At 34.4% G+C, this 71,689-nt stretch overlaps 6 protein-coding genes and 1 non-coding gene across 11 annotated transcripts; 4 read left to right on the top strand and 3 right to left on the bottom strand.

Moving 5' to 3' along the window:
- Window positions 1-2,090: 2,090 nt before the first annotated feature.
- On the top strand, window positions 2,091-2,161 carry TRNAG-GCC (transfer RNA glycine (anticodon GCC)). The gene has a single exon. It is a non-coding gene; the product is annotated as a tRNA-Gly (tRNA).
- A 418-nt stretch (window positions 2,162-2,579) lies between these two features.
- On the bottom strand, window positions 2,580-4,722 carry LOC144556132 (uncharacterized). The gene is made up of 2 exons (XM_078304622.1): window positions 4,117-4,722; window positions 2,580-3,488 (listed from the first exon to the last, which is right to left on the bottom strand). Exon 1 carries the CDS (start codon window positions 4,646-4,648, stop codon window positions 4,145-4,147), a length of 504 nt encoding a protein of 167 aa, XP_078160748.1. The 5' UTR covers window positions 4,649-4,722; the 3' UTR covers window positions 2,580-3,488; window positions 4,117-4,144.
- Window positions 4,723-18,408: 13,686 nt separating this feature from the next.
- Window positions 18,409-21,868, top strand: FOLT1 (folate transporter 1). Of its 3 annotated transcripts, XM_078303334.1 has the most exons (12): window positions 18,409-18,545; window positions 18,655-18,731; window positions 18,809-18,885; window positions 19,425-19,518; window positions 19,831-19,879; window positions 19,991-20,084; window positions 20,358-20,436; window positions 20,633-20,743; window positions 20,861-20,932; window positions 21,128-21,148; window positions 21,251-21,318; window positions 21,504-21,868. In XM_078303334.1, the coding sequence occupies exons 1-12, from the start codon at window positions 18,428-18,430 to the stop codon at window positions 21,634-21,636; spliced, it is 993 nt and encodes a 330-aa protein (XP_078159460.1). In that variant the 5' UTR covers window positions 18,409-18,427; the 3' UTR covers window positions 21,637-21,868. The 3 variants fall into 3 exon arrangements, with proteins under 3 accessions (XP_078159460.1, XP_078159461.1, XP_078159462.1); XM_078303335.1 differs by lacking the exon at window positions 19,831-19,879 and having other exon boundaries at window positions 20,363-20,436; XM_078303336.1 differs by lacking the exon at window positions 20,861-20,932.
- Window positions 21,869-23,511: 1,643 nt separating this feature from the next.
- Window positions 23,512-26,126, bottom strand: LOC144555668 (G-type lectin S-receptor-like serine/threonine-protein kinase At2g19130). The gene is made up of 2 exons (XM_078304071.1): window positions 23,729-26,126; window positions 23,512-23,641 (listed from the first exon to the last, which is right to left on the bottom strand). Exons 1-2 carry the CDS (start codon window positions 26,112-26,114, stop codon window positions 23,625-23,627), a joined length of 2,403 nt encoding a protein of 800 aa, XP_078160197.1. The 5' UTR covers window positions 26,115-26,126; the 3' UTR covers window positions 23,512-23,624.
- Window positions 26,127-27,142: 1,016 nt separating this feature from the next.
- Window positions 27,143-33,052, top strand: PCN (Transducin family protein / WD-40 repeat family protein). Its single transcript, XM_078303333.1, has 11 exons — window positions 27,143-27,444; window positions 27,796-27,939; window positions 28,541-28,844; window positions 29,067-29,130; window positions 29,243-29,356; window positions 29,691-29,853; window positions 29,956-30,088; window positions 30,168-30,763; window positions 31,190-31,371; window positions 31,724-31,990; window positions 32,420-33,052. Exons 1-11 carry the CDS (start codon window positions 27,277-27,279, stop codon window positions 32,742-32,744), a joined length of 2,460 nt encoding a protein of 819 aa, XP_078159459.1. The 5' UTR covers window positions 27,143-27,276; the 3' UTR covers window positions 32,745-33,052.
- Window positions 33,053-35,491: 2,439 nt separating this feature from the next.
- Window positions 35,492-37,644, bottom strand: LOC144556181 (putative pentatricopeptide repeat-containing protein At3g28640). Its single transcript, XM_078304687.1, has one exon. It carries the CDS (start codon window positions 37,243-37,245, stop codon window positions 35,749-35,751), a length of 1,497 nt encoding a protein of 498 aa, XP_078160813.1. The 5' UTR covers window positions 37,246-37,644; the 3' UTR covers window positions 35,492-35,748.
- A 10,418-nt stretch (window positions 37,645-48,062) lies between these two features.
- LOC144555163 (uncharacterized) lies at window positions 48,063-60,250 on the top strand. 3 transcript variants are annotated; one of them, XM_078303401.1, is made up of 18 exons: window positions 48,063-48,170; window positions 48,483-48,519; window positions 49,231-49,324; window positions 50,092-50,346; window positions 50,768-50,840; window positions 51,536-51,658; window positions 52,870-53,039; window positions 53,387-53,536; window positions 53,859-54,008; window positions 54,762-54,834; window positions 55,372-55,646; window positions 56,137-56,379; window positions 57,037-57,327; window positions 57,413-57,641; window positions 57,988-58,122; window positions 58,451-58,719; window positions 59,335-59,637; window positions 59,944-60,250. In XM_078303401.1, the coding sequence occupies exons 4-18, from the start codon at window positions 50,293-50,295 to the stop codon at window positions 60,034-60,036; spliced, it is 2,631 nt and encodes an 876-aa protein (XP_078159527.1). In that variant the 5' UTR covers window positions 48,063-48,170; window positions 48,483-48,519; window positions 49,231-49,324; window positions 50,092-50,292; the 3' UTR covers window positions 60,037-60,250. The 3 variants fall into 3 exon arrangements, with proteins under 3 accessions (XP_078159527.1, XP_078159525.1, XP_078159526.1); XM_078303399.1 differs by having other exon boundaries at window positions 48,071-48,170; window positions 58,445-58,719; XM_078303400.1 differs by lacking the exons at window positions 48,063-48,170; window positions 48,483-48,519; window positions 49,231-49,324 and having other exon boundaries at window positions 50,089-50,346; window positions 58,445-58,719.
- Window positions 60,251-71,689: the final 11,439 nt, after the last annotated feature.

The following is a 71,689-nucleotide window of genomic DNA, read 5'->3' as shown; positions in this document are numbered from 1 at the left end:
TTTTTCTTTTAAATTTTGCATGGATGTCAAAGCAAATTTGTTGTTTTCTCTGGATGCAACTAGAAAATTAAGTAAAGTGGATACTGAAATGTGCGAGACAAATCCTAAATTCAAATATACTGTAATTTTATCTTTCAAACATAATTGTATGCCTTTCTGAAATTATGTACAATATTTTATAATTATATTAGGTCTCAATTAAATGATGTATGAAATTAATCAGAGATGTAGGTTGAATGAATGAGATTAATTAATCTCTATTTTTTTATTATTTATACATAATTTTTCATATAATTTATAATAAAATGTCACAAATATATAAAATTAATTTATATTCTTAGCATAAAAATTATTTATAATTAACTTTCATTTATATTCACATTTGATCCTCATAGTAAAATTAATCAGCTGAGAAGTTAGACTAGGAATGTAATAAACAGTATTCTCTGAAAGTAATGAAGAAAATTGGCAATGCATTTAGTTTGTGGACCAGTTTGAAAAAATAAAAATGAGAGAAAGGCAAAGATTTAGTCTTCATCAATAGAAACAAAGAAATAATCAAAAGTCTCGGATACAGCGGGCCCGCCTGAGGTTGACCGACCGAACTCCCACTCGTTTGAAGAAATATCTCCACATCCAATTCCTACTCCATTTTACATATATCCTAATTAATAACTCAAGACTTCTTGTCTAGTTAGCTCTATTGTCCAAGGTTAATATTTTGTAAAGTTTTAAAGTGAATTGAACAATCAAACACTTTGACTTCCTGTTTACGTAGTTCGACCAATCACATCCCTGGAATTTGCCATGCTGTCTGTCTTCTGATATTTTCTGGGTCGGTCTGACTAGCAAAGACTGTTAGGTCGGATCCGGGCTTCCGATAATTTGGGCCGTTAAATTACGGCCCTTTAAGGAATAACCCCTCATATGGGCTACATACAAGTCAAATTTGATTTTGCAAAACAGAATTCTGAGATTTACCTATAAGCCCTGACAAGATGTTCAAATTACAGCCTTTTGTAGAACTAAGATGTTATTGATCACATTAACTTTAAATTTTATTGGATTGATTTTTAACTACAAATTCAAACTGTTGAAATTAATCTATTCAAAAAAAATTTGTTTATTTGCAAAATTTATAAATTTTCAATTAATCTAGAATAAAGTCATTAAAATTATGAAAAATTAACTTATAAGTTATAAACCTTTTTTTTTTCTTTGACAGCTTAATTTTATACTAAATTAATTCAAAAATGTATATATTTGACGTATAAAAACATTACTTTTGAACTATATTGATTTCAACAGTTTAAATTTGTAATTTTAAATTAATACGATAAATTTTGGAGTTAAACTTGCCGAAAAACTTATGAGGTTAAAAACGGTTCTATTCACTCAAAGATGGTCAAATTAGAACTAACTTTCATAAACATTAGTCAATTAGACCAGAATATATATCTGAAAAGTATCAAGGCCGTTCAATTATATTTGGATCATTCTAATTGCATCATCTCAAAATGCCATCATATTTTTGGATAACTTGTCATATGAGCTAAGAATATATTCAAATTGAATATTCCCAGGTATGAAAGGGAACGATTTAGTTTTCAATTGTAGAAGTAGAATATAAAATGGTTTCTATATATATTTCTATGCATGCCATGACGGTATTATAATCGTTGTTAAGAACATTTTCATGCCTAAAATTGTTAAATGATTGATATATGCAAATAACAATCCGTTAGACCGAGTAGTCGGAAACAATGTTTTTTAAGTCTTATGTCACAAACACGAATTCAAATCTGTTGTTAATCAAATGAAATAACTGGAACTGTACTTATTCCGAATTTAACCGTTTATCTTTTTTGAGATTTGCGCATGAAAGTATCATAATCCTGTTATCCAATTTGAATAACAACAGATTCTGATCCCACAAATTATATAGATCACTCAGCCAACAAATCTAAATAGTTACAATGCTGATTGCTGAGCTGTACATACATAGATTTGTTGTGTGGTACTGTTTGTAACTGGTCATATTGTACAAACTTACTACCTCTTATTATTATATATACAAACTTTAACATAAAGCACCAGTGGTCTAGTGGTAGAATAGTACCCTGCCACGGTACAGACCCGGGTTCGATTCCCGGCTGGTGCAAATTTTTCTTTTCTCTTTCCGATTTCTTGTCCTTAAAAGCAAGAGCGAAGAAATTAAAGAGAAAAAAAATGAAATTAAGTTTTTATGCTCAGATAAAATTTTCTGACATTAGTGGATTTTAAAATCTTAGGATTATATCATTGTCGTCATTAACAGAATTTCCCCAATTAGATATGCTACAATTTATATATTTTCAGCAATTGGAGAAACAAAATAACGTAAGTATATTGTATTTTATCAACATAATTGTGTTCATTTTTTCGCCTCCATACAAGCGTAATCCTTTCTAACAGGTAGTTGCCATTATTCAGTTTGGAGTCAAAATTTTAACCGTTTCTTTGTTAGTACCCTCATTCATTAAAAAAAGTGAGAAAAAGTCTGAAAAATAAAAAGAAAAGAAAGAGGACATTTCCTTACATATTTATCAACAATCTCAACAAAAACCTTCACAATTGATTAAACAATGCATGTTCCCATGCAAATAGTAGTACTTGCAAATATAAACTACCAGTGGAGAAATCCATACGAGATAAAAGAAGATATCCGAATCCAATCCATGAGTACTATTAATAGAAAATTGCAACAGTATAAATTCGCCTGAACAACTCGAATACTCCCGAAGAGAGAGAAATGTCTCGCAAACATATACAGCTATTGTTCATAGCAAGCCAGAGAATCCATATTCAATTCAATGAGGGCACACAGATCATGAGCCCAAGCCAGACAGGTTTTCGAACCAAAAGCTGGAGCATATAGGTCCCCTTTTCGACAGGGTCCGGATCCCCTAAAGTAACCCAATCTTTGGGTTTTAAATAGGGATCCCCTTTTCGACAGGGTCCCGATCCCCTTAAGTAACCCAGTCTTTGGGTTTTAAATAGGGACCGTCCAATTCGAATCCGTAGCTCGAGATTGCTTCGCGATTCGAATTCATCTCTCGGGATATGTGCGCTCCACTTCGGATAGATTATCACGGATCCGAATCAGAAGGTCCCGATTTAAAACCCAAAGATTGGGTTAGTTCACTGGATCTGAACTCCTTTCGACAGAGTCTGTATCCCCCCCCCAGGTACCTGAGGTGTAATTTATACAAACGGACGGCCCAAATTAATTCCATCCAGACCAAACTCAATCCGGTGCCTATTGAAACTGTAGGAGATATGCTTTCATATTCGCGACAAATTAAAAAGAACAGTCTGGATTTACTTATTGCACCTCAGGTACTTGGGGCGATCCGTATCTCAATCAACAATAAAAAATCACTACTCTACAGTTGAGGCACCAATTATCTATTAATTAAAACCTTTCTTTTTTCACTTTGCAGTTAGCCCTACAATGAAAGATAAACAAAATATTATTTCCACAAAAGAAGATAACATGTACATTGTATCAACAGTGACATATAACTTCCCAATATACATTCCATCAAGAAACCCCGAGAACTCGTAAAGTGCTAACCTAAAGAGTTGAGATTGTGTATTTTGTTTCAGGAATGAAATTCACATCTTAAGTTCAATTGGCCAAACAACAATCCTCAATATCGTCAAGGTATTTTTGATGTATTGCAAAGTTAATTTTGTATTGGTTTCTTTAGTTTCAAGTTTATCATATTGAAGTTGCATGAATACAATGATGATGTATGCCCATTCTATTTTGATTCACAAGTTAAAAACACATAAAATTGTGTTGGGTGTAGATCTAAAAGTTTATACTGCACAAAGAATTCTCATGGTTTACATAACACAAATTACCTTTCTTCATGATATAAACTGGAACATAAAGAACCAAAAAAAGCACCCAAAATCAGATATTCCATCCTTCTATGCTAAATAATTATTATTCAAAATGTTGTACAAAGAGAACTACATTGAGAGATGAATATGAGCTTATACCACTCCTTGCTACAAGTTAATAAAAAAAAGCAGAAATTGTACTAAATCCCAGAAGAAAACAAAAACCTGAAGCTTATTGATTGATTGATTGATCTCACTCTAGCACGACCTTGGCCCCGATCTCCTTCATCTTCGCCACGATCTTCTCTGCCTCCTCCTTCGTCACCCCTTTCTTTATAACCATTGGCGCCTTTTCAACGAGCTCCTTCGCCTCCTTCAGCCCCAGATCAGTGAAACCTCGTACCTCCTTTATCACTTTGATCTTATTCGGTGCTTCAAACGATTCAAGTTTCAGATCAAACGAGGTTTTCTCTTCCTTCTTCTCCTCGGACGCTGCAGAGGCAGCACCGGCAGAGGCGCCAGCGAAAGATGGTGTTGCTCCGGGAGAGAGGAGCGCGAAAATGGGGAGCTGGTCGACTTCGAGGCGGGACTGGAGAGCGGAGGAGAGAGAGGAGGCTTCGAGGAGGGTAAGAGAGGAGATCTCCTCGACTATGGAAGAGACACGGGGGGAAGGTGTAGTAGCGGTGGAGTAGGTGGCTGCGCGGTGGCGGCTAGGGTTTTGGCGGAGGAGGCGGAGTACAGCGAGAGAGCGCCTCATGATGTCTCCACTGGAGAGGAGAGGGGAGGAGAGGCAGAGAGAGAGAGAGAGATGGGTTTTAGTTTGCACTTTGAAGCCCGCGATTGCTATGATTACCATTATTATCAAATAGGCCCATTAGAGAATTATCAAAGCCCATTGGGAGAAATCAATCTATTGGGCCTTCCCCTGCGGCCTGCAGGCATCTCAGGTTCCCTTGGGAAGTTACGAATGACCTTAAAACGCAGATCTGGAAGAATTCCAACCAATGCATGCGTGCAACTAACTGAGATGAGTGCACACCTACGTGGAACGATTTCGGCTTAATGGGGATATTAAATCCGTATCTCTCTTTAATATGAATATGGATATCAACAGTGAATGGATACCGAAACTGAAAATTCAATATGTCTTGAAGAGATAGAGATACGGATACGGAGCGGATAATTCACGAATATGGATATAGAGATAATTGAGTCATATGAACTATAAGATAGAAATGCAAATTAACAAAATTTAAAGGGAGAATTTCATATATGCCACTCACAAACTGTGAAATTACGTATTTATCATCCAAGTTTCTATAATTACATATTTACCATCTAAAAATTTAATAACTCACATATTTACCCAACTAATCAAAAAATGAGATTAATTAAGTTTAAGATTATATAAAATATAATTAATAAGTTATTTAGTCTCTTCTTCTTCTCTGCCCCTTCATCTTTTGCACTCAGATTTTCCTCCCGTGTTTTTTGACGCAACTTCAAAATTTTCGCTTAAGCTCTCTCATCATCTCATCTCTCTCGTTTAAACTTGGAGAGAAAGGACAACAGACTCAGATATAAGGATTCCACCTCCAGCTTAATGGTCTAAAAACAAAGTAATCACTTCAACTTTTCCAGCTGAATTCGATACTGATATCGCAAGCCGTTATCAAAAGTAGTAACTGAGTTTGAGAATCTGTGTTTTGTTACTAACTCAGTTTGAAATATCTATTTTTAATCTTTTATATTGGGTATAAAAGATAACGGTTCTAATGAAAGAAAGAGAGAGTGCTAAGTTAATCCTTGATTAATTATAGTTTTAAAAAAATTAAACATAATTAATCTGAGTTGTGGGTATATTTGATATATACTAAAGTTATATTGGGTAAATATGTGAGTTATTAGATTTTTAAATGGTAAATATGTAATTTTAAAAATTTGGATGGTATATATGTAATTTCACAGTTTTTGAGTGGTATATATGAAATTCTCCCAAATTTAAATATGAAAACTCATCTATTTAATGGCCAAACACTAATAAAATTCCCAGTAATAGCAACGGGACTAAGTGGTATTAGCGAGTGTAGAAAGGCCCCTTGCAATAAAAATTGAGCTTCTGAATTTTTCTGATTAAATTAATATAGTTGCAACGGGAGGCACTTGCAAATAATCATGCTTGCTAATGTCTCCTATTGACCCTTGCTAATGCCACATATTTCCCCTTACAAATAATAAGACCCACTCCAAACATGCTAGATATTATATTTTATTAAAACCGTTGCAATTACCCATTCTCTTGCGCTTGCAAATGAGTCCTAGACGGGCCCCACACATTAGTTGCAAGGGCCATTGTTGCAAATAATTTTAAGGATTTTGTTTATATTATTTTATTGTGAAGGTTGTTACTATTTGCAAGCGGCACCGTTGTAAATATTTTTAGTGTAGATTTTTATATTATTATATTCAAAAAGATCTTATTATTTGCAAGAGTCACCGTTGCAAAAGTTTTTAAGATGTTGTTTATAATATTTTATTGTGAATGCCCTATCTATTTGCAAGCGGCACCGTTGTAAATGTTTTTATGAATATATTTATATTATTTCATTTGTAAAGGTTCTAACTATTTGCAAGAGCCACCCTTGCAAATGTTATTGAGATTATTTTATGAGGAGGGATTAAGTTACAACAATTTTTTAATTACAACAAGTTATAACAAGCATTTTCTACATTTTCAAAGTCCAAATCGTCAATCCAAACCGTTAGATGTGATCTCTACAATAAAATGTACTTGGAGACCAAATTTTATATTTTTGGAATTTTTTTACTATTTATTAAGATGGGTACAAAATTCAATGGTTTGAATTTGACTAGTTTTTGTACCCATCTTAATAAATAGTAAACAAATTCCAAAAAATATAAAATTTGGTCTCCAAGCACATTTTATAGTAGAGATCACATCTAACGGTTTGGATCGACGATTTGGACTTTAAAAATGTAGAAAATGCTTGTTGTAACTTGTTGTAACTCAAAAATTGTTGTAACTTGATCCCTCCTCTTATTTTATATATTCTATTGTAAAAGTATAAATATTTTAATTCCTAGATAGAGAGACTTTAATATTTTAATGGTAAATATAAATATAAATCACAGCAACAAAAAGTTTAATTAATTTTTTCAGAGAAGAAATTATAATACAAATTTATATCACAAAAGATACACATTGATATTTTTTATCAAAAAAAAAATATAAAAAATAGAATGAACAGCCATATAAAAGGGTGCATGAGTGTGCTTTTTCCATGTGCTCTCAAACTACAAACATACAAGAAAATAAATGGTGCATGAGTGTGCTTTTTCCAGGTGGGACCCGTAATCCTCGCTCTCGGTTCTAAAATTCTAGATGACTTTCACCTCTCACTTTAAGCAACTACGATTACTATTTCTTATCGTAAAAAAGTTTGTAAAAAAATTGATTCTAAATTAATTCAAAACAAACTTAGTTCAGAGTTAATTCAAACCAAATTCAAACTGAGGTAAGTTTGATTCGTTTACAGCCCTAGCTGCGATCCAAAGAAATTGCAAGGTCTCCTGTTATTCCAAAATCAATCTTTCATTTTCTAAAATGCACGAATCTCAATAAAAAGATAATTTCTATGCACAAATTTTAAAATAAATAAAAGACTGAATTTGAAATAATTAACACTATAGCAATCGAGCAACCATTGATAAATAAGATTCAGGGAAAAACGAATCTCCAACGATTTTTGCACATATTTTTATAATTAATTAATTGTAGTGGGTTAGAAGTTTATGTTTTTTTTTTTTTCTAGATGGGACTACGGAATCAATCACTTCGAGAAAAATAAGTACCATAATTCCGATTAAAAATTTAGCAATGTTGCAGCAATTTAATTTAAATTAATCGTTCCATGGCGTCATAGCAAAAGTTTAACTTGATTTATTCTTCGATTTCAGTGTCATGTTACATGATCGGTCGCTATTGTAACCATACTTTATTTTTATTTTTAATGCGATCGAGTTTGCTGATATTGTAAATTAATTAAACCTAGCGTGTGTAATAAGTCAGTGTGTTGTAACGGAATATATTATAACTTATAAGAGAACAAAAAAAAATCAAACAAAACGATATTTTTTTTACAAAAAATAGACTTATAAAAAGAATAATTATTTAATAATATTCATAAATAATATTAAAATAGATTGGAGATAAAAAAAAATTCATGATCAATCAATTCAAAAGTTTCTTAAATGACATTTAAAAAATAGAACTAGACCATGACCAATCTGAAAATTGAGTACACAATTAAATAAGGGGTAGGAAAGTTGTACAAAAAATAGGAAAAGAGGAGGAAGCATGGATTTATGTGAGATAGAAAACGCTTCAAGGAGTACATATCTAAATAAATTTATACTTGTACACATAAAAAAAATCAAAAATATTAGAAAAAAAAGACAAACTATTTGATCAGAAAATTAATATTCAATCTGAAATTTCATTTTTTAATCGTAAACATTGGTGAATCAAGACGTCTACATATTTAATAAGAGAAAAGATATTATGTTTGCAGAAAAGGATCCCAAGTATATATAATCAAGGGATGCTGATATTTACACAATTTTATTGAGTCCGGTTAGTATGACATCGGTGTCATATGACATAAACTCCAAAATTAATTAGATAGACTTCAAACGACTAATCTAAACCGTTCAAACCAACTTACGTTTACTTGCTCCAAAAACGAGGAGATCAGAGAGGAGGGAAGGGGAGACGACACTGTGGCAGGGAGATGTGCGCTATACTCAATAACATAGCCTCATCATTCATATATTATCATGACTAAATTTTAGACGTTCAATTGATATTATGCGTGGATTTTGATGCAAATTAAAGACATATGACAATAACAAGAGATGAGTACCTATTCAAAGTACTTGATTATTAGTTTTATAAAATATATATTAACAAAAAAATAATTAGCATCCGGTCCTAGGCAGCTATCCCAAATATAAAATGAAAAAACGTTTAAGAAGTTCAATTAAAAATAAAATATCTGGTCAGCCCCCACAAAGGATGAATGTTCTTTGTAGTGGTTGTACTTTCATATATATGAGAAATGAGAAATTTGGATATATACCCATCACAACTTTTTTAATTAGATATTTACCCATTTAACATTAAAAATTAGATATTTTCTCATCTGAACATGATTTATTTATTAATATATCCATTTTCAGTTTTTTCAATAAAAAATGTAAATTAATATTAATTAAATATTTAAGAGACTATTTTGCCCTTCAAAAAATTGAGCGCTAAAAACCTTCATTTCGTGCTTCACTTTCCATCTCTAGCTCCATTTTCCGCTCGATTCTTCCGACCCTTCCTCTTCCAATGCACCCCTCCATTCCGCACAACCCTCTTCCATCTCGTGTGATTTTCCGTCCTGCCTCACCCTTTATTTTTCCGCGATACTCTTCCACCCTCGTGACCCTCCTCCGTCACCCTCGTGACCCTCCTCCGTCAGAGGCAAGCCTCCACCTTCTGTCCAATTTTACCCTTTCTTCAGAGAACGGTTTGATCGTTTGATATCCTGAGATGCAGGTGAGCATTGGAGGTTAAATCCTAACTATTCAATCAAAGAACGGTTTGATCTCTGAGTATTTTTTGAAGGGCAAAATAGTCTCTTAAATATTTTATTAATATTGATTTACATTTTTTAGTGAAAAAACTAAAAATGAGTATATTAATAAATATGTCATGTTTAGATCGGAAAATATTTAATTTTAATTTTAGATGGATAAATATTTAATTAAAGAAGTTGTGATGGGTATGTATCCAAATTTCTCTATATATATATATTAATCATCTCTGCATTGACCATGTCTTTAAAATCATTGGCTAATTAATGGTGTACCATGTACTGTGTTTCAAAGGAAGTAGGTTCTCTTTGACCACACCGAATCAAGGGCCCTCATATTCCCCGTTTAGACTTTAGACTTTAGACCGCGTTTCTTTAGGATTTTTTTGTTTTTTTTATAACTCGAGGTCGCGTTTATATATTCCTAGACTATTTTTCCTTTTTCTTTTCTTTCTGGAAGGAGTCATGGTAATATTTTGACTAAATTAAGACAACTCAGACTAGCACATTAATTTGGCATGATTTTCTTCAATCTCACTCAACTTTAATAGGAAAGAAAATCACAAAATTAGATTTCGTTGGCATTATTTTTTATCAAGTCGAGTCTACCTCAATTTTTTTCCGGCTGGTGTTGCGTGGTATAAAAGTAAGATCGTATTTATTAATAATATGAAGATTTAAATGCAAAAGTATTGGAAATTAAATTTGAATCGTATTGGTTGTTATAACTAATTGTCTAAAAATAATAAAAATACAAACATACATGATTTATATATGAATCCAATAATTAAGGTAGATCATTTTTCAAATCCATATGTAATTCAAAAATTGATTTCACTGTGTAGAGGAGAAACGAACCTCATACCGTTCGGTCAGATCAAATCCACCTCCTCCAGAAGGAAGAAAACAGAGAGGGAGCGGAGGAGAACAATTACTATTCGGAGGAGAGACGAGGTGAACACCATTTACGTTTTTGGCCAAACTCTTCACCTCCGAATCAGGGTGTAAATTCACTGTTTGGAGGGGAGACTCACCCACGGAGTTCTTCCTTCCCTTTCCATTAATGAGTTTTTACTCCCGTTTTGTGGAGCACAGCCTTAGGGTGTACTCCAGATAGAAGGAGAACCCTTTCATTAAAGAGAAGGAAGGGAAAATCCGTTTATTGTCCGGCTGTTTACGTTGTTCATCTGCTCTAGAAAAGAGGAAATAGAGAGGAAGTGGAGGAGAGAAGTTACTGTTCAGAGAGGAGAAGAGAAGGGATTGGTGTTGATTTTTGACGAAATCTATCATCTCTCTGATTTGGGGTGTAGAAATTACTATTCGGAAGAGAAGAACCCTCGTTTCTCTTTTCTCTCATCCCTTCCCCTTCCTCTATGGATATCAGTTCTGAAGCACAGCCTTAGAAAATCATCTAATATTGAAATGAAATTCCAAATTTGTAATATAAAATACGCGACAGCATTCCAACCCAATTTGAAACAGAGAAAATAAATTAAAAAAATTTCTTTATATCAAAAAATAAAAAGAAACCAATGAATCCAATAGTATACTAAGCAATAATCTTCGTTCTCTTTTCACATAATGAATAATTGTTACATAGTTGAGTAAAGAAGAACTTGCGTTGTATCAAAACCAACAACCCCCTTCTTCATCATCCCACCATTACAAGAATCACAATTAGCGAATCCAGTCGGAGAGAAGATGCTTGCAACCATCCCTTTGCTATCGAATTTGCTGTCGTCGCTGTCGATCGGAGTCGTCTGAGGAGGCTTGTAGTACAAGCGTGCCGTTTGCGGGCAGTGCGAATGGAACCTCGCCACAATTCTCGCTCCCATGTCGAGCAATTCCGTGTACTTACCCGCCATCTCTTCAAAGGCACTTGGGAGAGAGAGAGAGAGACGACGGGGTTGTGTTACGATCGAGTCTCTATTTGTAATTTCTACCTTGGTCGCAATGTTGGTTTCGGATGAGAGAAATTAGGAAGGAGGTGAATATATAGGTCACATTCCTCGTTTGAAACTTTCCTTTGATGCACGCTGACTAATGATCTCTATATTTTCTTAACTGAAGTAAACCGTGTAGCGAGTCATCACTTTACTCCATGAGCAATTTTTCTTTTTTTTTGATGAAAGAAATTGACAAGCGTAGTGACATAATTTGTGTTTTTTTCGCGAATAAAATACTTTTTAGATGTTTTTGAACTTAATGGAAAATTATTTGGCTGATTGAATTATTCACTAATAAAACACAAATTACGAATTATTTGCAAATAAAACGCGATTTTTTTTTTTTGCGTTATTATGGGGCCGCATGAATTATTTTTGAATCACGAATTTTTGACCTTGCTAAATTAAAGTCGAATAATTCATTTGTCACTATGTTGACAAGTGAATAAATAATGACTTGTTACACATGATTCAGCAGATTTATTTTCATAGAGGAATTAGGTACTATGTTTCTGTGAGCTTTCCTTTCAGTACAAGGTCAGCAAGGGGCCATTTTGACTACATCAACTAAGTGTAGACATAGACACTACACACGTTTATATTAACACAACAATTTTACAAAAAATTTAATCTATGGACAATTTTAACTCTCATTAAATGTTTCTCTAACTACTATTTTTTTCATAATGTAATTAATATAGTGATCATTAAATTATTTGGTTTTCATAATTACTAGTTTTTTTTTCTTTTTTTTATATTTTACATTCATGTAAAATCAAAAGCTACATAAATTGTTGATCTTTCCTTTTTCTCATGACTCATGGTACGTATTTAACTTTTTTTGTAATTTTTTATATATATTAAGATACACTTGCTTTAATATATGATATATTCCAACTCAAATATTTTTTTTTTAATTTTTATATTTTTTTTTCTTCTTTATTTTGATACTTATAATCTATTAGTCTATTTTAATTAAAATTGTTAGCAATTTTTTTATTATTGATATTTTGTAATTAATTTATATTTGTTAATTGAATAGATCTATCAATCTCCTAACTTATCAGAAGAAAACCTTGAAAATCAAGTTTTGAATTATGCGAATGAAAGCAATCAACTTCTTAATTTGAAGTTTGAAAATCGTGATGATATACTTCTTGTTGTTTGTAATTTATATGGTGCTAAAGGCTATGTATGCTAACAATTTGCGGATTGCAACAAAATAAATTTGTTAGTTTGTTGTCTTTTGCTGTACTTTTAATTTATTATTTTAATTATAAGTTGAAAGTCAAATTATTCATGATAATTTGCATTCAATATGTTTTTTTATATAAATAATAATGTTGTTTTCTTAGTGTTATTGCGTAAAAAAAGAAGATAAAATGTTAATAAACAATTTTTTTTATAGTAGATTGTTAAATATATTTTTTTGTGAAGTCGTATAGATATATACAATGTTGATAAATTTTAATAATATAATAAAATCAATTCACTGTTGTAATTTTCTCAAAAAATCTTAAACATTTGATTAAAATAAATAATGAATACTTATTATATGATAACATAAAGTTTATAAATATATTTTATTGTAACTTTTAAGGAAACATATTTTAAAATAATATATGATAAAAAAATATATATTTTTTATAAAGTAACATACGTTATAAAACATAACTTTTAAGGAAAAACATTTATGTGCTAGTATATAAGAGAGAATTGTTTTTAAAGGAAACACTTAATGAAGGATAAAATTGTCTATATAGTAAAATATTTTGATGATGTTGTGTCAATATAAAATTAAGTTGTTTTAATATCATCACCAATCAACTAATTATATCAAGTGGCCCCGCCGAACGGTTTAGTGACTTTTTGAGGAGCCTAAAAAGAAATTGGAAATTTTAATTAAATAAAGAAGGCCCTAAAATAGTCAAGTACACGTTTCTTTCTCTCTGTTTTTTATTTTTATTTTTATTTTACGTGCTAATTGTGAGAAGTAAAAAAAAAAAGGAAAAGGAAAGTAAACATAAAATATTTGTTTCTATTATCATTATTATTCTTGGTGAGAAAAAATATATTTTCTGAATTATATATAGAGAATGTTATTAATTATACAGCAGTAATGGGTCAAGTATGTAACATGAGCTCTATTGGACAACAATTGCCTTCTATACCTCCTCTTATATAATGCACATAAATGTTCTGAACTGCCAACGATTACGATTAAAAATTATAATTTTAAATTGAATATTAGCTTTCCGATCAAATAGTCGGCGTTTTTTTATTATATGCATCTTTTTATGTTTGTTTACGTGTAAAAGTCTTAATTTATTTTGATAGATACTCATTGACGCCTTTCTAGTGTTCTCTACCTCACAAAATATATGCTTCCTCATTTGTCCCCATTTTTTGTGAAACTTACCTAAACTACCTTATTTGATTATCAAATACTCGATTTTCTAACTAATCCTGATTTCTTTCCATTTTTCAAATGTCACTGAAGAAATTTTTAGATTGATTGATAATTGATTAGTTGTGTCTTTCTTTCTTTTCAGATTTTATATTATTTAAAGAATGCTATTTTTCATTTAATAGTATAATTTAAGTAAACATGATTCTGTTATCTATTTTAGATACACAAATACATATAAATTTTAGAAAGAGAGATAACATTTATAACAATAATAATAGTTATAATATGAAAACAACATATGATATAACTTATTTTGATAAAAAAAAAAATCTCTTGTTTTTCGTTAAACAACGTAAAAAAAAACTGACATGTACTGATAAAAAGAAAGCTCGTAAGTATGTCATTATTTTTTTGAGTAATTATTTTTTTCGTTTGTTTATTTTTTTTATGAAAATTTGTCATTTTATATGAACGAAATCACATTTTGTATTCTTATAATATATTTTTGTTGCAATACACATACACTATACCAGTACTTTTATAACAATGAATCTTTATAATTAAAAAAAGTGATTTCGTTCATTAGAATTTTTTTTTTACCAAGGCTTGCCGGTACTGATTTTTATACTGAAATATCTTTACAAGTGTGAAATTTATTTCATATTGAGTAAGAAAATTCAATAAACAACCACCATCTATGTTAGAAATTACTTTGCTTTTAATATTATTATTTTATGTACAAAAAGTAAGAATAATTAAATGTTGACAATTCTAACGGTTGGTGATTTGATGCTTTTGATGGTAGTCTAGAAGCCCAAGCGAGGTCTAATTCGTTTCTTCTCAAAAGAGCATATGCTTTGCGTTCACATTTACCTTCCATTAAATAATAACGTAGCACGTTATTTTCTGAGGCAGAATATTTCTCTTTTGTTTTTTAAACTAATTTGGCCTGTCGGTTGCCAAATGGACCTTTAATTGACGTTATTATTTAACAAAGATGCCATGATGTAAATTTATTTAATTTCGGATGCATGCACATTACCGGCCATTTTTATTAATACCCTTCAAAAAAAAACAAAATTTTAAAAATAACCCGTATGTCCTTTTTTTTTTTAAAATGTCCCGACTGCCTGGGCCTAGGGCAGCCCAAAAATCAATCGGACCGCCTGGACCTGGGGCGGGCCACACCCCAACCAGACCGCCCCTGGCAGGGGCGGTCCTCTTATTTTTTATTTTTTAAGTTGTGTGTGTGTTTTTTTTAAACAGAATTTTTTTAATTTTTTGTATTGAAATATTAGAAATGTTGAATATATTTCTTTAAAAATAGATGGAATACAATATAATTTGATTTATTATAAATACTGCAACAAATAACCCGGATCAATATTTTTCAGGCCGGATTTTTCGCGGCTGTAAGAAAAATTAATATATTTCTTTATGTGTTATTGGAAAAAAATAAAAATGCTTAGATTCCGAGTTATTGATCTCGGTTCAAAAGTCACTTCTATGTAATCTAGAAAATATTGTGATCCTTTTAGGACATTTAATTTATGAAAAGTTGTATCTATTTTGATAATTCTTTTTTAATAACAATTATTAAATAACTGAAAGTTTTTTTTTTTTTCAAAAATAGATACAACTTTTTATAAATTAAATGTTCTAAAAGGATCACAATATTTTCTAGATTACATAGAAGTGACTTTTGAACCGGGATCAATAACTCAGAATCTAAGCATTTTTATTTTCTTGTCCAATAACACATAAAAAAATATATTAATTTTTCTTACAGCCGCGAAAAATCCGGCCTGAAAAATATTGATCCGGTTTATTTGTTGCAGTCTTTCTAATAAATCAAATTATATTGTATTTCATCTATTTTTAAAGAAATATATTTAACATTTCTAATATTTCAATACAAAAAATTAAAAAAAATTAAAAAATTTCTGTTTTAAAAAAAACACACACAACTTTAAAAAAAAATAAAAAAATAAGAGGACGACCCCTACCAGGAGCGGTCTGGTTGGGGTGTGGCTCGCCCCAAGCCAAGGCGGTAGGGGCATTTTTTTTAAAAAAAAGGGCATGCGGAGTTATTTTTAAAATTTTATTTTTTTTAAGGGTATTAATAAAAATGGCCGGCACATTACACAACGCAAGTTCTGGTTGCAACTGGCACCAACCTTATCCATCACTGGGTCCTAATTTTATTTGGCCTTTTACAATTGAAATCTTGATTCAATTTTTTCATGTTCACACTTTAAACGTGAAACAATTGGATGGCATTTAAAAAACATTCCAATATATATATATATATATATATATATATATATATATATATAGGGTCTGTCTAAATTGCTGCTGGCAGCATTTCGGCAGAGGTGCTGCCGGGGCTATATTTAGCCGTGTGATGTCCAAACAACAAATCCAAACCGTTAGATGTTTAATCTATATTATAATCTACTTGGAGACCAAATTTTACATTTTTTGGAATTTTTTTACTATATATTAAGCTGGTTTGAAAACCGCTGATTTCAGTAAATTTCTGCAGCATTGAAATCAGCGGTTTTCAAACCAGCTTAATATATAGTAAAAAAATTCCAAAAAATGTAAAATTTGGTCTCCAAGTAGATTATAATATAGATTAAACATCTAACGGTTTAGATTTGTCATTTGAACATCAAAAAATAGAAAAAACAGTGGCAGCACCGCCGGCAGAAATGCTGCCGGCAGCAAATTAGCCACAGCCTATATATATATATATATATATTTTTGTAAAAAAAAAAAAACCAGGGTATATTTGTAAAAAAAATTTATTAGGGTATTAATAAAAATCTCCGGACAGGAATGGGTCTTCGCTTCAGAGTGATCTGAACCGTTTACTGTGCGCCAACATTCGTGTGAGCGCTGCACTGACGATTTAGAGTTGCTCCCTCATTTTTTCAAAATTTTCAGAAACGCTGCGTGTAGAGCTGACTATGTAACAAGTGGAAAACATGCTATAGTGGGTTTCCTAAATGACTTGTTAGCACTTTTCATCTTAGCACATAAACAATCACATTCTGCATCTTTTTTTTAGTGATTTTGTATCTATTTAAAAATAGTAAAAAATAATTTTGAAAAAATATTAAAATTTCAAAATTTTAAGATAGAAATTACATTGAGCAGTTCGGATTGACTGAATTATAAAAATCAAGGTTTTAATTAATGATTATAGCAGCATAGCGGGGAGACCAAAAAAAAGTTATTGCAAATAGTGTAGCTATAATGAAAGCTATCATATATATTTTTTTTTTCTTTCAAAATTTATGTTCTATATTTCTACTACCTGATTTGATCAGTATTAGAGAATTAGAGTAACAACTAAACTAATCTAAGTCTATACTTTTTTTAATCATGCAAATAAAAAAAAAGATCTACAAGGTGACATTATTTATAATTCATACTTCATAGTATAACATATTATAATAGACAAAAAGCAGTTAATTTTACAAGTGAAATGAAGTCAATATAACCATTTGAATATTTTATATATCATACTAATTAAAATTAGTTTTTTTAATGAAACAAATGACGACAATTTTACAAGTATTCGACAAAGAACAAGCAAAATGAAGAATTGATATTTGAATATTTTCCGATGTAGAATGAGAAACTAAATCACAAATAGAAATAGAAGCACATAATTCAGTTTAGCATACTTATCATAGCAGATTATGTGGCATAAAAAAATAGGAACAGAAGCACAAAAGCCAATGTAAATCGCAAAAAAAAAAATGCCAATGTAACATAATGGTAGCAATAGCGCATAGCGGTCTTAGCTAAATTAACACATTTTTATCTCATATCTTAGCTTTTATGGTTCAAAAAAATTATACAGTTATAGCTAACTATTTAGAACACTGATAAAAATAGAAATAAAAATATAAATATGAATGAAACACAAAAATAAAGCCGTTTTTTTCCTACCACCCTCAAAAATCAGAATTAAATGAATACCACCCGGAAAATCGGAATTCAGATTCCGCCACGTTCGCACCGTGGATCTGCGGACGGATCGCCAACCCGTTCGCAGATCCACAGTTGGAACGGGTCACTCAAGCGGGTCATGACGCGAGCGTGTCAGTGCTCAGATCCATGGGTCGGTGTGCAGATCCACGGTGCAAACAGGTCACGCGAGCGGGTCAGGGCGCGAGCGGGTCAGTCTGCAGATCCATTCCACGAACGGGTTGGCAATCCGCCCGCAGATCCACGGTGCGAACGTGGCGGAATCTGAAATCTGATTATTCGGGTGATATTCATTTAATTCTGATTTTTGAGGGCGGTAGGAAAAAAAAAACGGAAAATAAAGTAATGAGACATTGGAGTAAAATTTATTTCAGAAAATTGTAGCCGGCCCAAATTTAGTAGACGATCAATTGAGGCTTTAGCCCATTAAAGCCCATATATAGGAAGGCTAATTGAAAAGCCGTTTAGCAGCAACAGAGTTGCAAAGTCAATTAGTCCAAGCAACAGAGTTCAAAGCAATGGTGGTGGCGGAGGAAAAGAGGTGGCGATGGGAGAACGCAGCGGCCGGAGCAATCGCCGGATTCACCACCGTCGCCTCTCTCCATCCTCTTGATGTCATCCGTACCCGCTTTCAAGGTCTCTCTCCTCTCTCTCTCTCTCTCTCTCTCTCTCTCTCTCTCTCTCTCTCTCTCTCTCTCTCTGTCTCTGTGTGAATTTAATAGATGATGATGATATAATTGTGTAGTGAGCGATGGAAGAGGGTCGAGTGTGCCACAGTATAACAACACAGCTCATGCAATCTTCTCCATTGCCAGATACGAGGTTTTTACTTTCTACTATCCAAAGTTCCTTTCTTTTTCTTTTTCTTTTTTCATTAGGTTTTTATTTTTTGCTTATAGGGTGTAAGAGGTCTCTATGCTGGGTTCTATCCAGCGGTATTTGGATCCACTGTTTCATGGGGGCTTTATTTCTTCTTGTAAGATATAATTTTATTATATGTGGTGGTTATTTCAGCATTTAATTACATATAAATATGTTACATTCATGTCAATTTTGTTCCTTTTTTCCCATTTTTCATTAAATAAAAGGGGGTACTTGCCAAAAGAAGTAATGGTCCCAATACATTCTGTCTTTGTTTAATTGAATATGTTATAGCAAAAGAAAATTTATTTGACGAGCATGACAAGCAAAAAAACACTCATCAAAATTGTATGTATATTCCCTATAACTTTGATAGGTTGTGTGTAAAATTTGTTGCAATTTGAAAAACCAATTGGTCGTCCATCATGCATTTAGAAACATCAACGGTTAAGTTTTATCGGCACTTGATCAGTGAAGATTATCGAATTGAGCGTGGACATCCTATCTAAACTATCAAGAGCATATCTAAAATTTTAATTTTTCTATTTTAATAAGTAATTTGTTGGTTATCATTTTAATATATCCTCCCCTTATTTAATACTTAAATTAATATTTTGTTTATTTGCATTATTTACTTTTTCCCACATTACGCAGTTATAATAGAGCAAAGCAGAGGTATAGTAGCAGGAGAGATGATCAATTGAGTCCTGCATACCACCTTGTTTCAGCTGCAGAAGCCGGTGCTTTGGTTAGTATACGTAACTTTTGCAAGTTAAGAAAATTTATGCACCACACTACTATGTACTGTTGTATAATATTAAATAAATATGGCTGAGCTCAGTATTTCTGTTATTTGGTATTTCAATTTCCTCTTAATTAATTTCAATACCTTATTTTTTTAGTGTATTTGAATTTTAACTCTAAACGAAAAAAATATAATATGCCTCCCACCCCAAAGCAACAAAATTCTTTTCTTCCACTGTATAACTAGAGAACAACAAAGATCCTTTCCCTTGGAAATGAATAAATGAAACAGTAAATGTATTGTGATTTTCACAAGTTCTATAGAGCTAGGACAAGGTTATGGGAAAAGCTTCCACTTTTGAAAGGTGTGCGTATACATGCATGTTTCATTTTACTTGCATTTAGTGATTATTATTTTCTTTGTCCCTTTTGTAATTGAATTTAATCCTTTTATTTTTGCAACATTGCTTTATCAGGTGTCCTTGTGTACCAATCCAATTTGGCTGGTAAAGACAAGACTACAACTTCAGGTGCCAGCAAACCACTCCAGGCCATATTCTGGATTTTACGGTACACCTTTTCTTTTCTTTTTTCCTTATTATTTATGATTGTAGATAGATTGTAGAAAGTATTTCTTATGTTGGTTTCTTGAAATGCATCACTTATTCATAGATACGGTATGTTGGATACAAACCATTTGCCATTATTCAAAGATGATATTTCTAATAGAACCTTATAGTTATGCCTTTTGTTTTCTAATTAGTGCCTCCATGTGTTTATTCTTATTATCTGTGAACCTGTTTATTTAATTTATTTCTCTTCTTTTGCAATGAAAATGATAAGGTCAGATGCTATGAGAACCATTCTGAAAGAGGAGGGATGGCTTGCACTGTACCGAGGCCTGGGACCCAGCCTTTTTCTGGTACGCAATATAACCTTTGTTAATTGGGCATGAGAATTTTTTTTCAAACTCTAAGTTAAACCTGGGTCCTCTCGTATTGAAAATGACAGCAGGATTTATCATTACAAATGTTAAGCCGAGATGGGCGCTTTACCCTGGTATAAATTGGCTGTACTGGTATGAGCGCCATAAATAATCTCAAAACTTTTATCAATAGGTGACACATGGGGCAATCCAGTTCACAGTGTACGAGGAGCTAAAGAGAGCCGTAATACATGTTAAAAGGCGAGAAATAAAGTCAAATAGCTTGGGCGGTGAGGAGCTACTGGTAAGATAAATTTATGATCCTTTTTTGTACTGTATGATTAATTAAGGTCCTTTCTTACATTATTCCATTATCACCAAAACTTATTGGTTGATTTATGTGTGCTTTCTTTCTCAAAAGAGTTCTTTTGATTATGCGACGCTTGGTGCTGCTTCTAAAGTTGCTGCCATGTTATTCACCTATCCATATCAGGTAAGCTTACAAATTAACTAACTTAATGGAAACACCAATAATGACCTTGAAGTTTCTTTGCAAATGCACATTTGGGCTTATGCTTGAGAAAATAATCATATGTAAAGCCTAATGGCCCAATTTTTATTTTATTTTTAAAAATGAGTTTATAATAAAATGCTTCTTATTGTTATATATTATTTCCTCTTATTTCAGGTGATCAGGACCCGTTTGCAGGTATCTTATATTCTAAGTTTCTTTGTTTGGTCCTCCAATTATCCACCACCCCCACCCTGCCGGGTCTGAGTCTGATTTATCTTGGTTTTTAAATTATTTCAGCAAAGACCTAGCACAGATGGAGTTCCGAAATATTTGCATAGTTGGCATGTTGTGAAGGAAACAACTAGGTGAGTTGGGTTAATTTACAGATTAGTTAAGTTGCAGAAAGCCTCCAATTAAATATTAAAACCTGACATGGGTACTTGACATACGAGGATGATCATTAGTTGCATTCAAATTTTGCCTTGCTTGACATGAATTTTCAAAATCAAAGAACTATTTTTTCTGATTTTCTGTAACTTTCTGTTTAAAGGTTTGAAGGGTTTCGTGGTTTCTACAAGGGAATAACATCTAATTTGTTGAAGAATATACCAGCTGCCTCTATCACATTTGTGGTGTATGAAAATGTTCTGAAGCTTATCCAACTTACTAGGGATGGTAACTAACAATGCAGTTCATTTTTTGGTATCGTTATTTTTTTGTAAAGGCACGTTGTTGTTCTCTTGATTTTGGTATTGTTTCACATGTAGGTAGAAATAAAATGTTTTTATACTATAGAATGATTAGAAGTTAGAAATCATATTTTGAAGTATATTATTGAGATGAGGATAGTTGTAAGACACTGGTGTATAACTGTATATTTATTATTTATGATGATTGCCATTTGAATGGGAACTATTCCTCTTATTTATTTATTTTTTGTATCTTTCATGACCAGTAGGTCTTACAACAAATCACCTAACACTCCCAATTCCAATTCCTCTCTACATAAGTTGAGGTCCTGTTCTACCCTTTCCCATCCTCTAGTCCTGCCCAAGTTTGCCAGTAGATGCGCTGTTTGTAGCATTGGATCATGACAGTGTTTACAGACTTGTAGAGTAGTAGAGTACTGGTGACAGGTTGTTGTTTATTTGTTTAAGTGTTTAATTTAAGTTTGATGGCTCCTATTAGTACTTGTGAATAACCAAATTAGTTTCTTTACTGGTCCTTCTCAAAAGGACTAATGTTGATTTGTTGATAAAAGTTTTAGTTCGGTTGTGGAGGAAAGTTAGGAAGGATTAAATTGCTTAATTCAAGTTAAAGTGGATTGAGTTTATCATATTTGCCTATCTGGTGAAGTAACTGGGGAATAATTACGAAGAGAGAAAATTGAACGATGAATGTTACTAACTGTGAAGTTACTCCGCGTTAGAGTGGTGGAGTAATTTACTCTGAGTAACTCAATGTTATTCCATCTTCTTTAAATTTACTTTTGATTTGGCAGCTCAAAAGTGGAGTAAAGAGTTTACTTCACAATGCACTAAAGATTAATTTAGTTACTAGAGCAGAATGCAAGAACTGGCTATGAACTCAGCCTCTTTTGCTATGATGTCACAAGGTGCTTTACCTCCTTTTCATTTGACACTTTTAAGCGACTGCCTTTCTGATAAATTGTTTTTTTTATCATCATTCTCCTTTATTCATATTTCCATTACATCGTCTCTTCAATTAAAGTCAAGTTATCGATTTTCGTAGTACTTGGTTATGCGAGGTTTTCATGCTTATGTCCTTGCAATAACCACAAGCTTTATTTTCAAACCTGTAGAGTGTGTTCATAGGATACTGCTGTTCTGACAGGAAAGGCTACCAGGTTTTACCAGTATCAATGAAAACCATCCAGGTAGAGGTAGTATACTAGTATCGTTATTCCTACTTTTCCGTATAATGGGAAGATATATAACGCAATTGTTAGGCATGAGTCAAAACTCTTATGCGCTGCCAGACATTCATATTGTAAATGAATGGAGAGAGTTTCATCCACCACTAATACTAGTGCTATCCGATTTTTACTTTTCTTTAGTAATATTTACTGTTTTATCTTCTTTCTTTCTATTTCTATTTCATAACTTTTTACTTATCCGTTGAATGTCGGTCTTGAGCCATTTTTTCCACTTTTGATACCCATACAATATATGATATTTTCATCCAAATAAGAATTCTACGAACATGCTGCTGATTTTCTGATAGTAATTTGACTAGTATAGTGGTAGACCTTTGACAATACTTTTAATTGTAAATCTGTAGATCATATTCTCAAGTGAAAAGTATTTCCAATCATTCAAATGTACATCCGCATCGGTATTAACATCACCTTAAAACCTACGGGCGATTGACAAAACAAAAAAAAAAAAGCATTGGAAATCACTCTAATAAACGTCACATATATTACTTCAAGACAAGTGGACAACAAGAACAACATTGATTACTAAATAATATCATCTTTTCCAAAAGCAAAATCATATTACAAGCACCTCAATAAAAAAAAAAAAGAAAAAAAAAATGCATATTGATATTGCAAGAATAGTCAAGATCTAGAAAGGGGAAGTAGCATAATTTGCTAGAAAGAAAGTCTTAGAATTGTTGGTTACTTAAAGGTCGAGAATTTGATTATTCCTCACAACTTCGTAGCATCTGCAAAGGTTTAAAAAAAATGATATTTCAAAAATAGTCATAACTAAACAAGAGGAGATTTAAGAATCAAAACTACAAGTTGGGCACCTTTACTCTTATATAGGGAATACTCTTTGAAGAAATTCAAATTTGCCGAATCCTCCGTCAAATCTTTAAGCGATCTTGGTATTGGAGGTAGACTCACTTCCAAAACACCCTCCAAAATTTGAACAACTTGACGCATTGTTGGACGGTTGTGTTCTTCATCTTGAATGCACCAACAAGCAACTCTACACACTCTCTCAACCTCTTCTAAATTAGCATTGCCATTCAAATCAGGATCAACTATTGCGAGCATATTTCCTTTGTACAATTCTAAAGCAGCTAGCAGAGGAAAGTAATCAACAATTTTTCCTTCTAGAAGCTCTGAATTTCTTCTTCGAGATACGAGTTCAAAAAGAACCATGCCATAGCTGTAAACATCTATTTTTGTGCTAATTGGCACTCCAGATATCCATTCTGGAGCAAGATATCCAATTGTCCCTCTTAGAGTGATCAAAACCCTACTAAATTCTCTCCCGACAAGCTTCGCCATGCCAAAATCGGCTACCTTTGGAACATAGAGTTCATCCAGCAAGATATTCTCAGGCTTAACATCACATTGTATTATGCAATCTCTACAACTCTCATGGAGGTATACCAATCCTCGTGCTGTTTCGAGCGCAATTTTGTATCGTTTATTCCAGTTCAAAAGAGTAGATTTTCTACAGAATAGTAGCTTATCTAGCGATCCATTCTCCATGTAATCATAAACTAATAGTCTTTTATCCCCTTCACAACAAAATCCCCTCAACCGAACTAGATTAACATGTTTAACAATGCCAATTGTGCTCACTTCATTTCGAAATTGTTTTTCCCCTAATCGGAGAATCCCATCCAGCCTTTTCACGGCAACAAAAGAAGAATTTGGTAACGTTCCTTTAAACACTGAACCAAAACTGCCACCACCAAGCCTTTCTGAAAAGTTATTTGTCATTTTTTGCAGATCACAATATCTAAATGCAACCAAGCCATTTTCTGACCCACTAGTGGCTAGAACAAACCTTCTCCTTTCATACCACCTAACCAATAATAGAATAACAACCGTGCAAGCTAGAAAACATACAAGAGATATAAAGATGACCCAAATGATCTCCTTTTTCACGTGGCTTGGTTTCTTGAACTCAGATGCTGACAGACGAAGAAACAGTGTGTCTTTAGTGGACCCACTTGTTTCTTGATACATATTAAGCAAATTATCGTACCAAATCGAGCAATTATTACTATTATATGCATATGCTTTGCAAGAACAATTCTCCAGACATGTTCTTTCGCAATCTTTTACACTAGCATTGTTAAACATATGTGGCTTCTCTGGTAGGTTTACACTTGATATTTTAAAGAATTGATCATTGTCTTCATTTGGCGTCGAACCATTTGTCAGGTCACATTGGAGGGGAGAGTTCCTTTGGCAACCTTCACTTCGATCCCCAAGCTCCCAATTTATGGGATTTACTGCTTTAAAACCTTTCACACAACTGCAATACGGTAAGACATTTGAATCACAATACCCGAAAGGACCGCACAAGGCATAGACATCACACTGTGCTTGTGATTCCTCCACCAATGTTTGCACCTTTATTTGCCCAGAGAAATCCAGCACGAACCTCACAATTATACTGTCATCTTTCCACGAGTATGTGAAATAACGCTCATTTTCATTTGAGACATAACAAAAATTAAAATATCCGGAACTTACATTTCTTTTCGGCAAGTTAAATATTTTTCCATTATATTCTTTGCCTGTCCAGTAATATTTCGATTTGTTCCAGGAAAGTAAATATTGACTAGAGCCATTTGGGTCCAACTCGAATGAGAAGAGCCCTTCTGCCGGGTCATCAGGATTTTTCCATGAAACTAATCTCTGTTGGCCCAGTGCTTTGCTTCTCCCAAGTTTAGCACCAGGCAACCATGTATCGGTCGGGTGATCCATACTTTGCCATAAGTATGTGGCAGTTTTATTGGAGCTATATTTTAACACAAGGTTACCAGTATCTAACAATGTACAAATTGTAAAGTTTGAGCTTAGAGAGGTCACATTTGTAAACCAAATACATGTCTTACTATGATCCAAAAGGGCCATATTTCCGTTGGGTAAAATTCTGAGCTCACTAGTATTTGGATTTGAGATAGGTGCATTTCTATTTGCAATCCAAACAGGAGTTAACTTGGGCACTTTCTTGTACCAGATACCAAGGTAGTAATTTGGAGACATTGATTTGTTGCCTAACCGGAAGAAACCAAGCTCAAACTTTCCACCTTGAGAGCTTATAGTCTTGTTTCCTGAGAGAGAGCTGTTGAAGGAGATGTGATCGGAAGCAAACGAGATAGAAGGCATGTTAAGGCAGAGGAAGAAAAGAAAGGTAAGAAAGTTGTCAGGTTTTGGAGAAGCCATAGCTAATGAAAGAAAAAAAAAATGATAAAACTTAAATTGTTTTGTGTAGACGCAACTTTTTGTAGGAGGAAACTGAATTGACATCCATTATAAATGAAATAAATGCATTTGTTGAAATGTTGAATGCTTTTTTGTATTTTTTGTGATTAATAGGAACGTGTTGAACTTTCTTTGTTTTTTTTTACTTTTCTAGCACCAAAAGTTGGAATTCACGAATAAAAATTGTCATCGTAACTTTATTATTTTGATTACTTTTACAAGTCGTTAGAGACTTAATTAGGTAAGTTGTCACTATTATGTACCAACAATTATGTCTCTTGAATAGGAAAACAATGTAAGGTCTATGATTTAGAATGATCAGCATTCAGACTTCAGAGTTTACAACAATTGTTGTTGTGGGACAGATGAAAGTGCCTTTTATTATTTTTAAACGAGCAAATCTCAGCCATCTGATGTGGTTTTAAGAGGGACAAGCATGTACCTGATCTATTTTACCTCTGAAAAACAAATCACCAATTCATAAAACAGACATGACGCAAAAATTCCTTTTAAATGTTTAAACAAGTTCAGTATAACTGAAGCAGTGTTGTAAAAAACGTTCGCCGATTAGTCGTTGGTGGTAAACAAACCGTTATAGATTTTTTGTCTCCCCGCTATGTCCTATAAACGCTATTTAGAGCCTTGATTTTAGTAATGAAGATCACTTGTTTGGAATTCAGCTTTTAAAATGTTTAAAATTAAGTTGAACGACTCTCATCTTATTTAAAAAAACAAAAACCCATACAACCAGTTTGAGGCTACATGTTAGGATACAAAGAAGAGAGTGCAGAAAACCATGGCCAGATGCAAAAACTTGCCCCAAAGTCATCGAAATTTGGAACAAGAAAAAAAAAGCCCATCCAAAACTAAAAGCAAGAGGATAGATTTATTCAGAAAATTCTCCCTATTAGTCAAGGCCCATAATAGCCCAACCCAAATCCAGCCCAAATCGACCCCTACTAAGCGTTCTTCTCTCGCCGCCTCCACTCTTTGGCGCCCGTCTTCAGCAAAAACCCTAGTACACAATCACAGAGACCTCGCTCGCGATCGACTCAGAACTAGGTCTTTCTAGGGTTTCAGACTTGAGGTGTACTGAGTGATACAGTCAATCATCGTCTCCGTGATGGAGAAGCTACAAATGCGTAGGTGTAGCTCTGTCGATTGGAAGCCATCCGCCGTGTTGGCGCTCGCAACTAGCTTTGATGGGTCCCAGGTCGCCGCTGTCAGAGAGGATGGTACGCTCGAGATATGGCTTGTAGCTCCCGGCTCTGTTGGGTGGCATTGTCAGCTGGTAAATTTATAAGAAACTCACTTTCTCAGGTTTCTCTGCTTAATCTGTGCTGTGTCATTTTGTTCTTGATGAGAAAATTGCTCAAGTGGCATATTACCTTGATGGGCCTTTTACCATGCTTTGTAATATACTTTGATGTTGTAAGCTTATCAAGTGTTTATTTGGTTTGATATCTGAAGATTTCAGTTTATAGATCCTTTGAAAAAGAAATGTAAAGCAGGAATATATCATTTCAATGAGAATTTAGGTGACTAAAGGAAATTAATTTCAGTGTTGTGGAAAGATTTAGTGACATTGTAATATTATCCATTTGTTTATGCATTTTGATATTTGATTTTTTTTAAATTGTAGACAATACCAGGAGATCCAGGATCCAGAGTGTCGTCTCTTGTGTGGTGCCGGCCTACCTCCAAAAAGGAAAGGTTTGGTCGATTGCTGTCGTCAAGCTTAGACGGTTCTGTTGTAGAGTGGGATATTTCCGCCTTAAAGCAAAAGGTGGGAATCTATTGTTAATAATATAATTTATTTTTTGTGTTTCTGAAAAGTGATAAATAGCTTTTCTGTTTGGCATTTTTATAGCCAACCTTCTTTTGTTTGTAATGGATATGGTAGAATTTAGGTGGCCTAGTGCAATTTGAACGAGAATTAGTTTTGTAAATTAATAGGTGTATTTTTTATTCAACGACCACAGCAATTGCAATCAATGAAGAAAGTACCATGACTTGTGGTGATACTTGTTTTTGTTTTACTATTGGCTGAATAGTAGATTAACAGAACTTCTAAAAGGATGATAAAAAATAATGACAACTAGTCAATAGAATCCTACAATGTATCTGCGTTTTTTCGTGAATATTGCATGCGGAAGTATCCTCGACTATAACCTTCATATATTGTTTAGCACAAGCTAGTATTTAAGGATGGAATTGTTGCAACTAGAATGATTAGCCTTTACATACTAATTTTGATCCTTCAATTCTTATTTAGTAGATGTGGGAGCTTTGGTTGGCTTGGTTTTGGACTTTTAGTTATTCTAATGTCTTAATTTTTTTAATTTTAATCTGTTTTTTTCCTAATTTATCACTTTTGGACAATGCAGAAAATTTTAGACTCCGTGGCAATGTCAATCTGGCAGATGGCTTTAGAACCCAATGACAATGTAAGAAGTAACATAAAACCAATTGCCAATGGCCACGTCAGCACAAAAGCTGATGTGGATAGCGAGTCAGAATCAAGTACAATTGGAGATGTCGATGATGGTTCTGATGATGAGACAAGCTCGACATATGTTGGGGCCACCTACCAGCGCCTGGCCATGGCATGTGAGGATGGATCAATTCGTTTGTATAATGTCCCTGATGCAGATGCTTTGAATTATTTGCGATCGTTTCCTAGAGTTAGTGGTATGGAAATTTATACTTGCATTATCCATTTGATTTGATATTTATTGCAATTGTTTAAAGAAGGAAACCAGAAGAAACCTTTGCATGAGTTCATTTATTAGGTTAGATTGAAAGAAGATTTCTTAGTTAAGCGTATATAGATATATATATATATATATATTTTTAATCTCATATGTAGCAAAGTTGTGGGTAATGAAAAACATCTCTTGTGTATATCTACAGGCAAGATGCTGAGTGTTACATGGAGCCATGATTCAAAATTCATATTTTCAGGAAGCAGTGACGGGTATGTACAGTTACAAAATTTGGCTTTCAAAATTTGCTTGATTTTTTATTTTCTTTTAAATATTCCGTAAGTGTATGGTGACATTATATTTTTCATTTTACTGTTGTATCAGCTTGATAAGATGCTGGGACACCAGAAGTTTCCATGAGAAGTACCGAATAACGGCCGGGCTTGGAGGGGTTGGTAGTGGACCTGACCTCTGCATCTGGTCTTTGATATCTTTGAGGTATCCACAACCCCCCTCCCTTCGAAAAGAATAATGAAATTTGGTTTCGGTAACATGAATTCTCAGCTTGCATATTACATGTCTATGTCTTGCCTGTATGACTGCCTTATATGTCTTTTTTGGTCCAATGGTCAACGAATACTTGATTTAGATGCCTTGATTTTATATCTACTGTCCAGTTTACAAATTCTCAGTCAATTAAAGTTATGTTAACCCTTGTTTAAGGCCCAGTTTTGTGACACCTAGTTGTATAAAGTATAAACCCCACATGACTGAAAAAGTAATATTTGGTATTATATTTTCTCTCTCTCTGAGTCTTTGTTTGGATTCTTAGGTGTGGGACCCTTGTAAGTGGAGATAGTACAGGAAGCATCCAGTTTTGGGATAGCCGTCATGGGACACTTTTGGGAAGTCAAAGGCATCACAAAGGAGACGTGCTAGCTCTAGCAACAGCTCCGAATCACAGAAGAGTCTTCTCTGCTGGTTCCGATGGGCAGGTTTGTCTATATCTCACAATCTCTATTATTTTTTTGTTTCTGGTTATTGCTGTATGTGTAGTCTACAACGTAAGGATCATGTTTAACTAGAGATTTATTCAGGTCATTTTGTACAAACTATCAAAGGAAGAATCGGCTCAAGAAGAAACCAGCAAGTGGGTCTATGTTGGGTACATCAGAGCTCACACTCATGACATTAGGGCCCTCACCATGGCCGTACCAATCTGTAGAGAAGGTTAGTAATTGTTTTATATTCTGTGTATTCTACGAGAACTTGATTAGAGATAACAGAACTCCGTAATTTTAAATTTTAGATGCATCGACTGACGAAGAAAAAGCCACCAAGATCAGGAAGAAGGATAAACCAATAGAATACAGTTATCATAAGTGGGCTCACTTAGGTGTTCCAATGCTAATTTCCTCAGGAGATGATACCAAATTATTCGCGTACTCTGCAATGGAGTTTACTAATTTTGCTCCTCACGACATCTGCCCTGCCCCGCAACGTCCCTTGGTGAATCTCACAAAACAGAGGAGTACTTCTGACGGAGATGGCCAAATAATGCTCATCCAACAATATAACAGGCTAGATGTAAAGGTACTGGAAAATGTAACCGGAAATGTGAAGCGTGCCCGAAATCAACCAACCCATCTTCAATTGAAAAGCGAGGGGTTAAGGAGAATAGTTTGCAGTGCAATCTCTGCAGATGGGTCCCATGTTGCGTACTCCCACAATGTCAGGCCGTGTTTGTTTGAGTTGAGATGCCAAAGTGAAGATGGCCATAATAACAAGGGAGTGTGGTTGTTGAAGAAGTTAAAGCTGCCGAAAGGATTGCCAAGTGCGTATTGCATGATTTTTAGTGTGGATTCTTCGAGTTTGATCATAGGCGGTCGTGACCGGAAGATATATGTAAGTATGCCTGTGTTTGCCGTGATAGGAAGATATGTAGAACTGCATGAACCTCAAACATATGTAGTGTTCCCCAAATTATATATGATTAGGAGGTTCAGGTGCCACAATTTGCCACGGCCTATCTAATACATTAATATTTCAAATTCAAAACTCAATTGAAAAAAGTTCCAAACTGATTACCTGGGAAGCAATCTGTCCAAGTAAAATTTAATAATTGTTAAGTTTGTTTTGGACAATATCTTGTGAATAACATGTTGTGTTAGGAGGGCTATGGGGATATGTGTGATTTTTCTCAATTTTGAGAGGGTACCTCTAAAATTGTGCTAGAAAAACAATTATTCGTTTCACATATATCTCTTTAAAATTTCAATTGGGCTTTATGAAGATTATTAAGTGCCTTCACCTTTTGTTGGCTCTAAACAGGTAGTGGATATTAGAAAATCAGAAATTATTCGCACCTTCGATCTTCAAAGAAAGGCTGATGATATGTGTTCTACGGTTAGTGAATCACCTGTGACTAAAATGTTCACAAGTAATGATGGACAGTGGCTCGCAGCGGCTAATTGTTTTGGGGATATTTATGTATTTAACCTAGAAACACAGAGGTCAGTTATACAAGTTAAATTTAGAAATCTATATTAAATATTTTGAAGAGTACCAAGCTTGCTATAATAACACCTGTTTTTGCAAAGGCCTCTGTGACACCGATAATAATTGCATCCCCAACAACATAGTTAATTATGCGATATTATCTAACTTCCTATGAAACCCATTTGAAGATTTACTTTCCCTTGAGACATTAAAGTAAAGAGCACAGAAAATTAATCCTGTGCAGTTAAGTTCTATAAAACTGCTAAAAACTGTTAATTTTGCATCCTTGTACACCTACAGTTAGAAAACGATGATCAGGTCATGGACATATATTGAACCATGCAATCTGTAATTTCTTCTGTGCAGACAACACTGGTACATGCACAGGATGAATGAAGCATCAATAACAGCAGGGGGGTTCGTACCTGGAACTAGCAATGTACTGGTTGTGACGACATCAGGGAATGAAGTGTATTTACTTGATGTGGAAGCAAAGCAGCTTGGGGAGTGGTCAAGGCGGCATACACGTCACCTCCCCAGGAGATTCCGGGAATTTCCGGGTGAGGTTATTGGCCTTGCCTTCCCTCCTCGTTTCTCTCACTCACATTCTTCGGTCATCGTCTACAGCTCAAGGTATTGTACACTTTCAAATCTCTAGTGATCATTAGGTCAGAGTTGCTTGAGGCATCTATGAGTTTACAATTTTGGGCATTGACGTAAAGTAAGGCAGTTTTATAGTGTATCACTAGTATATGGAACTCTTATGTCCCAAACATTAATTAAGCCTTGTTGAATCTATTCGTGAAATCAGGCCTCAGTCAATACAACCAAATATTCTATAGAACACTGGACTAGTGAAGCAAAAAAGAAGGGACTTCATTTTAGTAAGCAACTCTGAACTGTGAATTAGGCCTCAATTACCCTCAATCAACAGGATTTATTAAGAAGACAAGCTAAGTCTATCCCAAAATCCAAAATGACCGAAATTTGGACGTTAGAGTGAGTAAGAAATTTTGAAATGTTCTTGTTGGCTTTGATAATAACTATATCAAGTTATTTCAGGGCAATGTGCTATATTGACTTCAGCATGCCGATCGAAGCGGTCGTCCAGGATAAAGATAAGATAACTAACTTGGAGATATCACTAGACAAATTTGGAACCAATAAACCTGCAAAGCTAAATTTGGAACGAAAACGTCGGCGAAAGAATATTAACATAGATGAAGGCTCGAGACAATGCAAGAACTTTGATTTTTATGCATTTGAGCACCCAGTTTTGTTTGTGAACCACCTATCGGAAGGCTCTCTGTTTATACTCGATAAAAAATGGATGGATGTAGTTAAGACTTTTGATGCGCCGGTCCATAAACATGTATATGGAACCTGAAATATAATTGTTGATTCATGCTGATGACCATGTCAGGATTCTCTGAGACCACCTCATATAAAAAGAATTGGGGGGAATGGGGAAGGGGGAAGGGGGAGGGAGGCTGGGGTATAACCGTATAAGTTTGTTGTGCAAATAGGGTTTGATTCCCACCATAGGTGGGAGAAATTTTGTTGTAGTTTTAAGTCGTTTATAGACTGATGTTTTTTTTTGTATTTTTCTCTTAGCTTAATTTTGGTTTTGTTTTGTTACAATTTTTGTTTTTTAATCAAAACAGCAAATGTTAGTGGCATCACCCTTTTCCTTTCCATGTTTATGCCTGTTGTAGGCAACATATCTACATTGATATATTTTTCTGTGCTGCAACCTGATGTGAAAGACAACCAGGTCAGGGGGCATCTTCATTGCTATATTTAAGGGTTTAGGGTTTAGGGGCATTTTCATTGCTATATTTAAACCTATTTTAAATTATCTTTTGCCTATTCAATATATTGTTCTGAACATTGTTGAAAACCTTAGAAATTTAGTTAGCAAATTTTGAAAATTGTATACTAGGTTTTGGGAGATTGAATTCATATTGGCGCATTTTTTTTTTTTTTTTATTCAGGTTGTATACGGTACATCAGCCTATTTGCATGTAATTTGGTTCAGCAAGTAGAAAATTTTTGCCAATTTTTAGTTCTATGTTTGACTACTACGAAGGTCTAAAATAGTTGCTAATTTACAATCCTACTTGAAAAGGAGTTGAGATATGTGTCAGTTTCAATCTGTTACTAAAATCAGTGCTCCTATTTTGATATATGGAACTTGGATGAAACTGAAAATCAACTCTTGTAGAAATTGATATCAAGTAAAATGAAGAAAGAGTAATTATCTTCATGTAACTAAATTTTAATAAGAACTAAAAAGTATGATGTAATGAAAGCATATGTTGGTTGGCATTTAATTCGATCGGCCATATATATATATGAGGAGGGATCAAGTTACAACATTTTTTGAGTTACAACAAGCATTATTTACATTTTCAAAGTTCAAATTGTCGATCCAAACCGTTAGATGTGATCTCTACAATAAAATGTGCTTGGAGACCAAATTTTATATTTTTTGGAATTTTTTTACTATTTATTAAGGTGGGTACAAAAACTAGTCAAATTCATACCATTGAATTTTGTACCCACCTTGATAAATAGTAAAAAAATTTCAAAAAATGTAAAATTTTGTCTCCAAGCACATTTTATTGTAGAGATCATATCTAATGGTTTGGATCGACGATTTGGACTTTGAAAATGTAAATAATGCTTGTTGTAACTCAAAAATTATTGTAACTTGATCCCTCCTCTATATATATATATATATATATATATATATTTTACATTAACAAAGGGCATGCACATCGGATTAACATTATATATCACGCCTTTTTTTAATGCCCCACAACTATTTAACAACTTCGCATGAATTTACCATTTAAATAGAGAACTCATCAGATGCAAAGTTTCTTCATTTGATAACAATGGATGTTTTCTTTAGTCAAAATTTATTTTATGAATCAATATTATGGATTTTTGTGTTAATTACTAGAATGTATTCGAGATATTGGTGGACATTGATTTAGATCAATAATCAGTTTTGATTATGCAATTTAATATTAATATGTGGTTAGCTTAAAATTAATTCATACTTTATATAGCCACGGTCTAAAAATTCTTCTTTACCATCTGCACAGAAAAAAACAAGATATGAATTCTTCTTTACCTTCTTTAAAGGCGACAAGATTTCCATTTTTTTATTTATTTAATATAGTGGATCTGCAATTCGAGCTGCTATGCATCAATTGAAGCATTACAGTCTACAAGTTTATTACAAACAAGATATTGATGGAGATTATACTATAACCATTTAAAGAATAAAAACATATGTTATATAGTTACCTGGTCAATAATGAACTAATTAAATGCTGATCTTGTTTAATTAATAGCTGGTCTTGCTTATTGCTACTATAATTCAAGTCCAAGAAAAATACTCATGATTGCTATTCTCTCATGATGTTCCAAGAGTGATAACAATTGCCATGTACTTAGAAAAGTTTATGATCAGTTGTTCTTTCTGTTTAAATTATGGTTGTTTATGAATTTTGAAATTTTAACAAAATATATATGATCAGTTTTATTTGACAGCTTTGATTTGTTTATTAATCTGATAGGGTAAGTTTGTGCAATCATATTTATATAACAATCGGCACATATATACAAGGTAACAGTATACTGGTATGGCAAAACAGAAGTGCTTTCATCTGGTCTTTTTTATTTCTTTTACATTTTTTGCAATTAATTACGTCACAAGGTTTGTGCAAGTTCGAACCAATAAGACCACCAGAGTTGGATAATTTGTAAAGCATGTCAAGTCATCAAGTAATAATATAATTAAACTAACTATTAATTATTGTTAAGTTTAATCTTATGACTAAAAATTATTTATTTTTTTATTTAATAAATATTCATAAGTGTACGGGTATACATAATTTAATAACTTTATTATATGATCATCTATAGAAAAATTATATATTTTTATGTTGTATTATATTTGATAGTATTTATATTTATTTAATTTTTTGATAAATATTTTTCTGTCAATTTGCAGAGTGCAACTGCTGCAATATTAGACAAGTATCACAATTATTGCATATTACAAACCAAGTTAAGCCTCATGTCTGCAACATTGAGCTTTAATCAACTCCAATTGCACAATTAAACCAAAATTAAGGCTCAATTTTCCAATATATCCTACATTTAGTGTCATGTCCATGCATCATAAAAGAAGCTGAAGTAAAGAAGCCGGATTAGGAAGCAATAAACCCGGTATCATCCTGAGTTAGATAGGTTATATCAGTAAAATCAGGTACCTTATCAAAATCTGATATTGTAATTCCTGATAATTCATTTCCTTCATCAAATTGCAATCACACTTGTAAAAAGAAAAAAAACATATTTTACCAGTTTTCATGTCACAGGCAAAAGTATTCATCAGCATTTAACAGAATGTCTTCTACACACTTCTCCTTTTTCCCCATATGATATACCAAAACATCCAAAATACCCCAAATCTCAACCTGTGACTGGTGCGAATAATCCCCCGCAACAAAAGAACTCGTAACTCCATCTACTGTAATCTCACTTACAGCTGGTGCCTTCTTTATGCCTTTTGTCCCTATAAGCCTCCTAACCCTTCTTGCGTCGTCCTTCAGACCGGCATGAAGATAAATATTGTATAGTTGAACAAAAACTCCCTCATCATCTCCATTCTCAAAGACCCCACCTGTCAGTCCCTGCATCTGCTTCACAGCTATCTCTGCCAACTCAACATTTTTATGCAATCTACACCCGGTGATGAATGCACCCCACACTGGTATCATGGGTTTCATTGGCATTTCACGGATAAGCCCCAAAGCTTCATGTAACCGCCCGACTCGGCAAAGCATGTCAACTACACAGCTATAGTGCTCATGCTGGGGTGTAACTTTATATTTGACCTCCATTTCTGAGAAAATTTTAAGCCCGTCCCTGACTAGACCTGAATGTGCACATGCAGTTAGCACCCCTAGAAGAATAACACTATCTGGGTTTAAGTCATTTTTTTCTTTCATCTCTGTCAAGCAACCGACAGCTTCTGCTGCTAAACCATGCATGGCAAAGGCTGAAATCATGACTGACCATACTCTGATGTTTCTTTTAGGCATTTCAACAAACACCTGCTTAGCTTCATCTATACACCCACACTTAGAATACATATGAATTAGTGATGATCCAATGAACATATCTTTTAAATAATCTCTGTTTCTTCTCTCTAAATACCGATGAATTTGCATTCCTTGGTCTAGAGCACCAGCCTGTGCACATGCTGTGAGTGCAGTTGTAAGAACAAAACAGTCAGGCTCTACATCTGAAACTAAGATCTTATTAAACACACTTAATGCATTTGGTGCCAATCCTGCTTGGAGATAAGAACTCATTAGTATGTCATAGTGTACTGGATCCACCTTAGGCATTTCATCAAACAGTTGTTGGGCTACTCTAGGGTCACGCAAATAGAGCTTCAACATACCCGCTTTCACGAAATGGTCAGATGGGTACAAACCATTTTTAATCAAAAAGCCATGGATTTGCATTCCAGAGCAGAGAGAAGGTAGAAGAGAACATGATGAAAGAATGAAGGGGAATGTGAGATGGTCAGGGGACGGGAAAGGGGAGGAAGGGGATAGCATGAATTTGAGAAACGGGAGAGAGAGGTGAGGGCTGGGCTGGGGCTCGTGGGACAGAGAGCGGAGGAGGGAATTAATGGAGATGAGCGGGAGGTGGGGGGAATGGAGGGGATTGAAAAGACCGGAGGTGAGGAGGAGACAGTGGGCCACACGGGGGTCGGAGGCGGCGGCGCGGCGGCGGAGGAGGAGTGATTGGATGAGGTTGAAGAGGGTCGTTGGGAGGCGCTGTTCTGCCGAGTTCATGTGCAGCTACTACACCCATGAGCCACGAATGAATTCAAATTTACCCAACACAATAATTTCAAACCTTCATTGTCACTCTCATATAAAGAGCAACAAAAATAGAATTAAAAGAGACCAGAAGAATTCAATTCAATTCAGAGGAGTTCATGTGCAGCTACTTCACCCATGAATGAATTCAAATTACCCAACACAAGAATTTCAAACCTTCATTATCACTCTCATACACTCTGATCGGAAAGGTGTGGAAACTTTAAAACGCGAAAGCGAATTGGAAAATTTTCAAAATTCGTTGATCGGAAGGGAAGGAATGAGGCGACGCGATTTCAATTGATGGGATTCGACGGGACAAAAAGCACCACTTGAAATCTAGTGAAAATAGTAGAGATTTGACGAGAATCAGAATTTGGTGAAGTAAAAATACATTATCACCCTTTCTATTGGTGGTCTAAGAAGAGGAGTGGCATCGATAAAATCTAATGGTGATAATTCTCCGAAAAAAGTCAGCAACGTCTTCGTCTTCTTGTTTCACATAGTCACCTCCTCTTTTGTTTCAAAGTTTGCTCTGTATAGAATTAAATCGTCTGAAATTTTATTTAGGGTTTGAGTTAGTGGTTTGCAACTCGGGCGGGTACGGGTACCCCGGGTATACCCGTCTCGGATACGGATACGTCTCGGGTACGGGTATACTCGGGTACAAGGGTATTCGGGTACGGGTATGGCGGGTATAATTTTCAAAACCCATACCCTACCCGAGTTATACCCTTACCCGTGTACCCTAGACGAGTAAGGCGGGTACGGGTAGGGCGGGTAGGGTATTTTTTTTTTTTTTTTTGCTGTTTTTTTTTGTTGGTTTTTTTGTTGGTTTTTTTTTGCTTTTTTTTTTTTTTGCTGTTTTTTTTGTTGGTTTTTTTTTCTGGTTTTTTTCTGGTTTTTTTCTATTTTTTTCTGATTTTTTTTGTTGGTTTGGGGGGGAAAAATTCAGATTTTTTGAATTTTGAAATGGGATGAACAGTAACTCGGGTATACGGGTACGGGTAGTCGGGTACGGGTTTAGTCGGGTACGGGTAAACTCGGGTAGGGTATGGTCGAGTATTGGTCCAAAATAACGGGTCCGGTCCGGTTTTTGCCCGTACCCGCGTACCCGAGTACCCGACCCATACCCGAGCTCGGGCACGGGTACCCCGGGCGGGGGGTACGGGCGGGTACGGGCGGGTATACCCGACTGGGGTAAAATCAATCCACTAGTTTGAGTGGCAAGTTTTGTAAATTAAGATAATAGCTCGGGTATTTTGTAACTCTTTATTAATGAATTATCGACAGTTCGCACTGCTTTTCGATCAACAAAGTTCAATTCTATATCATCTCTATTGAAATGAATTGAAATCTCATTAATATAGTTTCCGATCACAGGGATAGTCTGATCGAATTAAAGTTACGGGTCATGTTTGATTGTGGATTAAGAGGTGGAGTAAGAGGTGAGTTAATCTGAAGTAATTTATTCTATATCTCTAGGATCATGTTTGGTTGTGGAGTGAAGTTACTCCAAATTAAATTTCTTACTCCAACTAAGATAAATTAAAATACTTATATTTGATTGGAATTTGGTGGAGTAAACTCATAAAGAGAGAGAAATTGTAACATAATGTTACTCTAATTGCAGGATCCGCAATTGAAGTAAGTTACTCTCACCTAAATATGTGAACTGACTTCGAAGTAACTAAAATATTACTTTATTTTACTCCTTCAAATTTACTCCTCGTTTGACTTCTTAAATATAGAGTAGAGAGTTTACTCCACAATCAAATATGACATAGTAGATTAACTTACTTGTATGATTCATTGTCATAAGCAGAAATACATTTTCCAACATCTTACTTATCTAGATGAAGCAATTTAAACTGTGAATTCAACTATCAAATAATATGTAAAATATGACGAGTGACATTGAGTACGTAATTTAATTCTTATTAATTTTACTCCACAAGCACATATGGCCATAAATAAAAATCTCAACAGTTAACTTAATTTATGAAATATGCCATTAAGAGATTTGAAGAAAAAACAAAAGAGAAAACCCAACAGTTTGCTCTAGCGAAGAAATTGAAGACGAAATCCAAGCAAACGCAAAGTTGAAACCCAATCGAAGGCAAAGGCGACTCGATTGGGTCTGCGCTTCAACTCCCTTCGTCTCATCTTTCTCTTTCAGCCACAATTTCCTTAGTTGAAATTCACAGCTATTATCATAGCAATGAACCAACGACAGTGAAGGAGGAGGGACTGACGAGGGCAAATATGTACAATCTCGTCAAATACTTTCAATTTCTCGTGATTTGGATAGAGGAATATCGATTTTTTTATTAAACGTAAAATAAATAAATCACAAAATAAATTGATTACTTTCCAAATTACAAAAATCATTAGAACAAAAAAAAATGTGGTTACTCCTTTCACAAAAAACCACACCACCCAAAAACAAAACAAAAAAAAGTTAGAGTAACCAAATAAAATTTTGAGTAATTATATTGTCCCTCCAGCTCCCGTCCCCTAAGTGTCCCCCTGTTTCTAACTAACAAAAGTAGTTAGCAATCATTGATAATAATTAATAATCAGTTATCTCGGACTAACTGTCATTAGGGACTGGCGGCGCCAGTCCATTTATTAACCTTCCTTTTTTTTGAAATTTCCTTTTCCTCCGCGCTTTCCTTCTTCAGGCGATCCATCGCGCGCTCCTCTCTCTGGCGATATCGTGCATTCATCTCTCCGACGTTGTCGTACATGACTCAGGCGATCTTGCACATCTTCTCTCAGGTGATCGCAAGTGTTTTCCATTGATATCAAATCGATCTCAGGCGATCTGAATTGTCAGGTAATTTTTTTATTTTTTTTGTTTTTCCTATTTTTGCTGTATTGTGCGATTTGTGTTTGATTTAGGTTATTAAAGTCATTTGTGAATACTTTAGGGTAATTCTATTAGTATGCGATCACAACATATGTTGTATTTTTAGAATTTGATGATCTGATGTGAATATTATCGTAGATCTGAATTGAGCATTTTGTTTGATGTTATGCTATGTATTTTTATTCTGAGATTATGAATACTTATTTCATTTGATTTTATCATGTAATATTGTTACTGTGAATACTTGTTTATTCATTGTTAATAATGACAATAGTAATAGCTGTATATGTTACGAGTTAATGTTTATATATATGTATATGTTATATGTTACCAATGAATATTTGTTATTGTTTAGATGAATACTTCATGAGGTAGATTTAATCCCTTTATAGTTTTTATGTTATATGGTAATATAACCCATGTATAGTGTTCATTTATTAATACTTAATAGTTTGATATGAATAATTGTTGTTATTGTTTATAGTGTAAGATATGAATACTTCATTTATATTGACTATTTAGTTCTATTTAGTCCTATATATTGTTTATGTTATATGGTAATTATATTTTGGTAAGATATAACTCATGTATAATGTTCATTTATTAATACTTGAATAATTTGATATGAATACTTCATTTATATTGACTATTTAGTCTCATTTAGTCCTATATATAGTGTAAGATATGAATACTTCATTTGTACTTATTGTTATTGTTTATATTGTAAGATATGAATACTTCATTAGTACTTATTGTTATTGTTTATAGTGTAAGATATGAATAATTCATTATTATTGATACTAATACAAGTTTACGGTGTTAGATATAAATACTGCATTGTTATTGATATTAATACTAGTTTATTAATACTTGAATAGTTTGATATAAATACTTGATGTTATTGTTCATGTTTTCATTATGTTGTACTAATTTGTTTCTTTTCTTTTTTTAAATAAAATAACAGAATGAGTTTTGATCTTAATGAAAAGGCTGGTGATGATTTGTGGTTAGAAAATTCAAATGGAGAAATAGATGAGGTTGATATATATCGTCATTTTGAATAGCAGTATCGTGCTAACGAAGTGTTGAATGATGATGTTGGTGTGAGAGAGAATATATGGTTGGGATTTGAATATTGAAGCTCTTGATGAACTGAATGGTTTAGAAGATCAAGTTGAAATAGATGTTAATGGTAGGGTAGATGATCAGGTTAAAACATATGATGTGATAAGTGATGGGGATGATGGAATTCATGATTTAAGCCCACTTGTTGTAGATGATTGGTTTGAAACATTGGAAGAAGCATGCAAGTACTATGAACTATTTGGAAAGCAGTCTGATTTTGGTGTTTTCAAAAGGTCAAATCATAAGAAAAAGTAGCATTTTAGTCTAGGTATTGGTTTAACCCCTCCACCCCCCAAAATAGATGAAGAAAAAGTAGCAGCCAAACAACAACAGATTTTACTCATGATGCCAAGTAACTTTTCGTCGCGACAAAAGTTGCATATTAAGAGAGCTGGCTCGAAAGGTGTTACACAAGAAGCCCCCAATCTCACCAGTAATATAATTGAGATAAGTTCCTAAGAGCAAGAGAACCCAACACGGAAAAAAGCTATAACCCAGAAAAGAGTTGTGAAGCGAAGAGTTCAGCCAAAAAGGAAACAAGTTGATAAAGATCCATTTGTTGGTGAACTTTTTATTCATGATGATGTAAAGGAAATTTTGTGTTTTAAAGATTGGATTCATGCTTGCTTCTTTCAATATGAAATTGATGAGGTTGAAGGAGTGTCATTTAGATATCTTGAGGATCATCCTAATTGGGACTTTTGCAATGACAGTTTGTTCATTGATCCCGACTTTGTCCAATTAACTGAGAAAGTTCCATTGGCGAGAAAAATTTGAGAGTATGAAAACAGGGATTTGGTGAGTTACAGTGAGCAATATCTTGGACGATTGGGTGGTTCGAATTTTAAAGGAAGTATTATGGATGATGACTACCCTTTTAGGAACAATGCTGCTGACTTGTTTATGCTTCCAGATCATTTCAAAGATTTGTTGTTCTCCTGCAACAATATTGGTCCTGAGGTATGCATTTTCTTTATAAGGTTTGTTTGGAAGGATTGTTTTACTACATAAATACCAATACTTGAGATGATAAATATGAATACTTGTATAGGTTAGTTAATTAGGGTTTTATATTATTAACAACTATTTGGTAATACTTAGGTATGAATACTTATACAAGTACAAATGATTTCAAAAATATTCATATGCTATTCCTTTATGTATGTATTAATATATGACATGATAGATTTGAATACTTAGGTATGAATAAAAAATAGTATAGTGTCTTGATAAGAATAGGTGTTACAACAGATATGAATACATAGCTTGTTATTATCATAATATTAGTAATATGTTTGTATTTTACATTACAGGTTGTCGAGATTGCTGCATTTTTCCTTCAAAGGGACACACCTGTCAAAAATGATGAGGAATGGTTTTTATTTGACAGGAAAAGCATTGGTAAATTTTAAATTTTTTTTTAAGAATTTAATATGAATAACATATGAATATTTTTGAAATCATTTGTACTTGTTTGTATAATTTTTGTAGGATATTGGACCTGTAAATTCAATGATGAAGCTATTTCCTGCACAGAGGAATTTATTTTCTGAGCAATTTGAAAGGGCAAAGTGTTGTTTGTGTCATTGTCTGCACAAAAACATTAGATTCTTGCAGCCATTGATCTGCCTAACAAAAAGATTTTGCTGCACAACTCATTGAAAGATCAGAGTTTAAACCAGTATTATTTTAGTCCACAGAAATACAATGCATTGGGTCAAATATTTCTTGTCTTGGAGGCTAGGTACTTCATTATTCTCATATGAATTTTAAGCTTTCCCTATATGAATACTTCATCATTCTCATATGATTTTTGAACTTTTTCTTTTTTATTGTTAATCAGGAGATGAAGAGTGGAATAATGTGGATTATACTTGGATGGATTGTCCAAGTCAAAAAGATTCGAATGACTGTGCAATTTTTGTGATTCGAATAATGGACTGCCTCAGCAGAAATGTGTCTTTTGATTTTGATCAGGTTATTTTTTCTCCATTTACCTTTTCAGATAATTATATAATTTTATTTGGTTTAATTCTTTTTTATAACTAATTACATTTTTATGTCAAAAATGTTAGGCCATGATATGCAAAGAGCGTCTCCTTCTCGCGTTTCGTATCCTTGTTGATGATAGGAATGATTTAAAATTTGATCCCAATATGTGAGTTGTAAACTGTTTGTCATTTTGTATGTTGATGTGTTAAGCTGACTTTTGTTAACTGGTAGCAAGACTTGTGTTTTGTGTTTAGTTTGTGGCAATAGTTGTGTTTTGTGCTTAGCAAACTGCTTAGTTTCCAAAGATTTCAGATGTATAAAGCAAACTGCTTATTTTAAAAAGATTTTAGATGTGTAATGAAATTTGATATTTTGTAGCTATATATCTCTTTTTTGTTATATGAATACTTTACATTGCATATTTTTAGATATGTCAGTACTTAGATATGTATACTTCATTTTTTTCATTAATTAGACATGTAAATGTCAGCATTTAGATATGAATACTTCATACGATTGAATATGAATACTTTCAAATAATAAGTATTGTTTTATATAGTTAACGATATAGGAATACATAATCAGTTAGATATGAATACTTCCTTTGTTAATTTTTGAAATTTCATGTATATTGACTAAATATGAATAATTAACTACTTAGAGATGAATACTTAATGTGTATATGAATACTTTATTAGTTATATGCAATTATATTATTATTTCATGAGGTAGATATGAATACTACCCACACTTCATGTTATGAATAATTCCATAATTGGATATGAATACTTAATGTTTATTGACAATATATGAATATTTCATGAGTTAGATATGAATGCTTCATATGTACTATCAATATGTGAATACTTCATTTATATTGACTATTTATTCCTATTATTGCTAATTTTTAACATATTAACTATTCATATATTATTACTTAGAAATGAATATTTCATAGATCAATATGCATATATGTAGAAGTATTCATATCTGTAGAATTCATGTTTTTAGATATGGATGTAGGGTTTAGTAGCATATCGTAGATAAGTATGTTGAAGTGTATATTCTGCGGGTTAGATATGAATACTTAAGAATTAATATATATATTCGCTGTTGTTGTTATTAGCAATTTGGTAAAACGTTGCTTTCAATAAACGGTTGCGGTCCCCAATCCAGCCTGTTGGTAATTGTTAGACGCCGTTAGCGGTCCCCATTAGTCGTTAGTGGTCCCCAAAATTAATGGTCTCCAACATTTTGTGTTTACATTTGACCAATATTATGGATAATAAATAAGACTACTTAAGTCTATAGATATGAATACTATGTCTGTCAACGATGAAAAATCGCGTTAGCCCTGCAGGTTGCCGGCAGTTATCTGATGTCCAAGTCAGTTAGTGGTCCCCTGTCGCATGTTTTTTGTCTTTTAGCGCAGTAAATGTTTAGGAGACTGATATGGAGATACTGTTAGTTGATCCTTAAAATTTTCAATTTCTCCTAATTTTTTTTAGTTTTTCTTTGTTATATGTGGATGTAACCGAATAAAATTTTCAGTTTTTATTCGGTTACTCCAATTTTATTTTTTTTGTTATATGTGGATGGGTGGCGTGGTATTTTGTGAGAGGAGGTAATCAAAGCTGTTTTGATTGTGATGATTTTTATAATTTGAGAAATAATCAATTTGTTTATACATTCATGTTTTATTTATGTTTATAAAAAAAAATTCAGAAATATCCCTTTTCACATCATTTGCTTCCGCCTTCCGATGACGCTTCGGTTCTGATCAATCGACGAACAAGAGTTCCGATTCCACAGAAATCCACTTGGCTGTATCAGATCAACTTTCGGATTTACGTTCGGTATTTATTTAGATTTCAGGATATAGAGAATTTGTTTTGAGATTCGTGTCAAATTGAAACGGACGACTCGCGTCTCATCTACACGGTCGGTCAGGTATTGCGCTGGATCGGATCTGAATTAGCACAATACGGGACAAGAAAGAGAACTGCGCGCCTCCGTCCCTCACCGTTCACCAAAGCCCTAAACCCATTCCAAGCCGCCCAAATTGTAGCTCTGTTTCTCCAGACATTCTCAGAATAAAACGATGGTGTGCTCAAAACCACCTTCAAAGAAACCTAAGAGTGGATTCGATTTTAAGGTACTTGCTCTTCTTTCATTTTTTGCATATTATACTGTTTGATGTGGTTTGTAATAATGGTAGGTAAGATACAGTACGACCAATAATGGTGGAGAAAACGAAGAGCGTCTTCCAACCCGTGTCCATTTTATCGGGAAAGAAACAAACAAAATTACTCAATGTAGAGGCAGAATTACCAACGAAAGACAAACGCGAAAGAAAAGAAGAAGGTCAGGAGCGTCACTTCACAGTGGTCTGTACAAATCGCGCCAAATACCATTGATTTTGAGATGATTTTACAGCGCGATTTCGTCACCTTCAAATCGCGTCGACTGAATTCGACTCCTGTATCTTGTACGTTTCTGATCACAATTTCGTCGTCAAATCCATTTCCATTTCCGATTCCTTGACACCCGAGAGAATTTGTTTTGAGATTCGTGTCAAATTGAAACGGACGACTCGCGTCTCATCTAGACGGTCGGTCAGGTATTGCGCTGGATCGATCTGAATTAGTACAATTAATACGGGACGAGAAAGAGAAAGAGAACTGCGCGCCTCCGTCCCTCACCGTTCGCCAAAGCCCTAAACCCATTCCAAGCCGCCCAAATTGTAGCTCTGTTTCTCCAGACATTCTCAGAATAAAAACCATGGTGGGCTCAAAACCACCTTCAAAGAAACCTAAGAGTGGATTCGATTTTAAGGTACTTGCTCTTCTTTCATTTTTTGCATATTATACTGTTCGATGTGGTTTGTAATAGGATGCAAAAGCACATGCCGAGATGAGGATAGGTAATATCAGTGTTATAAAATGCGGTTTCTATGCGGTATGCGGAAAGTCACCGCATACCGCATATACGGTATACGGCCGCATATGCGGATTTTTATGCGGATTTATATATGCGGAATTTAAAATAAAAATTCATATATATTTGGAAGCATAATCTCACAACAAGAATAAGAATACACATATTTGTAGAACTATTTTATATCCATTATTCTCTAATATAAAAGCAACATAAATATATAAGAATACACAATAACAATATCATATGCGGATCACATGCGGTTATGCGGTTCATATGCGGTTCATATGCGGATCATATGCGGTTCATATGCGGTTCATATGCGGTTCATATGCGGTTCATATGCGGTATATGCGGATCATATGCGGTATGCGGTCAAAAATTATGCGGAACCGCATATTAGACCGCATATTAATTTTCTATGCGGTTCGGAACCGCATACGCATATGCGGCCGCATAGACCGCATTTTGTTACACTGGGTAATATGTAACTCTTGTACCAGTCTGGTACGGTTGAGTTGTTATTTGCCTATTCTTCCTATCTGGTAATTTGGTTCTCTCTCTTTGTGTAGAGATAGGGAGAAGTAATTGGTATTAGTAAGTAAATTACAACTCCATAAGCTATTTAAGGTTTCTAATAAAACAGACGATTAGCCTTTTTTAAAAACAAATAATATAAAAAAATAATAATTCCTGTTACTATTCTTTTTCTTATTTTGTTTTAGTGTTCCTTCTTGTTTTTCTGTTTTTGCTCAGAAAATCAAGCGTCGCGTTGGTAGAAAGCTCCCACCGCCGAAAAATGCAACTGATACATCAATTAAGTCCAAAGGTCACTATATCTCTATTTAATTTAATTCAAACTTCCCTGCAAAAATTAGAAAACTATTACTGATGCCTCAGTGTCATTTTGGTATATACTTATGTAAGCTGAAATTTTAACTACAATTCGTGAAAAGAATGGGTTCCCTACACACGTGTTTTTCTGATATGATGCACTTGTCAGAAAATAAGTCAGTTAGTGGTCCCCTGTCGCACGTTTTTTGTCTTTTAGCGCAGTACATGTTTAGGAGACTGATGTGGAGATACTGTTAGTTGATCCCTAAAATTTTCAATTTCTCCTAATTTTTTTTAGTTTTTCTTTGTTATATGTGGATGTAATCGAATAAAATTTTCAGTTTTTATTCGGTTACTCCAATTTTATTTTTTTTGTTATATGTGGATGGATGGCGTGGTATTTTGTGAGAGGAGGTAATCAAAGCTGTTTTGATTGTGATGATTTTAATAATTTGAGAAATAATCAATTTGTTTATACATTCATGTTTTATTTATGTTTATAAAAAAAATTCAGAAATATCCCTTTTCACATCATTTGCTTCCGCCTTCCGACGACGCTTCGGTTCTGATCAGTCGACGAACAAGAGTTCCGATTCCACAGAAATCCACTTGGCTGTATCAGATCAACTTTCGGATTTACGTTCGGAATTTATTTAGATTTCAGAATATAGAGAATTTGTTTTGAGATTCGTGTCAAATTGAAACGGACGACTCACGTCTCATTTACACGGTCGGTCAGGTATTGCTAGGCCTGCTAATTGGACTGATTTGTTCATGGGCAAATGGGCCGAACAATAGCTGGACAATATCTGAACAGTATATTATTTGGGCAAAATTTAGGTCAGCTAACTGGATGAAATTAAATAGGTCCGAAGTTCAGTTCGGATCAATTGAATCGGGCCGAACATAAAGGCCCTTTGGACAACCCGTTTATCAGTTCGAACTCAGATCCGTTCGATTCTTGTTCGAACAGGAACAATCGAACTAAGTCCTTCGAGTATTCGACCTAACAGCGCCTCTGCTTCGTCTGTATGAAGTAAAGCCCGGGCCCTCTCTCACACCTCACGCCGGCGCGGCCAGTCTCACGGTGAACCCGCGATCTCTTCCCTCGCCGTCACGCCGCCTCTCTCCATTCTTGGTAAGTGGCCCTCGTCCTCTCTCTCCCTCGTTCTCTCAGATGGGATAATAGGTTTTGAAGAGATACTAAATTTGTAATCAACTTTCCTTGTTTAGAACTGAGAGATGAGAGAAAAGTTGGGTTTTGAAGAGATACTGAATTTTTGAGTTTGTGTGATAATGGAAGTTCAATTTTGGTTTGCTCAAGGCTTCAAGTATCAATTTTGGTTTTACTGGTAATATATACACACACATATAGGGAACTGAACTTCAATTTTGGTTTCCTCATATAATAACTTCAATTATCTTTTCATTTGTTGTATGTAATCTAAAGGCCAAGGCATCAAGTAACTTTGTGTCGGCGCAATCAGGTAACGTGCTCATCACCTTCATTTTAAACCTTAATTAATTTATGGATGCAATCACCGTAGTATAAATTAACTAGAGTATCTATATACTAGAATCACAGACTTAGCTATATTCACAGTTCTAAAGGAAAGAAATGTAAAACCGTAAAGGTCCATAATGTAATGTTAGAATCTGGAATCATAGACTTAGGTATATGTATCTATCACAGAGGATCTGAACTGTGAATATCATTTTCTTTTTCTTTGAGCACAATTAGTGTATATGTAATAACTAATTGGTTTGAAATGAGACAACTGGTCCAGCTATATATTTACAAACAGGTCCACATAAGTGTCAATATTCTCTATTTTTTATAAATAAACCAACTTTGCCATATAGCTTTGATGAAAATTCAGCTTTTAATGATGATGTCGTTTATTACACTTACACAAACCAAAGGTTTCATTAAGAGATGCAGGAGACTTCTTTTTTAATTTATGAACATCCACTCAAAAGGAGTCGTATTAGTATATTAAAAGATGCAGGAGACTTTAGGTTGGGCCATTACCTTAGGTATATGGCTGACCTTGTGAATGGTGTAATAAGGTGCCCAGTTGTGAATTGGTACCAGTATTGTACCATTACCTTAGGTTGGGCCTTTATAATTTCTGGTTTATGCAAAATTATTTTCAAATTGCTAACACATGTTAATTTGTTCTTATTTATTTGTGCAGAACCGAAATAACAAGGTTTAGGTGGTAGCTGGAGGACTAAAACTTTCTAATTTTGTGCTTGTTTTAGGGTGTTTACTTTTTTGTCTTGAATTGGGTGAGTCAGGTTTAACTTTAGGATCAATAATAGCTTATCTCTACCACTGATCCCAATGGTGCGTATATGGACCAGAGAATATAGTTCTTGTTGCCATTGAGAACTATAGTTGTGATTTTGTGGTTGTTAGTGATTTGAGTCATGTTGGGGTGATACTGGTATTAGTTACCAGTAAATGGTTCTTTTTTTGTGGATTCTAATAAGAACTGAAAAAGGTGTTGTGCTGAGAAGGGATTTAGAATTTATGATTTCTTTGGACTTCTGTGTAAAATGGTAGTTAATATCAGCTAATTACTAGAAAATTATTCTTGGTTTTATTTGGATTTGATATGTTGTCAGGCATCCAATTTTTGTTTTCCAAGAAGCGTATATGTTTTATAATTTTCAATGAAGTAATTATGTTTTGATTTAATAATACTTGTAAAGTTGAAAAAATAAGATATCAATAGTGTGAACGAAGATAGCCAGATAGGGTCCAAGTCAAAGGATTTCAGTAGTTTGACCGAAGAAAAAATAAATTTGATCGGAAATAATTGAGCAGGCACTACCATTTGATGAAAAAGTAAATTTGATTGGAAATAATCGAACAGGGCCCGATAGTGTGACCGAAGAAAAAAAGTAAATTTGATCGGACATAATTGAACAGGGCCCGGGTTCGGATAAGATCCGGGCTTATTAAATTGAATTTGGTTTGGTTCGGGCCTGAACTTCTTCTCATCCCATTTAGTTTGGACAGGGCTTATTAATCTGAATTTGATTTTGAACAGGTCATGATTATGGTAAAAGGTCGGCCCATTAGCAGGCCTAGGTATTGCGCTGGATCGGATCTGAATTAGCACAATACGGGACGAGAAAGAGAACTGCGCGCCTCCGTCCCTCACCGTTCGCCAAAGCCCTAAACCCAACTGACCCATTCCAAGCCGCCCAAATTGTAGCTCTGTTTCTCCAGACATTCTCAGAATAAAACGATGGTGCGCTCAAAACCACCTTCAAAGAAACCTAAGAGTGGATTCGATTTTAAGGTACTTGCTCTTCTTTCATTTTTTGCATATTATACTGTTCGATGTGGTTTGTAATAATGGTAGGTAAGATACAGTACGACCAGTATATAGTTTTTAAGTTTTTTGAGGGCCTAGGATGCAAAAGCACATGCCGAGATGAGGATAGGTAATATGTAACTCTTGTACCAGTCTGGTACGGTTGAGTTGTTATTTGCCTATTCTTCCTATCTGGCAATTTGGTTCTCTCTCTTTGTGTAGAGATAGGGAGAAGTAGTTGGTATTAGTAAGTAAATTACAACTCCATAAGCTATTTAAGGTTTCTAATAAAACAGGCAATTAGCCTTTTTTTAAAACAAATAATATAAAAAAATAATAATTCCTGTTACTATTCTTTTTCTTATTTTGTTTTATTGTTCCTTCTTGTTTTTCTGTTTTTGCTCAGAAAATCAAGCGTCGCGTTGGTAGAAAGCTCCCACCGCCGAAAAATGCAACTGATACATCAATTAAGTCCAAAGGTCACTATATCTCTATTTAATTCAATTCAAACTTCCCTGCAAAAATTAGAAAACTATTACTGATGCCTCAGTGTCATTTTGGTATATACTTATGTAAGCTGAAATTTTAACTACAATTCGTGAAAAGAATGGGTTCCCTACACACGTGTTTTTCTGATATGATGCACTTGTCAGAAAATAAGTACTGGTATAGGGTTGATACCAGTCTTGTAGGTCACTTGGTACTGATTTGAGAATAGGTACAAGTAAAGATATGGTACTGGTACATTGCTGAGAATAGGTTCCCTAGTGTAGGTTATAGTGATTTCGCATTTGTTTGTTTTTTTCTTTTTTTTCAGAATATTGTGTGTGGTTTGTTACATTAATGAAACAGGTAGCTGTTGCTACTTTCTCAGAAAAAAAGAAATGAAAAGAATGGGACATTATTGTTCATACATTTGTGCATGTCTGCAGTGGTAAGCTTTCTGTTTTGTATTGGGTTGTCCATTTGGTGTAATGTTGTTGAGTGTTGTATAACTGATATACTTCTAAAGGATTCAACTTTTGACCCAACTTGAAAAAACTGTAACATACCACACAATTAAGTTAATTTCCAATATCGATTTCTAAAAACAGGCCCATTCCAAGAATTAACTTGTAATGAAATGCAGGGTCTTGTCATAATTAACAATTTAATTGGTTTTTTTTTTTAACAGCTATTGTTCTACCAGAACAGACCTTGGTAGCAGACAGAACAGACATGGCGGTCAATAGAAAGGGCCTTACACTTAGAGAACTCCTTCAACAAACGTCTCACCATAATTCTAAATTTCGAAGAGGTACTTCAGATTTTAGTTTTGTTTTGACCAATTTTCGGTGTTTTTTCTGCTATGTGGCTTGATTTAAAAACCCTAACCGGAAGACCTAAGAAAATAAGAAAAATGCAAACAGTCTGTATTTGGTTCATAAATTGCAAAAACTCTTTCCTTTTTTAATTGATAATTTCAAAAGGTCCCAGGGTCGTGTTTTGTTGGAGAAAATAACAAACAAAAAAAAAAACTACCTTCAGTTGGCATCTAACAATGATAAACCATGCATGCTGATAGAATTTGTTTTTATAGGAGTTATAAATCATTTCTTCAAAAATCATATAATATTTCCTATAATAATTTATTGTAACATTCAATGTTAGATTAGTCTAATTTTTGTAAAATTTTATTGGAAATGATGGATCATATGTCTTTTAAATATAATGACCTTTGTTGCACTATTGTTAATATTTCTATTAGTGTAGAAATACTGAAGGTGTGAGACATTAGTTGCACTGTGAAAGTTGATTTTGTTTCATTTTATGATTCAGGGGATTTGTTACAACACATAAATAATATAGGACACTGTTTTGCAATCTTCTCCAAAAAAGTTGAAAACAACACTGTCAAATTGATTTTGTTTTGTTTTGGCAATTTTAAAATTGGTGACAAATCCCCTCAATCATAAATTGCAAAAACTCTTTCCTTTTTTAATTGATAATTTCAAAAGGTCCCAGGGTCGTGTTTTGTTGGAGAAAATAACAAACAAAAAAAAAAACTACCTTCAGTTGGCATCTAACAATGATAAACCATGCATGCTGATAGAATTTGTTTTTATAGGAGTTATAAATCATTTCTTCAAAAATCATATAATATTTCCTATAATAATTTATTGTAACATTCAATGTTAGATTAGTCTAATTTTTGTAAAATTTTATTGGAAATGATGGATCATTTGTCTTTTAAATATAATGACCTTTGTTGCACTATTGTTAATATTTCTATTAGTGTAGAAATACTGAAGGTGTGAGACATTAGTTGCACTGTGAAAGTTGATTTTGTTTCATTTTATGATTCAGGGGATTTGTTACAACACATAAATAATATAGGACACTGTTTTGCAATCTTCTCCAAAAAAGTTGAAAACAACACTGTAAAATTGATTTTGTTTTGTTTTGGCAATTTTAAAATTGGTGACTTATTCTAATTTTTTTTTTATATTGGATACTTTTGGAACGAAGTGTCGTTAAATGGGATAAGAGATTTGGTAATGAAGCATCCCTTGGAGCTTAAAACACACAAGGTCGCAATAATAGAGAAATTGCGTGAAAGAATTTGTGATTGCGACAAAGCTGTCAGAGAAGTTTTATATAATATTTTTGAATGTGTGATCTTCAGATCCTTGAAAGAGGTAAATCTTCAATTTGTGTATTTATCCGGCGCCTTCATCCTTATACTCTGCCTTTGTATGATATATGGTCCAAATGAATCATAAGAAAATAGATAGAGAGTGTACAGGTATGAAATACTCGAATAACGTATCAAATGTTGAAATTTTGATCTTGCTGTACTGCACAGTACAGGTGTTGTACTGACATTATATTACTAGTCTGATAACAATGAATCAAAACATTTACTGGTATCTAACTTATCCTGATAGTTTGATATCTTAGACGGCCACACTTCTGGTACAACTGGCATATATCTCTTCCTGATTCTCAAATTCTCCATCTCTTAATTTTAGTACATATTTTTCAGGATATAAAGGGACCAACAGTGGACCTCTTGATGGCGTACATATTTAATGCGATGACACACATGACTGTTGATATTCGTCTCTCAGCTTTTAAATTTTTTCGGCTTCTTGTTCATAGCTATTCTTCTTCCTTCTTCATGCATTCTGACAAGGTTTGTATCAACAATTGCAAATTTAAATAGCACATGCTTGTGCAAGACCTGATTGGCACAGTATTTGTATATTACCATACTGTAAATTCTCAAATAACTGGCAGTTTTTGACCAAATCTTTATGTTTAAAATTAGGATCCCATTAAATTGTAACACTAGCAGTCCAACCTTCTCAATATTTAATCAAGGTTTTTCACAACATATTTGCTTAAACTTTGGGGTAAATAACCGTAATTATGTTACCGTTATTCGGTACTTCTGTGGTTTTGTTACAGTTAACCGTGGACATGCGAAATGTTACTGCATTTATCATATGTTATAGGTACTGGACCACTACATGGATATATTGAGAAATAGCCAGATATATTTACAAGAGAAGAACCAGCTCAACGGTATTTTGAGCGGCCTTGAGCATTGTCTTTCTCTCCTCAATAATAAAGGAACTGATACGGACAATACGATTAATACTCAGGTTTGTACCATGTTGTGTTTAACCATAGAAATTTAAGCGTATTACTTGCCAGACTTTAGTTCTGGTAACCAATATATTTTGTTTGGTTTTTAAGATTTTGTGCAAATTTCCTAATAGGTTGCTTTTGTGTTATAAGTGGGTCACTGGACTTTCAATTTGTTTCAGTTAGGATGCTCTGTTCAAATTGATCTAACAGAATGCCGGCATGGATAGTTATTTTTGCTAACGTGGAGTAGTTTTTGTTGATGTGCATATACTCTATTTTAAAGTTGGGAACTTTTCTACCTGTGTGGATAGTGATATTGTTACTCTTTTTCTTTTGGTTTTTGTTTTATTAAATTTAGTTTTTGGTCCTTAAAGTGTTAGAACTTTCATTTTCGCCAAATTGTTGCTTGAACTTTGAAAAAAAAAAAAATTTGTCCTTGGAGTGCCATTTGCACCACATTGGTCCTTGAATGCAAAGGACTAACTCAGTTCATGATTTTGTAAAGTTCGAGGACTGATTTTGTGCAAATGAAAGTTCAGGTACAACTTGGCTTTCTCTGGGGAATTTAAAGACCAATGTGGTGCAAATGAAAGTTCTGGAACAATTTGTTTCTTTCGGTCAAATATTTTAGGAATGCTCTTTTGTCAGTGAGCGTTGGGGTATTTGGGAGGGGGTGGGGACTGTTGGTACATTTTATAACTTTCCTTACCCTCCACTTGGTGAGCACTCCTTTTGAAAACTTTTTATTGTTTCTCACTTGTTCATAGAATAAAAGCACTGCTGCGAAGCGGCTTTTGCACGCATACAGAGACACCTCTGAAGAGCCTGGTGGAAGAATTGGTAATTTTGCAATTAAGTCCAAACATGTTTAGTTTTTTCTTTCATTTTCCATTCTCATAAGACAGTTGACCCAGTTGTCTAATACTAGAGAAATTCAGAATTTCACTCAATTCCAAGCTTTATTTTTTAAGAGGGTGACAATGTAAAAATTACTTCAAAATGGCTTTCAAAATTCAAATAGGGGATCTGAGCTGCTAAATGTCTAAACAATAAACGCTGAAGATTGATTTAAAAAAAAAATTCATAACAGTTGTCTTAGAGAGGGACGTGTTTCCTGTAACAATCTTTTTTTAGCACTAGTGGACAACTCCTGGTAAATATGTGTGTTAAAATTCACGATGAGCAGTTTTGATCAGCCACAATAAATTTGAAAGGTGTAATTTTTGAACCAATAGCATATGCAACTGGTAGTACACAAATTACAGTGAACGACAGCAACAACAGCAATGATCACCCTTTGAATCAAAGCCTTTATACCCCTTGTCATGCTTTATGTTGCTCTATTTTTTATGGTTATATTTTGATTTTTTTTTTCAGGATATTCGGCAAAATTTGATAAGATTGAAAATCTCATACCAGTTCTTGCTAACTGCTTTGAGGAATCCATGTCCTTATTTAGCACAATTCCGGATGTAACTGGTCAATCGTTCAAGATTTTATCGTCCATTATTCAGTGTTTGTATTCAGCTTCGGAAGTCCTTGTTCAAAATTCAAACATGCCAAAAGAGCATCTGAGGTGCTCTATTTTGGTTCATTTGAGGAAAATATTGGAGGGGTTTCCTTTTGGGCTAAAAAATGACCTCACCGACAAGGTCTCTCTATGTCTTCTCTCTCTCTCTCTCTCTCTCTCTCTCTCTGTCTCTCTAATACATGCACACATGAACACAATCAATTTTTGTGATGAATTGTAGGTCTTGTTTAGATTAGATCATTGTATTTGTTACAATTTTCTAGCATTTTAATTTTTTTGTAATCTAACATTAGAATTGTTGCAAGGGAATTGATTTTTCTCGCTGCTCGCCAACCACTCCTAGCACAACACACATGTATTCTATTCTGCAAAGTGGAAATTAAGTGTGAACCATGTACAAGTGTGAATTCTATCCAAACTTGAATATTTTCCAGGATTCACACTTAGAGACAAAGATGCCAGATGACATGGTGTGCTAGGAGTGGTGGTTGAGCCTGCCATGGACGATGATTGGCACGCCTCAAATTTTGGATAGAGAATGTGGCTTTGATAAACATAGACCAATTTGATAAATATTCAATTTATTATCATAATTGATTTCGGGAATACAGGGAGATGAAGAATTCTTCATTCTAAATGTTAAAATTGTGGAAGTGTTCTTGCTTCTTGGTGGATGGGTGGGGCCCATGTCCTACTTGGCTGGTGAATTTCTCAACTTCATAGAGAGAACTCTGCTTGATATGTCTGGTGTACGACTAAGTAAGAAAAAAGAGGATAATTTAGCGTCATTATTAACTTACATGCCAGTGCTCATCTCACATGTCACAAATGATTGGAATGATCGATTGCTAGAGGTACACGTTTTATTAATTTGAATTCTGTTTTTGAAGTTATAAGAGTAGTTGCATAGTCAAGGTTTATGGCATTAGCTTCACAGTTGAGGCTCAATTGGGTTTGGTTTGTTACTTAGTACTAAAAAGTTGGAATAGCTTGATATCTTATGTTTTGTTGATTAAAATGGACGTAATTGCAAAATTTAGGTTAATTGAAGCATAATTGGTTTTATCAAGTAATATTGAATAGCAGAAGCAAAGCTTACTTGAAGCTTAATAAGACCAAATTTTGGGTTATTTGCAGATTGGTATTAAAACTGTTGTACCTAGTTGTCTTTGAAGAATCAATTGACCCTCCACTTACCATAGTTGCTAGTAGTGTCAAAATGGTCCAATTTTGTCTCAGTTGATCTTGTGTTTAACTTTAATAAATCTAGTGCATCATTCAAGTTGCATCTAATCTTAATTTTTTACTCTTAATTACAACTAAAATTAGCATTATCTATTTTATTCTTCACTCTATTTTGTGAAACTAAGCTGGAGTTGATACTTGGCTGTTTAGTCAAATGATAGAAATAGTGTATCTAGATTCTAATATCAGCATTATTTCCTTCAGTTTTGCAAAACATATGCATATATTGAAGTCATTGTTTGCTTTTTCTATCTTTTGAAATTCAGGCCTTTACAAGTGCATACAAAGAATGCAATGTGGAATCTAAGCTTATGTTGGGTTATTTATCTTGTATTGAAGAGATGCTTCTTCCCGAAAAGGGCAGGTCCATACCAGTCATACCTTACTATGCTGCGCTGATGCATTATCAAATTGAATGGGTTAGAGAGTTACCTCGTGTTCTCTTGCACATGGGTGAGAAGTATCTATCTATTAAAGAGGATATTGCTAAGGAGGAACCTGCTAAAGAAGAGAGTGCTAAAAAGCAACACCTCCTGATATTGTGCCAGTATATGAAGGTACCAGACATTCTGCTATTAACTGTTGTGATCTTTTCTATTGTGTTGATTTAGCAATTTAATGATCCTCTCTTGCTATTTCTAGGTCATGTTCAATCTCCTGCTCCGAGTGGGTCAGACCAGTGTATCAACAACCCCTCTAGCAGTAGAATATGACACTATTCAATTGTCCCTTTGTGATTTTTTCAATGCGAAACCAATGGGTATTTTCATAAAAATTCCAGGCGAGTGCCAGGAGTTGGCCGTGTGTTGTTTGTATTATTTCTCGAGCTTGACACCTGCCCTTCTTAAGTCTCTTTTGTCCTGTTGTTTATGTAAGTATTCTTTCCTCACTAGCACATACTCCTTGCGATACAAGTTTCACTGCAAATAAACTCAAGTTAGAATATTTTTGTCCATTTGGTGCTTCTAGTACCGGTTTTGATGATAGTACCAAAATCTAAAGTTGATTGTCTGGTACTGGAATTCAACAGACCTCCACCAAGAGATTGATTTGTTTCATTATTGTCTTTAGTTATTGCGAGTTTTTTCAATTTGTTTTTTTTCTTTTCTTTTGAGAACAAGACCAACATCTAGCCCCCAAATGTTTGTTCTTTTTTTTTGTCATTTTTTTACTTAAATTTTTCATTTGATTGTTCTTAACTCTGCAACTAAATGCAGGTGAAGAGTTGGATCCAGTCATTTTATTTAAAATAATTGAGGTGTTACATTCAACTTATAAAGCAAGTCGATTGCATTTCTCAGACCAGCTAGGGTTTCTACTCACCTTGATTTCTCGTTTTAGGATCTATCCTGGTATTAATTTTACATTTTAGTACCTTTTATTATTATTAGCAAGCTGTTGTTTAAAATTTCCATAAAATAGAACTGAATCAATATACCCTTCAATGCTGCTTATTTGCAATGTGTCCTTGTACTTCTTTATTTGCAGTATTTTTGTATTGAATTTTTTATATAACAATGTTTTGGTGGTTTAATGCAAATCTTTTCTTTTTTTGAGATTTATATTACATTCAGACTTTGAAGGTCATATTTGTAGAGAGGTCTCCCTTCTATTTTTTATTTGAATTTTCGAAAGTCTTTCTTTGTGTATTTCTAACATTTCCTTTTTGCACAGAAACAGTTGTGGTGAAGATCCTCAATCAGGACCCCTTTAGAACTCTAACCGGTCGTGTTTTCACGCACCTCTCTCAAATGGGGGATGGATCACTCCTCCTAAAGATATTGTGGGGCGCACTTGCTGACGAGATATCACGAAAGCCAGCTTTACCAAACATGCATGGGTTGATGCGAATGGTGGTTGCACTTGACATGAGGCTCTCTAAGCTGTCAGATAGTGAAGTACATGATTTGGCTGGTTGGGTGTTTAGCTTCATAATTGCTTCTTCTATTGTATGCACTCTCTCCTTCCTCAGGAATGTTTTTCTTATGTAACGCCCTCTACCCTAGGGGTGTTCATTGGGTTGGTTCGGTTAAAACCGAATAGTCAAACCAAAATTTTATGCGGTTTTCAAAAATATAACCAAATCAACCAAATAACAACCCAACCAAAATAACCAAAGTAAATTTCGGTTTGTTTGGTTGAACTATAATAAGGTAGATTAAATTTTAAAAGGTCAAAACTCAATACATACACAAATACATTTAATAATAAAAAAAACAAATATGAATTATATATCCAAGTTGTTGATATTACATACATTGTTCAATTCCATACAAAATATGTAGATGTTGTAAAATATCCAAATAAAAATAACCAAATATAAATAATGGAAAACAGTATTATACAGCTGTGCATTTTTGTATGGAAGTAATGGAACCTTAATTCAATTCTGACATAAACAAGCAGAATCTTGCCTAAATCAATTTGCAACTATGCAATCGTGCCATGTTATTATGCCTCAAAACGCCCACCTTTTACTTAATCGTCTAATGAAATTATGACTTACCTAGCCTTTGATGTAATTAAACTTCTGGTCCTTTTTTTTTTTTCTTTTTTTCAAACAGTATTTGCCGAAAAGAACAGGCTGGGCTGCTGAATCAGAAAATATAGAAAATTTCAAGTATTTATTGAAGCCATGTATCCGCCTCTTTCAAGCAAGCAGCAAGCTCCTATCTCTTGTTTTGGATTTATTTAATCTTTTCATATTGGGAGAAATTGATAACACCTTTCCAATGGAGCCCACACGTAAAGTGCAAATTGCAATATCTGTTCTTCTAATTCTACATGATGATGTAAGAGCTCAAATCAATCATTGTTCGAGTGAAGGTTCAGTTAAGGTCGTCTTTGAAAACATCAAAAACTTATTGGTGAGTACTGAAATCATAGTTTTGTCTTTTCTTAGTTTATGTAATTGTTTATTTTTTTATTTTTTGTATACTAGTTAGTGTCAACAAGTGGTTACTGCAGTATACAGTTCGAGTATGATCTGATCATTCCGGTGCCCAAAAATAATATAATTAGCTTATAGTCCGGTACATACTGGGTATCTACCAAGCCAAGTTCAAATGAAAATTTTATTTGTAGATTTTGTTTTTATAATGCCTGTATGAAGGCAGTACGGTCCAGTACTGTTACACAGCTAGTCTGGTTAACCTTTTTGTGTGCTTTGACAGGAATCAGACCATCTGAACTTGGCAATTGATGAAATGCAAGAACTGAAATTTGAATTTGAACAATTGAAGACTACAATGTGCACCAACATTTGATCCTTGGTACTTTGTAAGAGATGTTTTTCCGCGCGTGTTTTGGTGTGTTGGGGGGGGGGGGGGGGGGGGGGTACTAAACAGTGTTTGTAAATTTCAACAGGCTTTATGCCTTTAAATTTTGTTTAATGAAAATTTTGATTTTGAATAGTCATTTTCGAAATGTTTCTTGACATATACGACTTTCTTCCAACATGGATTTCTTCTATTAGCTTAACATGCTATTTTATCAAATTAGTGATCCTTAAGCGATTTTTAGCGCGTTAAGACGGTTGTCAAAACTAAACAATCATCTTTATTCTAATATTGATCTGCTGCATAATATTTTCATGTTTTTTTGATCAAATGATGCATAATTCATTCTCAAATCTCCCTCATTTTATTTACATCGACATATTTTTACACGATTTTGATACTAATCAAAGTAAATCCGTTTTATTGTAGTTTTACAAGATTTACTTGAAAAAAAAAAATCCCAATCAACACGTGGTCTACAATTCTATTTTTGAATTACTGACTAAATAAAGAAAATAAATACATTAGATTATGTTATTTTGATCGTGATATACAGTCCCTGTCTCCTTGTGTGTATACCTTTTTCATACGCATAAGATTATGAATTTACTATCGAGATCAAAATAAGCATAGAGTACTGGAATAACTTGATTACGAAAATAATATTAGCATAAATACGCATCAGTTATTAGACTACCATCAATAACTGATGGTAGCCTAATAGCCTTCCAATATTTAGCATAAAATACTGCAATAACTTGATTACGAAGATAATATATATTTTTTGAATAAAATAAAAAAAATTGTTGAGTATCTCTCTCTCTATATATATATGATATTATAAAGAAAGCGAGAGATAATTGTATCAAAGAATCTTTATTTTCATTCTTGATTGTGTAACTTTACAAATGGCATAGTACATCTCTATATATAGGCAACAGCTTCTATCTCTAATTTCTAGCTAATTACTTTTTATGCCACTAACTGATTCTAACTAATTCAGTTTATTACATCACTAACTGCCTAATCCACTAAGTAATCTTCTGGATAGTCTTCTACATGGTATTGGTGTTTGGTTTTCGTGAACGGTTCAAACCCATTTAATTAGCTTAAGCTGCGGAAAGAGTAAAACAAAAATTTTTACATCTAACTTAAGCTACGGATTAAATGAATCAAGAAGATTCGTTTAATCCTATTTACAGATCTACTCCATAATTGATTTCCTAAAGCATTAAATCTATTTACAAATTAAATAGATTAATATAACAATTTATACCTTGATTCCAAATCTCAGTTGGAATGCAGACCGAGCGAGTAGAGCCTCACCAGGGATGGAATCGACTCGCAGTATCACACGTGTGATACCTCTATTGGTTATCCACCAGGACTAACCGGAGAGCGATTTACTTCTTCTGCCAGAAATACCGTAAACCGCGGAATTATGCAGAAACACTATTCACCGAAAAAGAGACAGATTAAATATATTTAAGAATGCAAGTTATTCCGTTTTACTAATAAAGCAAAACATGAAATACCGCAGAATCTAAAAATATATTTTTCCGAATCTCGTAATAACCGAAATCAGGGAAGAGAGGGAAAACCGATCAACGAAGTAATCAGATTAACACGTGAATTAGTGAGTCTTTCTCTCTACCCCTACCCCTCTATTTATAGACTTTTGAGGAGGTTGGCAAAAGACCAAAATACCCCTCAAAACAAATCTATTTACCAAAAGCCCTTGACACCTCATCCTTTTATCATGTGAAATGACCAAAATACCCTTGCCACCTCACATGACACATGTCAACACAAGGGAAGTCGGCATAGGGTGAAAAAGACCAAAATACCCTTGGCCCATTAAGGCATGAATAGTGTTGGGCTTTGATTTTGGGCTTTTGACTTTGGGCCTTTAATTTTAATTAAGGCTTTGATTATTTTGGGCTTTTAAATCCATAATTCAAGCCCATAATTAACAATTAAAATTCCAAATCATATATATATAATTGTCATGTACAATTATATTTCTTTTCGGTTATTGTTCGGTAACTTTTATACAACGTAACGTGTACGTTTATAAATTAACTGTTGTTTCTGCTTGTCATTCTAAATGACATTTATAATTTAATTATATCACGTATAATTAATTATAACCATCTTAATATTAATTATAATCAATTTATAATTAATCAGTAAGATTCTCCGAGTAGCTCCTATATGGTGTGACCCAATAGGATCTGTGTTATGTTGGTAAACAAAGTTAAAACTGTTTTAACTTCTGTTAGTCATGGGTGGCATCTGGCAACACATCATGACCATCCAATTACACAGATGATGCTGTACTGTACAATATCACGATCCAGTAAACAATTTACTTGTGTCAGTTCTTCTGTCTCATAGCTATCAGATCAGTTTCAAGGTAGATGTGTGTCATCCTTGGTAACTGTATCTTTTCTTGATCTTGAGTAGATTATCAAATATAATTACTCTTGTAATTATACCGCATGCAGATAATCTAACTCTATCAAGGGGCCCAGTGATGCTATAGCTCGTATAGAGATACGAGGGACAAATAGTATTCTTAGCAGACTATCACTTCCTTAGCTAAGTTATATATATATGGAAATGCTACCGTTATGGCTGCTTTTTACGGACAGCGTTAGATAATACTTACTCATATATATTTCTTAGTGGGAACGATAAATACCTCATACTGTAGAACTTTGACACTGAATGAAAACATAAATGACACGAACACAATTCTATTTAATGTTTCATTCGGGGTCTGTCAAATACCATGTTCCTAGAACATGTATCCATGTGATTAAAATGACATCTCGTGTCAGGTGGTTTGTAAAACTTAACCATCTTTTAATCCACATGCTAACCTTATCGCGGTAATTAGTGTTCCTGCTAATTACCTTGGTCAGTGACTTTTAAGAGTATATATTATCTATATTATGGAGTTTCACAATTTCAGTCATGAACTCGAAATGATCCATAATTTCAATAATACTCAAGGCAACAAAATGATATATAAATAAACATTCAATTCATGAACAAAGCTTTATGATTAACTTATCGTATTATTGACTTCTAGATTATTACAAACTAACAATCTCCCACTTAAGCTAGGAGCCAATCATCGTAGGCCCTAGTTACACAAATCTCTAGTATTCTAAAATCTCGTAGATCTAAAGAAAAACTCATAGCCAGTCTCCTATGTGTCTCAGACCCATAGAGGCAATATGCATCTGGTGCTTGGCTTGAGGAAGAGGTTTCGTGAGTGGATCAGCTGTGTTGCTGACTGTGTCAACTCTACATATCTTTACATCACCTCTATTTACGATCTCTCGTATCAGGTGAAAACGCCGTAGAACATGCTTGGATTTCGAGTGCGATCTTGGTTCTTTGGCCTGAGCTATAGCTCCATTGTTGTCACAGTAGAGGTCCACAGGGCCTTGAACACTGGGAACCACTCCAAGTTCGCTAAGGAACTTCTTGATCCAGAAACCCTCTTTAGCTGCCTCGGATGCAGCTATGTACTCTGCTTCGGTGGTTGAGTCTGCTGTAGTCTCTTGCTTTGAACTCTTCCAGCTCACAGCACCACCGTTGAGTATGAACACATACCCAGACTGTGATCTTGAGTCATCACGATCAGTTTGGAAACTGGCGTCAGTGTAACCATTAATCACAAGCTCGGAATCACCACCGTAGACGAGAAACATATCCTTAGTTCTTCTCAAGTACTTAAGGATATTCTTTGCAGCAATCCAGTGCTCTTTGCCTGGATTAGCCTGATATCTACTCGTCACACTCAAAGCGTACGAGACATCAGGGCGAGTGCACAACATGGCGTACATGATAGAGCCAATAGCCGAAGCGTATGGTACCCTACTCATAATGCTTCGCTCATCAGTTGTCGAAGGACACTGAGTCTTGCTTAGCTGAACACTATGAGACATTGGCAGGAATCCTCTCTTAGAATCCTGCATGCTGAACCGATTCAGCACTTTGTCAATGTACGTGCTTTGACTTAAACCTATAAGTCTATTTGATCTATCTCGATAGATCTTTATGCCTAGTATATAGACAGCCTCGCCCAAGTCTTTCATTGAAAAGACTTTCTTCAACGAAGACTTGGCTTGTTGCAAAAGAGGAATATCATTTCCCATTAGTAGTATGTCATCTACATATAGGATAAGAAAAGCGATGGCACTCCCACTAGTCTTTCTGTATACACATGGTTCTTCTTCGCATCTGACGAAGTCAAGCTTTTTGACTTCTTCGTCAAATCGAAGATTCCAACTCCGTGATGCTTGCTTCAGTCCATAAATGGATTTAAGAAGCTTGCACACCTTCCCAGCATTCTTTGAATCCTCAAAACCCTCAGGCTGTGTCATGTACACATCCTCTTCTAAATTTCCATTTAAGAAGGCGGTTTTGACATCCATTTGCCATATTTCATAATCATGAAATGCGGCAATTGCTAGGAGTATCCGAATTGACTTAAACATAGCCACGGGCGAAAAAGTTTCATCATAATCTACACCGAGAATCTGTTTGAAACCTTTCGCTACTAGCCGTGCTTTGTATACAGTCATCTTACCATCCATGTCTGTTTTTATTTTGAAAACCCACTTGTTAGCTATGGGTTTTATCCCATCAGGTGGTACAACTAGGTTCCAGACCGTGTTGTCATACATGGACTGTATTTCGGATCTCATGGCCTCCAGCCATTTATCAGAGTCGGGTCTATCCATTGCTTCCGCATAGGTCAAAGGATCTTCAGTGTCATAGGCTGAGATCTCGTGCAGTCCCAAGTACCTTTCAGGTGCATGGACTACTCTTGTTGACCTACGTAGTACTTGTTCTTCGGGCTGTTGAACTTGATCCACAACTGTCTGCGGATCCAGTTCTACTTCAACTTGCGTTGAAGTACTTGAGCTCGGGACTAGAACCTCATCCACAGTTACTTGTGGATTTGGAACTTCCAGATGCTCATCAGCCGAAGTATCAAGAGGTGGGTTAATCTGATCTGGTTCAGATATTGTATTATGTGATGTATCTTGAATTTCTTCAAGTATTACATTACTCCCACTACTTCCTTTTGCGAGAAACTCGTTCTCCAAAAATATACCATGACGAGCAACAACTATCTTGTTCTCGGATTGGTAATAGAAGTAATATCCTTTCGTTTCCTTAGGATATCCTACGAAGAAGCATTTGTCAGCTTTGGGATCAAGTTTGCCAGACGTCGGACGTTTGACAAATACTTCGCAACCCCAAATTTTAAGATAAGACATAGTTGGGATTTTCCCAAACCATAACTCGTATGGAGTCTTTTCTACTGACTTGGATGGAACCATGTTTATTGTTCGTGCAGCAGTTTCTAGTGCGTGCCCCCAGAAGGATTTCGGCAGAGTGGCTTCACTCATCATGGATCGAACCATATCCAGTAGAGTTCGATTCCGTCTCTCAGAAACACCATTCCATTGTGGTGTCCCTGGAGGTGTGAGCTGTGAGACTATCCCACATTCCTTTAAGTATTCTTTAAACTCAAAACTCAAGTATTCGCCTCCACGGTCAGAACGTAGAGCCTTAATACTTTTGTTCAATTGATTTTCTACTTCAGTCTTGAATTCTTTGAACTTGTCAAAGGATTCAGACTTATGTCTCATCAAGTAGACATAACCGTATCTACTGTAATCATCAGTAAACGTGATAAAGTAAGAAAAACCATTTCTTGTGCAAGTACTCATAGGTCCACATACATCCGTGTGTATAAGACTTAACAAGTCACTTGCCCTTTCGCCCTTTTTGGAGAAAGGCGCTTTGGTCATTTTACCTCGTATACAAGATTCGCATGTGTTAATTGATTCCAGATCAAATTTACCAAGAAGTCCATTTTTATGTAACTTCTTGATGCGTTTCTCATTTATATGACCAAGGCGACAATGCCACATGTAAGTCGTGCTTTCATGTGATGCTTTGAGTCGTTTGTTATTTATGTTAAACACGGGTTTATTCATTTCCAGTATATAAAGACCATTCATCATATAAGAAGATCCATAATATAATTCATCTTTGTATATAGAACATCTATTGTCCTTTATCACAAAAGAGAAACCATTCATCTCTAAACATGAGATTGAAATGATGTTTCTGGAAATGCTAGGAACAAAATATACATTTTCTAATTCCATTACAAGCCCGCTGGGCAAATACAACTCTATACTACCAGCTGTTACGGCTGCAACTCGTGCTCCGTTTCCAACTTGGAGTTGTATTTCCTTGTTACGTAGCTTCCTTCTATTCTTTAGTACCTGCATATTTGAACAAATATGAGCACATGATCCAGTATCCAATACCCAATCATTTATAGAGGTAGCAACGTTAACTTCAATAACAAAAATACCTGAGGTTGAAGCCTTGGAAACCTTTCCAGACTTCAGATCCGCTAGGTACTTCAGGCAGTTCCTCTTCCAATGACCCTTGCTATTGCAGTAATAGCATTCAGAGGAAGCAGCAACCTTTATCTTGGGAGGATTCGGTTTAAGAATCTTTTTCCCTTTGCCTTGATACTTGGGAGCCACCTTCTTTGGGGCTTTCTTTATCTTTTTCCCACCAGCTTGGATCATGAGAACAGAAGACTTTTTCTTCATGTCCCCATCAGCGATCCGAAGCATCCCTTGGAGCTCTTGCAAACTTTTATCCATACCAAGCATATGGAAATTCATGATGAATCCCGAAAAGCTTGGAGGAAGTGAGTGCAGGATAATGTCCGTAGCAAATTCCTTGCTTATCGGAGCATTCAGCTTCTCGAGCTGCTCAACATCGCTCGTCATACGAAGCATGTGAGTTCCCATAGAGCCTCCCTCGGCCAACCTGTGACCAAGTAGAGATTTTGTCACTTTAAATCTCTCGATACGCGCTTGCTCTTGAAACATGTTCTTGAGCTGATCGCATATGATATAAGTTTTGGTATCCATGAATCGGCGCTGCAATTCAGGACCCATAATACTTACTACGAGACCTTGTACATCAAGCTCATCCTCTTTGTGCTTGTTGTACTTAGTGATATCCTCTGGTTTGCCATTTGTTCCTGGCTCAGCAGGGACAGGTGAGTTTAAGACATATTCTTTCTTTTCACGTCTTAGTACAATGGTGAGAGTACGGAACCAATCAGTGAAATTGGATCCGTCCTCTTTCAGTGTTTGTTTCTCGAGCAGGGAGCGTAGAGAGAAGGATGTTTCTTTAGCCATATTACTACAATGTTTAAAATGTAAAGATTTTAGCTTTGTTCATGTAATGTTTTATTCTAATGATAAAACTCCCACTGCAAATTTGTTCTATTCCCGTTTTGCAGTAGGACCAAGATCCCTATTTTTACCAATAACCAAGGCAGTGTATGCATATCATGGCTATCAGTTATCTTAGGTAAGCAAACTTGCTAATCACACCTCTTTGTGATTCTTGGTTTCGTTAAAACATCACGTGTATTTAACGAAGACTTTGCCCCAAGCCCAAAACTGTTTTGGAAATCATTGGTAAGTAACCTCACTCTATTTGGTTTGATATGTCGGACATAACCCTCGACCACCAAAGGTAAAAGGCGATGTCTACTGAGTAGTTTAATCATCAACCAATGAACAATGGTTTGAGGAGGATAGAGTGGGAAGGGCATACTACTTAGTATTTAATGGGTTGGTGTTTATGCTTAACAGTGCCAGCAATCTAAAAGAGATATGTCAGGAAGAATGATTAATGTGATTCTATTCGTATCTTTAAGCGACCTCTTTCATATGCTTCATTAAGCAGTCGTGGAAAGGAAGTCTAGAGTACGAAATGTGATCGCATTTTTCTATCCTTAACGTGCCAGAAAGAACGACTAATGTGATTTTATTCGTATCTAAAGAGACCTCTTTCATATGCTTCATTAAGCAGTCGTGGAAAGGAAGTCTAGAAAGGATACCGAATATGATCTCCATTACTTTCTATTCTTAGCGTGCCAGAAAGAACGACTAATGTGATTTTATTCGTATTTAAAGAGACCTCTTTCATATGCTTCATTAAGCAGTCGTGGAAAGGAAGTCTAGAAAGAATACCGAATATGATCCCCATTACTTTCTTTTCTTTTAGCAGTATCTCTTTCATATACTTAGCTTTTGTTAAGCAGTCAGTTCTTGCAACTGACATTAGACATTCTAGCGGACACGTGAAAGTCGTCTGCCAGAAAGACAACGGTGAGTTCCTTCACAAATCTTTCTTTGACATCACGTTCTTTCACGGTTCCATGAAAGCGATAAATCTAATTTATTCAGTTCATATCAAAGCAGTAAATCTAATTTACTTATATACGGGACCAAGTCAGGTATATTTATTTATCAGTTCCTAATTCTTTATTTTGCAGTTATGCTCAGTTCTTTATTCTATACCGTTTTAAAGCATATAAACAGTTTACATGTTTTTAAAACAGATATTCTTTTCGTTCCATAAAGCAATTTGGTAACGTGACAAAGTTCCTTTTGGGCCAGTCATTAGGACATGTAAAAGGGGCCCCCAGGAAAGATTGGGGTCACGAGGACCGCTTAGACTCAATCTTTCCTAGACAGAACCATCTCTTTTACGGTGTGGAAATGACAGTTCTTACTAAGGTACTTTATTGCTTCATCACATTCTTCGATGAACTTTATTTTCCGAAGGTTTTCGAAAAGGCGAAAGATTTACACTAAATTTTGCCATTTCAAAAGCGTTAAAGCAATTTGGTAACGTGACAAAGTTCCTTTTCGGCCAGCCATTAGGACGTGTAAAAGGGGCTCCCAGGAAAGATCGGGGTCACAAGGACCGCTTAGACTCAATCTTTCCTAGACAGAACCATCTCTTTTACGGTGTGGAAATGACAGCTCTTACTAAGGTACTTTATTGCTTCATCACATTCTTCGATGAACTTTAACGCGATCAAAAGTTTTTGAAAACGAAAATATAAAGAAAGCATAAAGAAAGCGTAAATCTAATTTAACTTTCTTAGTCGGAAAAACCGAACCAAGAAAATCTCATTTCTAATCGGTTTTGGACTTGTGCTGCAAATGTAAGAATTTAAACCGATACGCGGTACATGCACCTTATTTGCATAAGTTATAACTTTAGAAAATCAATCAGCGGGAGAGCCTTGAGCTCTGATACCACTGTTTGGTTTTCGTGAACGGTTCAAACCCATTTAATTAGCTTAAGCTGCGGAAAGAGTAAAACAAAAATTTTTACATCTAACTTAAGCTACGGATTAAATGAATCAAGAAGATTCGTTTAATCCTATTTACAGATCTACTCCATAATTGATTTCCTAAAGCATTAAATCTATTTACAAATTAAATAGATTAATATAACAATTTATACCTTGATTCCAAATCTCAGTTGGAATGCAGACCGAGCGAGTAGAGCCTCACCAGGGATGGAATCGACTCGCAGTATCACACGTGTGATACCTCTATTGGTTATCCACCAGGACTAACCGGAGAGCGATTTACTTCTTCTGCCAGAAATACCGTAAACCGCGGAATTATGCAGAAACACTATTCACCGAAAAAGAGACAGATTAAATATATTTAAGAATGCAAGTTATTCCGTTTTACTAATAAAGCAAAACATGAAATACCGCAGAATCTAAAAATATATTTTTCCGAATCTCGTAATAACCGAAATCAGGGAAGAGAGGGAAAACCGATCAACGAAGTAATCAGATTAACACGTGAATTAGTGAGTCTTTCTCTCTACCCCTACCCCTCTATTTATAGACTTTTGAGGAGGTTGGCAAAAGACCAAAATACCCCTCAAAACAAATCTATTTACCAAAAGCCCTTGACACCTCATCCTTTTATCATGTGAAATGACCAAAATACCCTTGCCACCTCACATGACACATGTCAACACAAGGGAAGTCGGCATAGGGTGAAAAAGACCAAAATACCCTTGGCCCATTAAGGCATGAATAGTGTTGGGCTTTGATTTTGGGCTTTTGACTTTGGGCCTTTAATTTTAATTAAGGCTTTGATTATTTTGGGCTTTTAAATCCATAATTCAAGCCCATAATTAACAATTAAAATTCCAAATCATATATATATAATTGTCATGTACAATTATATTTCTTTTCGGTTATTGTTCGGTAACTTTTATACAACGTAACGTGTACGTTTATAAATTAACTGTTGTTTCTGCTTGTCATTCTAAATGACATTTATAATTTAATTATATCACGTATAATTAATTATAACCATCTTAATATTAATTATAATCAATTTATAATTAATCAGTAAGATTCTCCGAGTAGCTCCTATATGGTGTGACCCAATAGGATCTGTGTTATGTTGGTAAACAAAGTTAAAACTGTTTTAACTTCTGTTAGTCATGGGTGGCATCTGGCAACACATCATGACCATCCAATTACACAGATGATGCTGTACTGTACAATATCACGATCCAGTAAACAATTTACTTGTGTCAGTTCTTCTGTCTCATAGCTATCAGATCAGTTTCAAGGTAGATGTGTGTCATCCTTGGTAACTGTATCTTTTCTTGATCTTGAGTAGATTATCAAATATAATTACTCTTGTAATTATACCGCATGCAGATAATCTAACTCTATCAAGGGGCCCAGTGATGCTATAGCTCGTATAGAGATACGAGGGACAAATAGTATTCTTAGCAGACTATCACTTCCTTAGCTAAGTTATATATATATGGAAATGCTACCGTTATGGCTGCTTTTTACGGACAGCGTTAGATAATACTTACTCATATATATTTCTTAGTGGGAACGATAAATACCTCATACTGTAGAACTTTGACACTGAATGAAAACATAAATGACACGAACACAATTCTATTTAATGTTTCATTCGGGGTCTGTCAAATACCATGTTCCTAGAACATGTATCCATGTGATTAAAATGACATCTCGTGTCAGGTGGTTTGTAAAACTTAACCATCTTTTAATCCACATGCTAACCTTATCGCGGTAATTAGTGTTCCTGCTAATTACCTTGGTCAGTGACTTTTAAGAGTATATATTATCTATATTATGGAGTTTCACAATTTCAGTCATGAACTCGAAATGATCCATAATTTCAATAATACTCAAGGCAACAAAATGATATATAAATAAACATTCAATTCATGAACAAAGCTTTATGATTAACTTATCGTATTATTGACTTCTAGATTATTACAAACTAACAATTGGTACATAGTACCAACGCCTCTGTGCTATGCAGTGACTTCCTGTTCTATTACTCCCCCCTCAATTAGAGTGTTGTTGTAGGATTGCAACTACCATCTTCTCTTGTCATTTGGCGTCACTACTATACTACTCTAAAGACCTTAAATTGGAGTGTTGTAGTAGGGTTGAAACTACCCTCTTCTCTTGTCGTCTGACGATCCAACTAGACTGCTTCAAAGATCTTAAATTACAATGTTGTATTGGGGTTGGAACTACCATCTTCTTTTGCCATCAAATGACAAACTAGAGAGTGCTACAAAGACCTTCAATTAGAGTGTTGTTATTGGGTTGTAACTACCGCCTTGTCCTTATTTTTTATGACAAAACTAGAGTGCTACAAAGACCTTCAAACAGAGTTCTGTCTTAGGA

The sequence above is a fragment of the Carex rostrata genome, chromosome 6 (genome assembly GCF_964058835.1).
Source record: "Carex rostrata chromosome 6, lpCarRost1.2, whole genome shotgun sequence".
Taxonomy (NCBI): Eukaryota; Viridiplantae; Streptophyta; class Magnoliopsida; order Poales; family Cyperaceae; genus Carex; species Carex rostrata.
The sequence above is the reverse complement of the archived record's forward strand: the minus strand, read 5'-3'. Positions and strand labels throughout refer to the sequence as shown.

Coding starts and splice junctions, on each gene's coding strand:
- LOC144556132 (XM_078304622.1), bottom strand. CDS start 4,648: ATGAGGCGCTCTCTCGCTGTACTCCGCCTCCTCCGCCAAAACCCTAGC.
- FOLT1 (XM_078303334.1), top strand. CDS start 18,428: ATGGTGGTGGCGGAGGAAAAGAGGTGGCGATGGGAGAACGCAGCGGCC. Junction 20,933..21,127: donor TATTCACCTATCCATATCAG/GTAAGCTTACAA, acceptor CTCTTATTTCAG/GTGATCAGGACCCGTTTGCA. Junction 21,149..21,250: donor TGATCAGGACCCGTTTGCAG/GTATCTTATATT, acceptor AAATTATTTCAG/CAAAGACCTAGCACAGATGG.
- LOC144555668 (XM_078304071.1), bottom strand. CDS start 26,114: ATGGCTTCTCCAAAACCTGACAACTTTCTTACCTTTCTTTTCTTCCTC.
- PCN (XM_078303333.1), top strand. CDS start 27,277: ATGGAGAAGCTACAAATGCGTAGGTGTAGCTCTGTCGATTGGAAGCCA. Junction 28,845..29,066: donor ATCGTTTCCTAGAGTTAGTG/GTATGGAAATTT, acceptor GTATATCTACAG/GCAAGATGCTGAGTGTTACA. Junction 30,764..31,189: donor GTCGTGACCGGAAGATATAT/GTAAGTATGCCT, acceptor GGCTCTAAACAG/GTAGTGGATATTAGAAAATC.
- LOC144556181 (XM_078304687.1), bottom strand. CDS start 37,245: ATGAACTCGGCAGAACAGCGCCTCCCAACGACCCTCTTCAACCTCATC.
- LOC144555163 (XM_078303399.1), top strand. CDS start 50,293: ATGGTGCGCTCAAAACCACCTTCAAAGAAACCTAAGAGTGGATTCGAT. Junction 58,123..58,444: donor TCGTTTTAGGATCTATCCTG/GTATTAATTTTA, acceptor CTTTTTGCACAG/AAACAGTTGTGGTGAAGATC. Junction 59,638..59,943: donor AAAACATCAAAAACTTATTG/GTGAGTACTGAA, acceptor GTGCTTTGACAG/GAATCAGACCATCTGAACTT.